This window comes from Macrosteles quadrilineatus, unplaced genomic scaffold (assembly GCF_028750875.1).
Source record: "Macrosteles quadrilineatus isolate MER2022 unplaced genomic scaffold, UCM_ALF_1.0 Scaffold_1__1_contigs__length_201487025, whole genome shotgun sequence".
Classification (NCBI taxonomy): domain Eukaryota; kingdom Metazoa; phylum Arthropoda; class Insecta; order Hemiptera; family Cicadellidae; genus Macrosteles; species Macrosteles quadrilineatus.
Genome location: NW_026542594.1, coordinates 156,278,476 through 156,339,423, shown reverse-complemented (window position 1 = coordinate 156,339,423; position 60,948 = coordinate 156,278,476). Strand labels below are relative to the sequence as shown.

The window sequence follows — 60,948 nt, the reverse complement described above, 5'->3', positions numbered from 1 at the left end:
TTTACTCATTACAATACGGAACCAAGTTATAGTCAGTTCATTGTGTATGGATCTGTGATTCAATACACTGTCGTTAAAGTTTGGAGCAGCATTTAGTAAACAAATTTAATATTTAAAATAACTACTATTGAAGATTAGACCTTGTAACCTCGCATTGACCTGAGTGTGGAACACATGAGCAAAGTAAGGGATAAACTGGTACACTCTAAGATCCGTAGTGGGTAAGTAATCTAAGATTCAAACCCAAAACCATAACATTGCATCCAAGGTTCTTGCTCCCGAGGATTCTCTAACTTATCTGGCTATTTAATTGCAGTACCTATCAAGTCCTTATTATATAAAAATATTTTTACAACATTTCAATTAACCCCTTAAAAACACCTCATGTAGAGTAAATGTTCAAAAACTCATATTTTTCAATAAATTATGACTAGCTAACCCCTTAACAAATCTAGTTTAATGAAGAAGCACTCACTAAACTAGACCCAAAAATATCAGAATTCAAAAACTCAGAGTCATGAGCTAAAAACTAAGTTTCTTTAAGTTTTCTCTGGATTAATTAACATATTGAGTGCAAAACAAACGCCCATGCTTGACTTAAAATATGCATATCGTAACCATCTAGGTACCAGGACTCCCAGTGTGTAGAAAGAACATGTTGAATGGTTTAAATTTTTAGCGTCTTTGCTTTAAAGTCCTATTTAGTATTACTTATGGTTTTATTCATTACAAAAGTTGTTGTTGTACTGCGGAAAGGTTGTCTCTTTGATTGTTGTATAAATGCATATACCACACTACACTGTTTTAACGAACTTCCCTCGCAAAGATTTAGTCCAGAAAACAGCTGTTTGCCACCAGCTTAATCAAATGAGGTTTCATTACGTACTACTGTACTGTAACGAGTTTTTACCAAACACCAATCAGCCAAGTTGGCAATGAGTGGTTATAAACAACAACATAACCTTTCTTAGAGGTTATGAGTAGTATTTGTTAGTCCTTTAGTCGGTGGGAATAATTAGCCGGATTTGTACAGATTTTGTATTGTTAAGTTAGCTTAGAGTAGTATGGCGTAAAATATCATACGTCACACGTCCAAAATGTGTTTTCCGCCATCGACCTCGTCTTGCACAGGTACGACCACACTCGTCCGGTACACTCCTATTTTCAGGACTAGTAACGTAATTTACTATTTAATACTACTACCAGTAGCTAACAAATGAATCATCTGTACAAAATAGTAATTGTGAATCAGGTCATCATGCTGAGTTATGAATTTTAGGTTCGGCTAGGGTACTGTACTTCAGAAAGAATGTAGGGATATGAGAGAAAATCAGTTTTGCAGCTTGAAAATACAAAAACGGGAATTTCATTAATAATACTGTTTAGACTCACTGATAAGGAAACATTTAGGCCTACCTGCACTCAAAGTGTTAAAGTATCCAAAAGCATAAATATTACCTAATTAATCATTTAGTAGTCAGTCTTACAATTTGTTGTACTACAATCTAAGTCTATATCACCCATTTAACAATAAAAACAACAAAACTGCTTGAAAATTTATCACAATTTAGATGCTATATACAAAAACAGTATTCCGTTAACAAAAAAGAACAAACCAAACAATAATCTAAGATGGCCAAACAATGTCTTCTATCCATTCCACATATGCAGAGACTCGAGTGTAGATGGCTGGCAGTCCGGTTCCACAAAGTTTTCCAAATGAAGTGATTCCGATGATCTCATACATACACTTGCTGTGGTGAGTTGGCCTTTGAAGAGGTCCCCCGGAATCACCCTGAATATCGAAACAATCATTATTATTACATCTAAAACTCAATATCTAACGGTTTTATATCAGTATCCGCAAGAGTATCCAAAGAATAAATATTTCCTAAACAAATGTAGGTAATAAAGTCAATCTTTTAAATCTCAGTTCTTTCAGTCCTACAGATTATGAGTTGGTTTACCAACGCTATTCTTGTCAACTTATTTTCATTCTAAAAAATCCAGAAAACTATTAGTGCATACTTTCAGTTTTAGATTGGGGAAAAGATAGGAAACTGCATGATCACGATATGCAACCCACATAGAATCCAACTACCACCATTCATTGACATTGTTGCTTGCAACAACTCATTTTAGCCAGGCTCCTCTCCCTCCCATCATCTGTCTCTCATAGCTAGCATATACAGAAGGTTCTTACCTAGAAGTAACAACAAATTTTAACACTCTTGAGGCACACACACACATTGATTTTGAACAGGCGATAAAAGCTCAAACGAGCTCTTATCAAATTATTTGCTGCACACTGCATACACACCGCTAGGTTTTCAATCAATGTTGTTCTTTCTGAGCGCTTGGAGAAGGGCGTGTATTGTGACAGCGCCATCATGTGTAAGTTAGTGTGCTGTTTGCTTGTCAGCAGGGCCACCTGAGATTGAATTTTTCGCCCCCTCCCAAAAAAAGTATTTAGGGGGTTTGCGTTGTTTTATGAATAAAACAAAAGCTATTGATTGCCTTTTTTAGAATTGTCATTGTAATTTATTACATTTTTACGAGTTTACCTTAAAATATTCGTTTGCGGTTCGCCGATAACCTCGTTAAATTGTTTACCTTCCAAAGCCAGGTTTACCTTCCAGGGCGGTCGCCCCGCTCTCAGGGCGGCCCTACTTCTCAGTGTGAGCTCAGCTATTAACACGGAACGTTATAATTGTTGCCAGCCTGTAGCTTAGAATGCGAGCTTTATTTTTGTATAGGTTAATTATTACTACAACTTCCTGTGAAATCCCGTCTGGCAATACTTTTGTCCCGGTTTCGGGGATTTTCTCTCTTCGAGCCACATTACAAGGACACTGGCTACATATCCAGTCAGTGCTGCTACCCTTTGGTGTTTCAGTGAACTAAGTCCACTCTCTGGGTTAACGCAGCACAATCACCGCTGTCCTTTTGTGATTTGTCAGACTGAAATATTATTTGAATGCCAATTGCGTTTGCTGATTCGGTGGCAAGCCGTGACTTCGCGCGGGCCTTGCTGCCATTGGCGAGCGCCTGTTTGACGTATGCCGCAGTGAACGTATTAAGAAATAGTTGTCTGAATGCCTTCATTTAGTTCTGTACAGTCGGAAAAGAGGGAAACGGCACAGCAGCTGACTGTTGTCGGGGCAATCATCAATCCCGTGCCATTTGACAATTAGCGAGTGTGTGGGTTATGTTTGTGGTTACAACCACTCATTAAAAATTATTATACTAAGCTGGTGTCTGGTTAAACTTATTACAATAGTATGCAATGAACACCCATTCGATTAAGCAAAAAATTCTCTAATAATTGTTAACCAAGAGGTAGGAAATTACCTGGCAAGTGTCATGTGAGGAGTCTAGGTAGCCTGAAGCACACAGCATGGAGGTTTGGATACCTCGAGGCAGTCTCTCCGATCTCCGACCTCCCAGGAACTTCTCATCACAGGTGCGGTTGTCCATCACTTCCAGGGACACCTTCTGTAGGTTGGGACTGGAAAACAAGCCTGCAAACAGTTATTGACACTGGATTTAATCTATGTTTAGTCCTAATTATTTTTAGGGATATTTATTTATTTTATTTATTTATTTATTTATTTACTACATGTCATTACATCATTTTTTGACAGGACATAAAGTCATATACATGATATACTAAAACTAAGAAATAACAAAAATGCCTTACTAAATTATTAATCTAACTTAACGTCCCTATTTAAATAACATTCTATAGAAAAAAAATTTTTTGTTTTTAACCAGGTCTTCAGGGTGGATCTGAACTGTGTTTTACTATCAATATTTTTTATGCGGAGTGGTAACTTATTGTAAACTTGTGGGCCTATATATTGGGGAGATAAATGAAATTTCTCTAATCTATGGGTTTCAGGCTTAATATAACTCTTAAATCTAGTGTGGTGGGAATGAATGGGTTGGTTCATGAATGAGGAGAGATTGTCTTTAACCCAATTTGAAATTTCTAAAATATAGTGATCATAAAATGTTAAAACCGAAAATGTTTGAAAAAGACTTTTACAAGGAGTTCTACGAGGAACTCGCCCAATAATTCTAATTGCTTTTTGTTGAAGTTTGAATATTTTGTTGGAGTGGCATGAGTTTCCCCAAACCATAATACCATATGTCATTATTGAAGAAAAATAAGCATGATAAACTATAAGCTGAGTCTTCAAGTCAACAGCTTGTCTGATTGCACGAAGAGAGAAAATACAGCGGTTTAATCGTTTAATCAAATTAACAACTTGTGATTTCCAGTTAAGATTTTCATTAACAGTTATACCTAAAAAATTCACATTTTGCTGCAGTGGCATTTTAGAATTTGATGTTGTAATTTTACCTGTTTTATATTGATTATTATTAGAACTAAACTCTATAAGCTGAGTTTTATCATCATTCATAACCAACCCATTCACCTGGAACCAGTCTCTGAGCGCTTGCACCTCCCTGTCGAGTGTGTGTCGCAGGGAGTCGATACTGGGTGCCGTACATAGCACCATTGTATCGTCTGCATACTGAAAGAGTTCCATATTGGAGACTTGAGGTAGGTCATTAACATATATTATGAACATACTAGGGCCCAGTATCGACCCCTGAGGCACACCACATGGTACTTTCCCCCAAGTTGAATAAACAGTTTCATTATTTTTTGTTAATTTAGTTCTCTGAAACCGATTAGAAAGATAAGAAGAAAATAAATTAATTTCTTTGCCTTTAATACCAATTTTTTTAAATTTACCAATGAGGATGTCGTGATCAACGCAATCAAACGCCCGGGACAGGTCACAGAGAACACCAGCTGCTCTCTGAGATCCATCCAGAGCCCGTGTGATGCAGTTAACCATTCTTGCCATTGATGTTTGACAACTGTGCCCTTTTCGGAAACCAAATTGAGTATTGTTTAAGATGTTGTTACCTTCTAAAAAAGATCTATTGAATATCAATAGCTTTTTCAAATATTTTGGAAAAACATGGAAGTAATGCGATAGGACGATAATTGTCTAGGTTGTTTTTGTCGTTTTTCTTAAATAATGGTCTAATTTCAGAATATTTTAATTTATCAGGAAAAATTCCCTGCTCCAGAGACTGGTTTATGAGCTTGCACAAAGGTTCTTGGATAAAGTCTATTACATGTTTAATAACAAATAACGGAATTTCATCCCACCCTGAAGCCTTGGATGGTTTCAAAGAAAACACTATCTTTCTTATATCAGATATGCTTAATTTATTAAATGTAAACATATTATTTTGCTCACTGACCATGAAACTCATTGCCTTTTTTCCATCTGGATTAGATTGAACCTTATTTTTTACATTCAGAAAATTCTCATTAAAACTATTAGCCAATTTTTTTTTATTTTGTAACTATTCTGTTGGGATGTATTCTCAATTTGATATGGAATTTCATTGTCCTTTTTATTTACGCCCATCTCCTTGTTTAGTACAGCCCAAGTGGCTTTAGTTATATTCGATGATTTTTTAATATAATTTTCATTTGACAGTTTTTTAGAAAGGGTAGTGACTTTTTTGAAAATTTTTTTATATGTCTTAAAATAGTTGATAAAGTCTTGGTTTTTGTTCCACTTTGATTCTTCGTGCAACAAACGTTTATTCCCTGCCGAAATTTTTATTCCATTTGTAACCCAATTTTTGTGTTCACTTTTTTTATTTGTGGATTTAAATAGTTTTAAAGGGAATGCATTATTGAAATTCAACAAAACATTTGAAAGAAAACTATTGTAGTTAATGTTAACGTCAAGAGAGGGGTCAAATTGCCATAATGATGATTGTAAATTGTTCCTGAAATTTTCCATGTTATCACATGAAAAAAATCTTCTAAAAATGGATTTAGACTTAGTTAAATTTTTTGTGTTGATTTCACCCAGGCATAATAATAGAGCTTCATGGTCCGAGTCACCTGCATTTATTACAACTTTATGAGCCTGGCTGGTTAAAGATCTATTATTTGAGAAAACATTGTCAATACATGATTTAGACAATGGAGTAATTCTTGTGGGATCCACAAAATGATGTTTTAAACCATGCTGTTCACAAATGTACTGTAATTGCTTTCCTCTGTTACCGCCATTCAAAAAGTCCATATTATGATCCATACAGATAACAATATTTTTTAACTGTAATTCGTGTGAAATCTTATCTAACAAAGAGTCAAATTTGCTCAAAAAACATTTATCAATATCATGATTTGGAATCCTGTATATTGAAATAAAAAGGGTTTTCCACTGAATTATCTCAATAAAACTAGCTTCAAAAGAGTTTTCCTCATTTTCAAACTTTAGATCATTTCTTAGTTTAAAATCAAGTTCATTAGATACTAAAATAGCAGATCCTCCTCTTTTTTTAATTTTCCTACAAAAATAGTCCCCAACCTTGAATTTTCCCAATCTATTGACAGAAGAGAGTATATTGTTATCAGACAGCCAATGCTCATTTAGAGATATTATTTTGACATTTTTTTCTAAGTTTTCAAGAAATAAATTTAAATCATTATAGTTATTCATGAAGCCTTGAATATTCCAATGCAAAATCCAAGGTTGTTTATTAATATTATTTGAACTACTGATTTGTAAAACATTTTTTTGTTGCAAGACTTTCATTGGTACAGAGGAATTTATATTAGAACATTTTATGGAATTATTAAAACAATTATCTTTTCTTAGATCCCTATATGTACATGCAGAAATATTTTCTTTGTCATAAAGATCTAGTTTAAGAGGCGGTCGGACAGAGATTCTCGGCTGCCGGCACTGGCCGTCACTTTAACATGGAGCGCATATAATAATTCCTCGTTTTCTGGTCTATCCGTGTTCAAAAAATTATTTCCCACACTCAAAACATTGTAAATGTATGTAGGAGTAAGACTGTACAATATAAAAATCATAATCTTTAATTATAAGCCGGATATAAAATAAATCATTTCTTACATTTCCCATAAGGAATTGCAATACTTTCTGCTAAAATATAAAATGACTGGCACTATAAACAATTCTGGTGCAAACGCCATATTGAAGAGCATATATTCATTAGTGTATTGAGTGTGACAGATATTTATTTTTCGATGGTTAACATTAAGTTTTGTATTTTTTTGTAAAAGCTTGCAAAAAAGCCTTGCTTGCCGACTGAGTACTAGTTCGACGATGTCCCGGCCGATGGCAGCACAGTCGATTGTGGACTGCAGAGCACGTTTTCAAACCGCGCCAAATACAATTCATTTAATACATTTCTGACATACGTGGTATATACGATTAAGGTCTTCCAGGAACCAAATCCACCCTCCGGACCAGCACTGCGTCGTAGCCAAGCCGGCTTCTGACTCATGGATTATCTTGGAATTGCGATGTCCCGTTTTATTTAGGTCTATAATACTCGAGCTAAGATAAAACCCCAAGTGCTAATCCGAAATCCTATTTATATATTAGAGGCACAGGATAGGGCAAAATCTAGAAAAAAAGCCAGAGCCAGATTGCAACTTCAAATGGCTTTGAAACGTAAAAATACGACACATAGGACCTACTGTTTTTATTTTTTATATTTTTTTATATTTATATCGTTCCATATATCTATATAAATAAAATACAGTTTTGTCTGTAGGCCTACATTGCTTAGAATCATGCAGTTTCTGGTTACATTATGTTTCATAGCCTAAGAAAGCCGAAACGAGTCTTATCTCAATTTCTGTCTGTCTGTCCATTCTTTCATTCTGTCAGTGACGCCAAAATGTCATTTTACGTGGCCTACTCCTAGAAAACTAGAATATTTAAGCTCTTTAAAAAGGCCTGGAGAGAAATTGGGAAATTTTGTGTTTAGAGGGTCAAAAATTAGAAAAACCAATTTTTACCCCATAAAACCCCGTTCCCATGGTCCGATAATGCTGATTCGCGAACTCATTCAAGTTTATCCCGCCTCCCGCCTTACACCTTCAAACAAAATTTCATCAAATTCGGGCAAAAATTACTCAAGTTATCGTGTTCACGGACACACATATATATACAAATTTGAACGAATGGTGTTTTTGGCCTCTGGGGACATCAAAATGAAAAAGTAAATCGGTTCCGGGCGTAGGTCTTACAATGCCACTTACGGTAATAGCTACCTCATTACAGGGAAATTCGCTAAAATGTATGGGATAGGCCAAGTAGTTACATTATTGAGCCCAGTAGCACTAGTATATTATTTATAATTGAATACATTATCATGTATTTTTATATTAAAATTAAGTGTATAAATCAAAATGTCTTACTGGAAGTGCTATTTGTATCTCCAAAACATTTTTTGTGTCGAAAATTAGCATATTGTGCGGTGACGAACTGAGACCTGCTGAGACGCAAAGGGTGGGTGAGCGAAGGTAGCAAACCAGTGAAAGTGAAACATGCGGTGGGACAATAGACAAGGGCTAGTTCACAGGCTGAGGGTAGTCGAGTTGATGCTTTCAAGTTTCTAGGTAACACAGGGTTGTCAACCATCTCAGATCCCGTTATGCGACAGCCACGAAACTGGTGGCCAGGGGTGGTACTATTACAAAAATCTGTTTTGGGAGGACTGTGTTGTTGCTCGTGACGCCTGCAAAATATGGGATACGGGGCTCTATCCGACCGCCTCTTAAAGCTGGAACTTTGGAGCACAGGTCACTGACACTATATTGCCCATATTTTCCACTTTCACTGGACACTTGGTTCGCTGGCTCCTTGAGGTCATCATTGGTGTTGTCTCCATGTGTTAAAGGTGGGCAGGTCCGAGGTTGGTAAGGGTAGAGGTCATTGGTACTGGTCATGGTACTGGTATTGTCTCCAGATGTAGATTGCACAGTTACAGGAGAACAGGTCTCAGGCTGGTTTGCACGAAAGGCGTCAGGGGAAGGTTCAGCTTGTAAATATTTACTTAGGATGTTATGTTTCAAACTGGCATTAAACTCCTCGTAAGAAAGTCCATTCCACAGCACTCTGGAGGCCCAGCATTGTTTGTAAGATATTATTTCTACCCGGGCTCCAGTGAGCCTGTGAAATTTCACAATATTGGCTGCAAAATGTTCCACTGGTATTTCATCCCGCACACACCCAATGGCTGAGCAGATTAATTTATAAAATCTCTTTTTTTTAAAGTCTTCAGTTAAATCTGCGAAAGCTGAATCATAATCTTGATGTTTAGGTTTGGCATTAAACTTGCCTTTGGTAACAAGACCATAGACTCCGGCTCCACCTGGGACTTGTTGAAAGGCAAGATAGTCAGTTAAGCAGTCAGAAGCAAGTGGTTTGCCAAAAAGTCTCTTAAAAGTTACTGCCACACCAGCCGACATCTGTCTGTGTGCTCCAAAATCGCCTGATATGGTGTGCGCGAAAGCATTATTTTTTATTAGTTTTTCTTCCGAAATTTTATCTTCCATATCCATCTCCAAAACCTTGATTGGAATCTGATGCTTATGGTATTGTTGATTTATTTTTTTATTGTTCCACCAAATAAGGGTTTTTAAAAATATCCGAACTAGTAGAGTCTTGCCTTTAATGTTCAGGTGTAAACCATGCAGGGTATAATGTTGTCGCTTCAGTTGATTTAGGTTAATAATTGTAATGTTTTTTAACCGAGCTGCAACCTCCACGATGTAGTTATTAACCATTTGAATTTGATTATTTTCCGTACTATCCTGAGACTTGTCGTGTCGAATGGGTATGGTACATAAGAAAACCGGTCTGTCATTTGAAATCGATTTCAGTTCACTTTCTAGGTTCTTATAGATGTTTGTAAAGTTCCCCTTCAAACTGTCATTAGACCCTCCGAGAATTAGCAAAGGACCGTTTGCTTTGTCTATTGTAACTGAATCAATTACTTGCATTAACGTGGTGTTAGGCCTTACATAGCCGAAAGCTGAAACCGCACCATCACTTAGTTCAGTAATTATCGGAGCTAAGTCCTTCCCTTGGCTGTCCGCACAGAAAGTAATTTTAGTTTCATGGATCTTATTTACTCTAGTATTCTTGTATCTTCTTTGTTTTTTATTATTTCTTTGCGCTCTGTTAATTGTCTCCGAAATATCTTGACCATTCTTTTGACAGCTACTATCATTAAGAATTTCAAACCTGTTACACAAAGCCAAGGTGTGTTGTTCGGCTGATGTGGATTGCTTTATTGTCTTATTAAATTTGTTGTTAGGTCTTCCTTTAACAGTATTCCAGCTACCGTTACGGTTTGATTGAAACTTGCCAGGTTTATCACTTTTCATGGAAATACTTTCAGGAGGTTTTAATATTACTTTCTCTTCCTGTGGGATGCTTTCCCCATTTCTTCTCAACATTAACGAGATAATGGTTTCATCAGAGATTTTTCCCATATTAAAAAGGAAGGGAACGTTTTCTAATCATGTCATATGGTGTCAGTTTAGCCTGTAGAATAAAGTCAATATTTAAAAATCCAGTTGTAATAATATCGTGTACCAAAGATTCTACTGTCCAGCACATAAAAACCCCACAGTCACTGGTGTTAGACTGTTGTGGTCCGCCAAGTGCAACAAAATTAGGTGGCATTGTTCCATTAAGGTAGGTGGATAGTTTGTTTGCAACCAGAAGGGCGCTAGCTTCATTATACGGTGACATAGAGTCAAAGTACAAAAATTTGTTTTCAGGTTTATTGAACACTAATGTACTCCAGTGAGAACCACTATCTGATTGTGTTAGGTTTACTGAATCATTAACGGGCAAAATAACAATCTCTTTTTCCTTAACATTGAGTGAGTCTAGCATGAAATAAAAATTATTTGTATTCTTCACAATATGCACAACCAAGGGATTTAATATTAAGCTTGATTTTTTATCTAGGAAATTATCATTCAACAACTGAAAATAAGGTTGTATTGATAGATCAGTAAGCCATTTTCCATTCAAAAGCTCATCAGAAACTAGCAACATTTTTGCAGCTTCAATGTCAGTTTGAGTTTCAGATGTTGAATAGGGTTGGATAGTTTGTATTTCAGTTTGAGTACCTATATAGATAATGATAGATAATGATTACTAATCAAAAATTAAAATATTAGCATTAGCAAGGTCAGAGAGCTATTTCTTTACATCTGAGCTCAGTACTTTGTTTATTGGACCTTTTTCCACATGAAATAGCTATGTGCATTTGTATGTTTTGTAAAGTCACTGATGTGGTATAAAATGAAAAACGTTTCTAATATATTCGGGACTGCGGTGAAAATCCCTTTTTTATACTTGGCATGGTCAGTTTACATATAACAAGAGTAACATGAGCAAAAACCGTCATTTTGTTATTTCTTTAGGTTTTGATGACAAAAGCTCCTGGTTTCTGAAATCAATGCAATCGTGTACATTGTTGGGTACACAATGTAGACAAGGCCTTCTGCTTATCATGATAACACATTTCAACAATAGTAAACTTAACCCTGTTGGTCGACAAGGGTATTATAAAACACAGACATCATGTAACAGGTCAGGCGACAACAGGCTTTACTAATGAACCCCATCTGGTACACGCACACCATTTAAAACAGCACTCGTGTACCCCATCAGGCACTCAACGTCGCAAAAAAGCTAAAATGGAATGTAAAAATGAACACAAGAATGAGTTTGAAGCTAAATCAAGTCATATAACCAAAACTGACCTCTTATTTGCTTGAAATATAAAAACTAAAACCACCCAGATCAGTAGGAAATACTATTTTTATGAGTAGTTTATCTTTCATAACAAAAAAATACCTGAAATACAGTAACTTTTAGGTTCATAAAAGTGCTTAAGCTTACTACTTACTCTATGAAAAAAATTAATACAGAGTGTTTATAAAATTAATGCCGGGATTTTAAACGGTCGTCGCTAGGGGACTAGTCAAGATAATTAAATGATTTAAAAGTCAAATTGAAGGAAAATGAACAAAGTTTTTTCTTGTACTTTGATACAATTCGGAATAATTTAATAAAATTCAGATTCTCATCAATATTATAAGAGCGTAAAGTTGGATAAATCTGTATGCTTAGGGCGATCATCGGGTTTATCTGATGCATGTCTTAACTGAATCTTTTTAGGCACAAAGACTCTATCTTTTACAGACAACATCATTAAGTATTGATTTAGGTATGTTCAACTGAAGACTTTGTCGAGCAATTGATTTTTTGGGGCTTCTGATCCAGAACTGTCGCATTTCTTTGACGATTTCATCGATTGTGTTTTTGGCCGGCCAGGTAAATGTCTTTTTAAAACACTTAGATGCCACCAAACTCATTAAACCAGCGTCAAATTTATTTATCATCAAGGTGATTTAAATTTAGTTTAATTTAGCAATCGAAATAAACTCTGTGAACCACAGCTATTACACTCAGTGTCTTCTGTTGCGCCGTAAACATCGTACTGGCGACATGCAACATGCGAGTGTTTGGCAATAGCGGCCTACTACCCCGCACCTGTTTTGCGGATGCCAAGGTCAAAGTTTCCTTCCTTGCCACAAGGGAAACAAAACTTAGTTATTTTAGCTTCAATGTAACATATAAAACGTTTAGTTACCTTGAATATTATCCAAGCAATTAAAATTTTAAATCCCGGCATTCTTTTAAAAACTCACTGTATTGAATATGCATTTTCATTGAGCTATTTAATCAAGACTGCATAGTGTCAATTATGCCAAAGCCTCAAATTGTAGCTTATGTACTGTATAACAAAAACAGTGACTGACCATATCCAGTTCTGCCCCATCCTGTGGCAGTGAGGTAGCTGCCTGGGTCACCAGCAGGAGTGTCGAGCACTGGCAGACAGGCAGGGCGTAGGTTGTGGCTCATCTGTAGACCTGGAGCTATGCGGATCAGCGCAATGTCATTGTAACAGCTGGGCTCGTGATAGTCTGGGTGAACTGTCACCCTCTCTACATCCATGTTCTGGCCCACATCAGTGATCAGGTTACGTGTTCCCAGACGGACAATGATCGGAGGACCCCTGTAGATAGAAAGTATTGATTAATGATTAGGACAAAATATAAGGTAAGAGTCCTACTAATGTATTAATGTGAATTTTCAGCTCTACTCTCTAAAATATTGTTTGCTGAATAAATAGAAATATTTTACACTTTTTTTTCAATCGACTTTTGGATTGGCTAAGCTGTATAAATTTGGACAAATATTTTGTTTGATAAACGTTATTGAAGAATTTGTTTGGGAACTGTGTTATATGTGATTACTGTGTGATATTCAGGTCATCAGTCTGATAAAAGTTCAATATTGTTAACAATTTTTAAGATGAAACGCATAATATGTAATGGCCTTAAGCTTGTCATGGTATTGGAACAATAATCTTAACAATAATATCTGTCTAACACATGATACTGATGTCGGTTTGCACTATATTTATGACTTTGTATTGTTGAGATATATGTAAAATGTCGCACATCAAATTTCTATATATACAGACATTGAGTATACACGTACTAGAGTAGCCACTCAATGGAGGTTGTCATTACCTGAACAGCGCAGTTGCAAAGTAGTGTCAGCGGCCCGATCTACTCCACCTGGAGCTTGTCGGAAAAGCAGTTTAGTTGTTTTTACTATTACTTTGATTGTGGGCCTATGTTGTAAAATGTCATTTTTGTTGATAAATTTGTTTGTTTGTTCCTATAGGTCGGCCTCTTAGAAAGCGTCCTCCTCGTAGCATTGGTGCGAGAGAGAGATACCGAGCTGTGGGAGTGAGACAGAATATGGCTCTTCCCCCACTCCGCTGCCACCCCACCCCCACCCTTTATTTTATTTTACCTTTTATTTTACCAAATCATATGTTTTCTTGTAATTTTCCAAAGACTTTTGAATGACAATCATTAGGAATCAGCATTGAATATATAACACTATTATTTAGTTTTATATATCCGTTGTATTCAACATTGAGTGAATATACTGTCCAGTTATATGGTACCATTTAACCGAAAAACAGTAAAGCAGTAAATACCGTACTTGATTGGCTGATTGGAGGGGTGGGGGATGTGCGTGCACACACCTTCTTTTATACTCCTTGCCATCCCGGGTCCAGAGGTATTACAGTACTACGGTACATGAGTACTACGGTAATAGCTTATACCCTATATAGGAAATTCAATAAAAGGCCGTCACTAAGATGTGTGATCGTTACTTGCGATGGTGGCAACGCCATTATAATTGCAGTCACGTTATTTGCGTCTTACACGGGGGAGCGAGCTGGCGTAGTGGTTAGAGCGCGAGACTTCAGTCCCTGAGGTCCCGGGTTCGATCCCCGCCAAGTCACCAATGGATTTGATCTAAGTGACAATGCCGCAACCCCTAGGTCTAGCCTAAAGTAATGTGTACAACAATCCCAGGCTCGTGCCTAGCGTACTAGGACAAAAAAAAACAAAAAAAATTGCGTCTTACACAATCCTGGCAACATCCGCGATAATCTCCTACGATTATCTCAGTTACCATGACTCTTTGTGATTGCGGCCATATCTTAATCGCGGCGAGATTCGTGATGATTGTCCGTATCGCGGCAACAGCCGTTGCGGTGGGTCCTGTATTCGGCGTAAGTTTGCTGTGGTCATGATTTTCCACTTCGCAAAACGAGAGAGGCCATTCGGTAAGCGTCTAGTAAATTTTTGAAGTTATTAAGAAAAACCATAGTCCGAGGGGTTCTCCTACGGGTTTAGTAGTTTAGTGCTTGGGTTTAGTGTATGTCATTAAAGTGTAATAAAATCTCTACAACTTAAGCTATATGTCGTTTTGTGCTGTTTTTTGTTAAATATGTGTAAAAACAATCTTGTCAATTTATTTGTAACTATTTATTTTCTACTAAGGCTACTTAAATGAGAGATTTTCAATTATATAAAACATAAGTAGGAGTTGCAAAAAAGGTATTATATTAAAAACTATTTGTATATGGTCACCTAAAAATATATTGACTGTTAGACAGCCACAGTTACAGTATTTACTGCTCACTGTTTTTCGATTAAAAGGTACTCACTATCAAAATGTTATATACTACCCCCATTGAATATACAGGGTGCGGCAAAAAACCGATCTATTTTCTTCAGTGCACTGTTCAGCGACAGGCCGTCTGAGGGTGGTGGGAGTAGGATAGCCTATACGATGCCAATAGGCATCCGATCTGACTTTGGTTGGCCTTTCAGCTTCCTTTTCAACGCAGAAGCCGTTGTTCTAAAGTTAGTAACCCACTGCATTATTGTTATACGCAACGGAAATTCTCCATGTCACCTCAATTGAAATAATGCACGAAACTGCTAATGCTGCTGAGTTGCAATGAATGAATTCAATACTTTTTAAAAACAACTCCATAACAACCGCACGTAGCTCAGGCGACCACTGCTCTGTGACTAGAAAAAATGGCATCGTGTAGGCTTTCCAACGAGCTTACTCCCACCACTTTCAGACAACCTGTCGCTGAACAGTGCTCTGCAGAAAATGGATCGGTTTTTTGCCGCACCCTGTACTGTATAACACAATAACTATATTCAATATTGAATACAACACTATGTTGGATATAAAACGCTAAATAGTGTTATATATTCAATGCTAATTCGTAATGATTGTCATTCGAAAGTCTTTGGGAAATTACAAGAAAACATGTGATTTGGTCAAATAAAACACGTTCAGTTCGCACGTGACGTCACTATGCACACACCTTGTGAAAACGGCCATTGGCGGAGAGGGGGAAAGTACCCTCCCTCTCTTTCACCTCCCCTACATGCGCTAAAAATTTCGCGCAGGTCGTTTTCTAAACGGCCGACCTATAGTTTTGTTGTTTTTTAAGAAATTTGTGGTCCTCAGAGGCGCAATGCACTACCAACAGACTGCCCCAACCCAAGCATCAGCGGTCCGAATTATGTTGCCAAAATCGGTGACAACTATTAGCATTATCTGACCCCTCTCATACAAGTATACTCAATGATACAGAGAACATTGGTAATCCAGCCAAAAATGCCTAAACACGGCAGATAGACCACATTTAGAAAAAGGTCAAACCATTGAGAGACCATTTAACACAGTCGCTGCGGCCCATCAATGGCAGGCTCGGCCCTGGTGCGGTGCAAAGTCGAACGAACCCGATTGCCGAACAATTGGCTTTTAAATATGTTTAACAAATAGCAAATAATGTGCGGTGATGTGCTGTTACGACCAGAGTCGATGTAGTTCCCTAAAATACCCACAGATAGCTTGAAACGTAGCCGGTCTCATTGTATTGCCAATTAGAGGGAGAAAGATGGGACAACAAGTTGATTACTAAGCATGCCAGACAGGAATTCTACGGGGAAATTAGCTACCAACCTATACCACAATTAGACTGGTATTAGAGACACAATACTAACGCGTACCAACCGACCTTGGCGAGAGCCTGAGCCGCACTGAAAGGGCAAACAATGCATTACGGGCTGTGTCCCCCGGTGACGCAGCCGCCTATCACCACGGCACACCATGCGTCACCGGGGACCCGCAGCAGTGAATGTGTTAAATTAGTGAATTAGTGTTACCATTCATGAATTTGAGATATCCAAACACTACAAATTCACATTATTCATAAATGCTATTTTGATTTGAATGGATTTGATTTGCTTTATATTAATCCTATATTATGTTGGTCAGCTCTCAGACGATGGTGTGCCTTCCCACATGCATGACTAAACCACTAAAACTGTCGATTCTCTACAATCCAATAGCAATCGCCTGGCTCACACATGCTATCCGTCCAATGGAAGAGCAAACGACCAACAATATTCTGACAGAAATAATAACAATAAATAACTTCAGTTTAGGGAGGAAGACCTTTTTTATGAGTTGTATATTTGATGTTTGTGTTTCATTCCCCGATTTGTCGCCATTTGCCAGTGGCTAATATGAACAGTAAGTCTTACTAATAGAGTTATTTGCCTGGTGATTGGAGAACAAACTATCAAGACCCTAGCAATACATGTATATTTTCAAATTATTATTTTTTTATGTGAAATGTAATGAATCTAATTGAAATAAGGACCCTAAAGGTCTTGTACCAGTATTGCATAGACTCACCACTTGGTATTTCCACAGTGAGCTGCAGTCAAGACATATCTCTCACTGATCAAAGATCCTCCACAGAGGAAGTCAATCCATTCACCTCGATCATATCCCAGAGCTGCCTGTGACAAATAAACGTAAATTAAAACTAACCCTTGCGGTAATGTTTTGTTGTTTCATTTTTAATTTGAACATTTCATTTTTAAATTTCCCAAAATTAGTAAACTCTGCTAGACTACAGAAAACATACTACTATAACCCAGAATTCCAACCGCATGGTAAAAAGCGTTAAGTACTTTGAGAGAGCTTTGCCTGTCAATTCGTAGGCAGCGCCGCCAGCGCTGTGCATAGCAACGCTGATGGCGCTGCCTAGGAATTGACAGGCAAAGCTCTCTCAAAGTACTTAACGCTTTTTACCATGCGGTTGGAATTCTGGGTTATAGTAGTATGTTTCTGTAGCTAGACCATGCTAGACTGATACTTTACAAAGATGACTATTAAACATTATTATCCATTATCTTAAATGGTAATAGCAGTTTTTTTTTATAATTTTTAAAAACTAGTTCCTGATTATAAGAGCTCTACAGTAAAGGAAAGAACCTAAATTCGGATATGAGTTTGTCATAAATCAAACATTAACAGATTCTCTGTCAAAGGGAAATGATGGGCACACCATAAGCTAAGCAATCTTTTCTTCGTCTTTTCAGCGCAGTGCTGATATTCAAACTGATAAAATAATGGTACGAAGGTAGAATACACCAGAGGAAACTCAGAAGGAAATTGTTTGTGTCAAAAGTTTTTGTAATAAATGCGTGACACATAAGCTGGCACTTGGGCCTGGCACGAGTAGTGTAGGCAGGGAATGGGTGGAGGTAAGGAAAAGACTGGACTCCAAAAATTTCGCTGAGTCAATGGGTTGATTCCCTGTGTTTCATGTACTTGAGCGCTTTCAATCTACTGTTCCGAGGACAGTTTTCGCAACCCTCATTGGCACATAATGTTTTTGAAGTAGAGGGTAGTAGCAATCGGTCAAGTGCCAGCTTACGTGTCACAGGGTGTATTGGATTAGTAAAAAATAAAAAAGAATAACTGTCCCTTCCCTATCAGTTTCATTTTCTGGTTAAGGAGTACCATTACAAATTGATAATCATTTGATCATGTGTTTAAAACATAACTGTAAAAGGAAGCAATTTTTTTCAAATACAAGTCATTTTGTCACTGCTTGTATGGAAAACGGTGTGATCGACAATATTTCAATATAGTTTGATCTACTAACTTACACAGTAACATAATTAACTTGTATCTATTTAAAACATAACCTGGACCTACCATATGGGGGAACTCCCCCTTGGAAGCATCGATTCCGCCAACAATTAGAGGCAGAGGCTTTGAGCAATGGTTTTTTTGCATCAAAACAGGAAACAGTGAGGGCAGTAGAGGAATGGCATACAGCGTCTCATCTTCGGTGTATTTTTCATACAGCTTGCAATCTGTCATCAAAGTTATTGTTTTAGACATTTCAAGTATGTTTCAAATAAGTTTTCATCATACATTATCAATAGAAAAAGCATCAAACTATAGCTTCTTGTTCAACAATGTAATAGTTAGCATCAAATTTATCAACTCCAAAGTTTTTACGGTAATTAAAGCAGGTTCCTTCATGGTTTTTTTTTTTTTTTTTTACTAGCTTTAAAGAAAACTTGTACAGTAGCGACAATATTAATTTAACAGCCAATAATAATGTTTGGAGTGATATTAAGTGCAAGAACGCAGGGCTGGCTGGCAAGAGCCGTCAAGGGCCCCTGGGCTGAGCGATCCCGGGCCCCATATTTTCCTGATTAATAACACAACTTCGCCAAGCATTATTATGGTCTAGTCTTCTTTGTGCTGTTTTGTTCCACAAATAACAATACATATCTAAAATGCTTAATAGTTTGATTAATTCCCGTGCTCATATATTTGCAACTTTATTCACAGTCAAAATTTGAATTTAGCAACTCAAGTCAAAAATCCAAAATCACTTAGTGAACTACTAAAATTTTTGACTAGCAGATTAAATGTACTGGACAGAAACAATTTTACATTTGACTGGGCCTGCAAGAACGTTATCTTTAAAACGTGTAGCTCTTTATTCTCTATTCGAGCAACATGTAAGCAGGAAAAATACTTTTTTTCAAAAACAGACATGTGTTTCTATGTTGACTCTTGAAACAAGTACTGTAACAGTTACCTGAGGAGCCCCCATTACTTACTTTTAGCACTTTTATATCCAACGGCGAATTTCAACCTCCTTTTAGGCAAACTGTCAAGATTATTTGCAGAGTTGTATTTCTTAAATTCCTTTGCATATTTTTGATAAAGCTTTTGAAGGTATTGAACTCGATCAATGTTATCTCCCTTATCTTCGTCAGGGAAAATAATATCTTGATCTTTCTCCTCACTTGAAGTTTGACTTTTTGTATCTGTCGGTTGTAGCGAGTTGTCCAAACTATTTTGTAACAGTTCGATGTTGACTATTTTCATCTCCTCTGGGACTTGTTGGTCAAGAGAGTACTCCCACTCCGTTGGTGAAGTAGTGGTGGTCTTCTCTGGTTGGAGGTAGAGTACCTTGGGTCTGTAGCTCAGACGGGAGCGGTTGTGACGCACCCTGTGTAACATTGACATTTAAATTTGAGTTAAAAATGGTATGGAAATATTATATTGTTAGATGAACATGTATACCTCTAATGATACATAAGAATAATCAAAATAACATAGTCACTGAACATGAATGGCTCTCTAAAGACATATTTTAAAGATTGAATTATTTTCAAAATATTGAATATAAAATTAATGCACCATAAACGGTTATTTAAAAAGCTCAACATTCAACTCATTACTATTAATGATTCAATAAATTGATATAAAAAAAACATTAACTTTTGGGCTCTTTGTATGTAAATTAGGGTCTTGATTGAGCTCTTGATTGGGGCCAAGTGACATAGTTTAAGTCTTTACTTTATCAACTACTATTCTATGAATTGTAGTCGGTTCTCACCCCTATTGGCAGATTGTCTAGTCATTCAAGCCAAAAAACAATGTGGGAGAAAATCTACACTTCCGCCAAGTATGAATTCTATTCTATCGCTGCTTCTATGCTTCTTTATGTTACCAGATTAATATATGTGTATGTAGAAAAGGCTAAGGCATAGAAAATGTGCATGCTTGGGGAGTTTGCAGAAGGTGTTTGCTTGGTGACGTCAGCAGCATTCATCAGTTCCCATCAAAATAGTGATTACATGTGTTGAAACTTAACTTACCATGAGTGAATCCATCATACAATTGGCAAAAAATTGCAGATATTTAATACCTCATCCAAATAGCCTCCCCCATTCTATGCACATTTGTATATCCAAATAATATCCTCCAAGCATATCCGTCAAGTGGCCATGGACTTCAATAGCGAATTACGCCTTTTTTTAGTTAGAGGTGGGAAAATGGTACTGATTATGCGCATGAAAACCAGCTTGTAGTGTGGGACTCCTATGGGGAAGACCTATAAACTACTTAACTACCCACTAAAAACCTCCTCTACTCTTCGGACACAAGCCTGGGAGCACTTCATCAGATCTAGTCCGAGTTTGCCTATGCCCAAGGGGCTTACTTTACATCTAGCTGTTTATTTTTTACCCAACATAGACTACAATCTGATGTAGGTAGTTCTTTTTAGCAAATCTATTCAACCCTCAGCACCTCAAGATGTTGAGTGATTCCAAGGGAAAGGGGAAGAAAGTTAAGTTCTCCTTGTTGGGAATGCACTGGGAGTAAATGCAGTTGGATGAACCGGGCTTTCCCATTAAGTGCAGGTATTACTGAAAATATCCTTGACCTGACAAGAACTTTCCAGTAGATAAGAAGCAAAGGTAGTAGTCTAGCACCGTGCCTCCGTTCCACTGTACCTGGTGAGTCTAACGATCCATCGTCCTTGAGTCTCCTTTTTCCTGCTCTCCGGCCATATCTGGAAAGTTCGGAAGTGCTTCTCCATTCTTGCAGCATCCTTACCAACCAATGTACCCCTTTCTTTGGTAGATTGCCATCCTCTCCACTGCCAAGAGGACACTGTGTGGTATGCGGATGCAACCCTGAGTGCTACCTGACTCTTCACTCATGTGAGCCTTGACCGATACACATCTCAGAATTGTAAGGAAGCATGGGCTAGACTGCAGTTATCAATTAAGAGTCTCCCCGGCTAGACCCACGACATGAAGCCTACTGAGAGTAGCAATACTCCTACTTACTCCTAGCGCTTTGTGCCCGTGCGCTGTGCAGAATATCTGGTCTCTCCAGCTGAACTTGTTGAAAGACAATGAGGTACTTAGCAGTGAGTATTGACTGAACAACTGTGTTCCCCAATCCTAACATAAAAGGATGACGGTCTCTGTGCTGCACAAAGGGTGTGACCTGGTTTAGCACCGGTGTCAGTTGGGCCAGCTCAATGTTACTCGCAGCTGTAAGATATACGACAACTATACCAAAACAGTCTCCTCTAGCAAATTAGATTTGAGAAGGTTGTTACGACAACAATTGACGCCTTACACTGACCACAGAAATCTTATCACAGAACACAGTTCATACTTGTTGAGAGTGTTTATTCTCCATCTCATTGTTTTTGGCTTTAAGACTAGACTAGTTATTGTTGTATAGGCATAGAAAGTAAGATAAATAAGTAAAGAACACAACACTGGTTTGAGATTGGCGCTAGCTCTCTCTGACTCGACAGGAGCTCAATGTGACTTTAATTTATGGACAATCTCCAAAACATTATGGTCTTAAATCGTTTACAGCTTTGATATTTGGTTTTAGTTTTTAATTCTACAATGATAATGAGAAATCTCAAAGAACACTTAATAGTTGTAATAAGAAGTAAGTGTGAGACCTGTGTATAGGTAGCATATATTGCGCCATGTAGTCCCGGTGGTTGTACTGCTGACGTTCTGCACCTCCCAGGCAGCAGATGGTGCTCTCTGTACACTGGACCAATGATGACGTTAACCGTAAAGAGAGAGGACATTGCTGAGGCAGCACACAGTTGCCTCCTCGCTCAGCACAATCTGAGACATGATTTATTATTGTTATTATTATCATCAATTGAGGTGAGGAAGCCATCTAGTTGCGTATTTTAACCCAAATATGAGTGAATTGACCTGTCACTTCAGCATACACTTATATAGACAAGACTCTGCTGAAACATCTACTTACCATTCCTACGCCCCAGTGGCGGTGCCAGGAGGGGGGGATGGGAGGGATATATCCCCCCCGAAATAGTTTATATTTTATTGGCTAACATAAATACTATTAGCTTGAGCATATTTTAGAGCTCATAAATACGTATAAAATATGTTTTTGGGCTTTAAATTCAACATTTTGTTAATAAATACCCCGTACCCCCCTTTTTCCCAGACCCCCCGGTGTTCATCCCCCCGAAATGAAATCCTGGGACCTCCACTGCTACACCACTTCTCAAGATTTAGAATAGGTACCACACTTTTGCAAAGAAGTCGTTAATGAGGTATTTCCTAGTTGATCGTCCATTTTGAACAGTCATCCCTTGTTCCTGTAATACTGACTTGGGTAGAAAAAGGGTGTCAAGGGTTTTAAAGGTAGGGATCCCTCCCTCCCCTTCGTATTCGTTTTCAAAATAGGTACTATCTCAGGTTTTACAATATTAGCTTTGTAAGAGTGAACGTTAAAAACATTTTTGCCGGTCCCTTCAAGTATATTTCAAATAGTGAATACATTTATTTTATGACTATACAAATGTACAAAAACCCATTTGGCCAGATTCGCTAAATCTGATACAAGAATCTCCATTTACCATCATATCATTGCAGGTAGATGAAAACAAAACATGATTCGGCTTACCTCTTGCAGGCAGATATGCAAAGAGTTGAACAATAAAAAGTCACAGTATCCCAACCTTTTTTCATCGTCTTAAGACTTTAATGTTAAAAAGACAAAAATGCTGGACAGATTATATTTAAAGTATCCAAGGTCTTAACGCAATTTCATCGGTTTCGTGAGTGTGTCCTTGGATTTTCCTGATCACATTGGATATATGTACTTATGATTGTCAACCTCTCAACACCTATTTGATTTAGAGTAAAACAAAATATCGTTTCCAAGATCATTGGCCGTTTGTGGTTTGTACATAGTTTATTATCAATACTGTTACAAGATCCGACCACATTGTAATGAAGTGTTAAAGAAGGCCAAGGTTTGGTATCGAAATATGGACAAAAACACCAAACACCAGAAAAGGTACTCGGTGACATGAAGGAAAAAGTACTGAGGGAAAGACCTGAGGGAAAGCACCAAGAAAAGGTACTCAGAGACCAGAGGGAAAAGTACTGAGGGAAAGTGCTCAGGGAAAAGTGCGCAGGACTTTCGTTGGGTACTGGGTACCTTCCCCCACTCTCAAAGCACTTTCTGGCCCTATATAAGGAGCATCCTTGGGGGACTTCGTGAGTTGGGCCTCCGGGCCTGCCCCCGCCGGTAGGCGCCACCGGTGGGTCCCTTCCCCGCACTAGAGGCGTGTTGAGCTCGGTGCATCCCATCCCCGCACTAGAGGCGTGTTGAGCTCGGTGCATCCTGTCCCCCAGCACTAGAGGCGTGTTGAGCTCGGTGCTTCCCGTTCCCCAGCACTAGAGGCGTGTTGAGCTCGGTGCATCCCATCCCCGCACTAGAGGCGTGTTGAGCTCGGTGCATCCTGTCCCCCAGCACTAGAGGCGTGCTGAGCTCGGTGCTTCCCGTTCCCCAGCACTAGAGGCGTGTTGAGCTCGGTGCATCCTGTCTCCCAGCACTAGAGGCGTGTTGAGCTCGGTGCATCCCGTTCCCCAGCACTAGAGGCGTGTTGAGCTCGGTGCTTCCCGTCCCCGTACTAGATGCGTGTTGAGCTCGGTGCTTCCCGTACCCGCACTAGAGGCGTGTTGAGCTCGGTGCATCCCGTTCCCCAGCACTAGAGGCGTGTTGAGCTCGGTGCTTCCCGTCCCCGCACTAGAGGCGTGTTGAGCTCGGTGCATCCCGTTCCCCAGCACTAGAGGCGTGTTGAGCCCGGTGCTTCCCGTCCCCGCACTAGAGGCGTGTTGAGCTCGGTGCATTCCGTTCCCGTACTAGAGGCGTGTTGAGCCCGGTACATTCTGTTCCCGTACTAGAGGCGTGTTGAGCCCGGTACATTTCGTTCCGGCACTAGAGGCGTGTTGAGCCCGGTGCAGCTGGTTGGCGTGTTGAGCCCCAGCATCCATTTTATTTCAGTTTAAGTCCCCGGTGGCCAAAGGAGCTGCCTCCCGGGACCATGTATCCGTCTGGAGGTGGATGAAGAGGCCCACCTCCACTATTTAGAAGAGAGCCGTCTAGGAGAGACGGTAGTTGGCATTTGACATTGAGACTGGCGACACCTAGAGAAGCTGCTGCGTTTGGGTTCAGGAAGGTGAGCCGCCCAGCACTTCCCGAGATAGGAGTTGGCATCCGTCGGTGACAGCGTGAGGAGCTGCTACGCAAGGGACTACCTTCAGCCTAGCACTTTTTGAGAAGAGTCTGCATCCGACAGTTACTGGTGGCATCGAGTGGAGCTGCTGCGTTTGGGCTCTGGTTGGTGAGCCGCCCAGCACTTTCCGAGACGGAGCCAGTTAGAGGACTGCAGGAGCCGAGAGAAGGAGAGTTCCGCAGGAGCCGAGAGTAGAGGACTGCGGGAGCTGAGAGAGAAGGAGTCTGCAAGAGCCGTCCGTGCTGACAGGACTTCCACAGACTGGGCTTTGTCAAGAGATATAAAGATAAACTGTAAATATTGTATATAGATTCTATAATTAGTCCTGAGATAATAAATGATGTATAATCTATGCAAGTGTTCAGTCAATCTGAGTCCTAAAATCCCCGAAAAGGTCTGAATGCGGTACAAAGGTAAAAACCTGAGAAAGTACGTTACAACATAATACATGTTAAATATTAAATGATGGAAGCTAGAAAAGCATCTTTCCGCGTATCCTTTAAAACGTGTCTTTAAATTCTCGTATTTATGACAGTATGCATTAAATAGCGTAAAAACATGCTTTAAATTAGCTAAATCGACCAAAAAATTAATGAAAGTAGTGTGATATTTAAATTTGAAGATTATAATTCCAGCAAATAAACTTTCACTCAGAATTTAACGGCAGAGCTTGCCTTACAGTTGATAAAAATATAAAACCGTACAAACATCAAATTTTTAGGCCACCCAGTAAAAAAACATCCGGTTTACACTAATTAGCAGTTAGCTCGTGGGCTAGGCGCCACTCACACCATCCTGGAGGCCCTTAGCAACACTGGGTATCCCCACAACCCTCCAGTAGTTACACCAAGGTAAATACTTGGTCATTCACGCACACGATGATTGGGGGTTTCCAAACAAGTTTTCTTCCACCTCTTCTACTATAATTTATTTTATCTAAACTTCATTATAATGTTGTTATTGTAACTTTTCGTGGTAAGGTACGTGACTGAAAACTATGATGAATGATTAGGTAGCTTTTGAGTGAGCTAAGAGGGTTCACCTAACCATTGGAATACGATAAAGATTGTAAAGATAAAGATTGGCTCGAGATCATTGTTTTAAAGTTCGAGACGAAGGCGAGAGCATTTTTTTTACGATCGAGAGCTGCAAAACCCTTTCAGCCCGTGGTACGAACGCTATTTTTCACCACACTATAAAGATTGTAACTGATAAAGGAATCATTTGGTAGGAATTCACTATTGCCTACCAAATTTTGACTTCAGACTCAGACCAAAGATAATTATATTTATTTTGAGATTACTCTATATTTCGGTTTCGGTAGACGAGACAAGAAGTAAAGGTATGTTAGGGTTCCAACTTTAAAGGTTCCGATTCTTATTTCAACGGCTAGAACGACATAATAGCACAATTTTGCACGTTTGATTTAATATTACCTCCAAACGGTCGTTTGAATTGCTTCACAACCCCCATAACATAAATAATATGTATTGTTAGATCTGCCTAGACTAGAGTTTATCTAATCTGCTTATGACCAAAATACGTTTTACGCAACTAATACTATTTACTATACACTTCTAGGTCAATGGTATACCAACCTCTACGTAGGTAGATGTGTATAGTCAATGCTAATACTCATTCAGTTGAAAATAAGCTCTTAAAGCACTCTGAAAGAGCTAAACTATAGCCATTTCACGTTAACCAGTAGACCTCAAACGCATTTTTACAAGTTTTTTTTATTTAGGAATTCGGGAAATTTTTATTTGAGGTACGTAAATGTATTTGATTTGTTAATGATTCTAGGGAATTCTGAATTTTGGGAGAAGTTTTAGATTTTCAACAACACCATTTTGAAAAATTGTGTGATATAAATAAAAATTTACAAAATACAGATAAAGAAATAGTATGTTTTGTACCTAGGGCCAAAAATGAGATTTTGCCGGCTCGAGATCATTTTTTTAAAGTTCGAGACGAAGTCGAGAGCGTTTTTTTTTAACGATCGAGAGCTGCAAAACCGTTTCGGCCCGTGGTACGAACGCTATTTTTCACCACACTATACAAAATTGAGAAAATATATAGAACATGCTCACTAACAGTCAACACATCTGCAACTTTTAGGAATAAATAGTTGCTAAAGAGTAATGACAATAAAACAAGTCTATTGCAATGCATATGGATACAGCTTGTGTATTAAATGTACATTAATGTTTTAAGTAAATAAGCCAACAGCCCGATTTTCGAATGGCCGCAAAAACCTGCTTGGTCCCCATACAACGAAGAAAGCTGGCATTGACAGCAATACGTAGCTTTCAGCCTCAATTTATGTTTGTAAAACTGCCAAAAACATCGTAGTGTGGTGAAAATAAATTAGTTGACGTTGACGAGATTGAGGAAGTAATGTTCTGTTAGGTGTCTCTTGTAGTAGTGTTTCACGTGTAATGCCGAGTATCTCACACGTTAACACCTGTCCTAGCCTACAGCCAGGTCAGTGATCGGGCGCGGGGAAATCCCGGGGCTCAGCACACTTCCAGAAACTGACAGCCCAGGTCCAGGAGCGCCAATCTCCACCACACAAAGACAAGGTGGGCTGTAAACATCTGAAACTGTTTTCAATAGTCTTTGTGACGAACGCATTCTAATATCACGAAAATGTTTGTTTGTGTTTTCCTTTGCCGTCCTCGTGAGGAAGATCCGGCCGCATTCTCACCAGTGTTTGTGAGAGTTCACCCCATCAATCCATCCTGTCCACTGTTACGTAACATTTTGTTTTGTTTCTACTGAATTATGTCCTATGAAGAGAGTAAATAAACGTCGAAATTTGACAAATGTCTTTGATTTTATCCGCCCTTGAATGTTATTTGTGTTGCAGTCGATCAATCAACGACAATTAACAGTAGAAATAATAAATACAATTGTAAATAACATGCACAACAACAATATTTGCAACACACAACAATCTTGAGATATTACCTACAATGCACTGCGTAAGTAATAAATATAAATCATCTGAACCTAACCATAACAATCCGATGGTCTCACGAGATCTACTACATACCGTCCTAACATCATCCCCTAACACAGCCGAATGTAATGTTATATTTTAAACATATTAAGGGCGCAGAGACACACAAAGTGTTTTCAACCAAACATACACCGCAATCTTTAAAACACTAACTAGATTACAACTTAACTATTGCGTAGTCTAGAAACTGACTAAAAACTATTTGAAAAATCATTGCTACGATAAATAACTCCGAATGTCAACGATCTTCATCCTACTTCATTGTTCACAAACGGGGTTAGTACTATCACCACGGAATAGTACTTACCATTTAAATAAAGAGTATAAATGAATTGAAAGTAAAATATTAGTGTGCAAGTAACGAACATTGGTATGACAGAGTGGCTGACGCCTCTATTCATATTTTTTTGGTATGAGAATGATAATCGTTCACTCAACGTATTGCAAAAATCTAATTACAAAACTACAGCTATAAAAAACAAATTACTTGGTGTAACAACATGGAGCCAAAGAGGTAAACTGTTAGCAATATTTTTTAAGGTTAAAAATATGTAGACATGGCTATTTTTTACAGAGCAAGGAATTTTTAAATCTGTTTTGTAGTGTTGCAAATTTTAAAAGTTATCCTTGATATTTATCCTAAACATTTCTTGGCATTTAGAAGCTCTGTCATTTGCAAAATTCCATTCACATAGCATGTTTTATATGTTTTCTGTAACTTATGCGTTTATTTCTTACTTTAAAAACCTTTGCACCTGCTTGGATATACAATTATTATCCTAATAATAATACTATTTAATTAGTCCAAGCAAACTAAACAAACTTACATAGGGATCGTTAAAAAAATTGCAAGAAAACGTTTTATGGTTTTATTTTGTAGAGTTGGGTTTGCAGAATGACATACTAAAAGTTGCCAAAAATCGGTGCACGAGAAAACCACTAAAATCGCAATTTAAAATGGCGGCTTTTTCCAACATTGGACAAACTAAAAAAACATTTTTCACATGCATTTGTTATGCACATTTTTCGAGATATTGACTTGGGACCACCGCCTGTATTTATTGGGTGGTTAGTACTTCATTTTGATAGGGAACATGTTTTTGGCCGCCATCTTGGATCTGCCATATTGGACATAGATAATTTTGTTCAATGTAATGATAGTGTTGTGACACATCATTACCAACTACATTTTTACACTGATTTCAATGCCGAAATCCGTTTTTAAATATCTTTATTCATTTAGAAGATATATTCAAACGAAAACTCTCCACCATACATTTCTTATGGACGTTTCGTAGTTTGATAATTTTTTTAAAACTATTTTTCTGATGTCTCCAGTTCTTATTGACGCTTGTAGTTCATTCTAGGCTTAAAATATTCAGTAATGTAAGGGCTTTCATTTGAGCTCTTGATCATTAAAATCAGACGAGTTAAAGACCAGCTACGAACCTCAGAACAATATTAAATTTCACTTTTTAGAAATATATTTTTATTAAAAGATTTATAACTCGGGTTGTTAATACGTCAACAAGTTATTTCTGGTCTCAAATTACTCAGTGAATGTTTAGCTTTGATTTTATTAATCACTAAACAAAATCTGACAATTTAAAATGAGTCATGGTTCTTAATTTAACATTAAAATGTATTTATTTTGAAATTTGTCTTTAGTTAAGGACATATATCCCAAACCCTAATAACTCCCGGAAAGTAATCCATAGCTAAAATAAAAGTCAATAATTTGGCGAATTATTTAAGACTATAAAGAGTTTTGGGAGTTATTTAGAATTGGGGATATACGTCTTTAACTAAAGACAAATTTCAATATAAATACATTTTAATATTAAATTATGGTCCATGACTCTTTTTAAAATTGTCAGATTTTGTTTAATGATCAATAAAATTAAAGCCAAACATTTACTGAGTAAGTTGAGACCAGAAATAACTTTGTGACGTATTAACAACCCGAGTTATAAATCTTTTAATAAAAATATATTTCTAAAAAGTGGAATTTAATATTGTTCTGAGGTTCGTAGCTGGTCTTTAACTCGTCTGATTTTAATGATCAAGAGCTCAAATGAAAGCCCTTACATTACTGAATATTTTAAGCCTAGGATGAACTACAAGCGTCAATAAGAACTGGAGAGATCAGAAAAATAGTTTTAAAAAAATTATCAAACTACGAAACGTCCATAAGAAATGTATGGTGGAGAGTTTTCGTTTGAATATATCTTCTAAATGAATAAAGATATTTAAAAACGGATTTCGGCATTGAAATCAGTGTAAAAATGTAGTTTGTAATGATGTGTCACAACACTATCATTACTTTGAAAAAAAATTATCTATGTCCAATATGGCGGATCCAAGATGGCGGCCAAAAACATGTTCCCTATCAAAATGAAGTACTAACCACCCAATAAATACAGGCGGTGGTCCCAAGTCAATATCTCGAAAAATGTGCATAACAAATGCACGTGAAAAATGTTTTTTTAGTTTGTCCAATGTTGGAAAAAGCCGCCATTTTAAATTGTGATTTTAGTGGTTTTCTCGTGCACCGATTTTTGGCAACTTTTAGTATGTCATTCTGCAAACCCAACTCTACAAAATAAAACCATAAAACGTTTTCTTGCAATTTGTTTAAGGTCATATCCTATATTTCTCCGACTAAATATCAATATTTGAATTGTGAGTGGATTTAACTGTCCCCTAATAGAATGGTATTTTAACATTTAAGCAATAGATAAGTGCAATAGAATGTTCCAAACTAAACAATTGACTTTTTGACAATGTCTTCTCAACTTATTTTCTGTGGAAGGAGGCTGTCATTTTAAAAATTAAAATACACGCGGTACAGTAATCGAATCACCTGTAAGATACTGGTTTCCACAATTATCCTGACTTATTGAGTGACGCATAGCGTTATTATAGAATAATCCTTTTCAAGATGACTCAACGCTACCAAATTATCACTATACAGATTTTTATTATACACTCAGAATATATTTCTTAACAGCAGAAATGTTGATACAATTTAGGCCTCGTTGTTTAATTAATTAAAAATAAAAGCTAAGTTATTGGTTGTGAAGCGATTATTCGACTTCAACTCTGTAAAACTGTTAAAAATATAAGAAAACGAGAGATTTTCAAGCAGTTTCATTGTTAGTTTGGACATACATGCATTAACTTGATAGAATTAATGCCCCCATATGTAAAATTAATCAATCCCACAAAAGTTTAACTTTAAATCATAATTATATTCATTAAAACTGCGTTAAGTCGAACGATTTTCTTCATCCGGTCACGCCCCCCCCTCACCGGTTTTTTTCTTCTGTTAGGAAAATTCAATTCGAAGTAAGCAATGGACGAGTTAACTTTTAAATTCAATGTCTGTTATGAGAAAATGATTTGCCAAACAAATTTCTAGAATATATAAAAAAATATCCATCCTTTTTACCTAAACTGTAATTGTTATATTTTATTTTTCCAAGATTTGACATGGATAAGAGAAGTATTTGATTAAATATTTGAATCTTTTACTACATATGAATTTTTTAGGAGTCTCTAAGTAATCAAAAAGTATAAATTCAATCCGAGTTAAAACTCAATAGCAGACTAAAAATTTAGTCTTATTTAACTTATTCTACATGAAAATTAAGTGACTTATGATATATCTGGGGAGGGAATCGGTACAATCCATTTCCAAAATATAATATTTTTAAGGGCGTTCAAGGACAGATTTGGTCCTGGGATTCCACTCATATTTTAAATAGATTTGTATTATTTTCTTCTGACATTATTCTATCCAGGATAAGTAGCCTACATATGAAATATAATAAAGATGTAATCATAAAACATGATGTACGATGTGCTTGCAATATTACCACGTTCCTATGACTGAGTACTTACCATTATAGAAGGGTAGGAGGGCGGCGGGCGCACAGAGGCACAATATGAGGAGATTGACAGGTGATAAGTCCATGTCTTGACACTGACTAGAGACTGACTACTGACTTTACACGACACACGACCACTACACGACTACACGCGCGCGCCTGTGTCTGTGTGTGTGTTGTGACTGGAGGGGGAAGGGGTAGGTCTACCTAGCTATATACCACCACAATGACCAGCCTCAACATTCTCCACAAGCAGCCTCCGTACATGCTCTTACACAACTCACGTTATATAACGCAACTGATTTATAAATAGGGGTACTTCCCTCTCACAGATACCGGTGACCATGAATGGCCATTTATGACCATGAAGGCCACGAATGGCGATGAGCTTAAAATATAAATACAATTGTAAACCCATGTATCGTTGTTTTTAATGTTTCTTTTCCCAGTCTATGATATTTTTTACTTTATTTGCAGTTTGTTATTAGCTTATTGGTCAGGAAAGCTTATTCTACGTGCCAAAATATCATGAATTATGACAGATCTTTCGACCACTTTCCTCTAAATCCAATATTTTTGGAGCACACAAGGACAGATTTGGTCTTCGGGATATCCACACATCTTTTTCAGGGGACACCGAAACTGCCACGACGATTTACGATCATGCTCCATACTGAAACTGCCACGGCAATTAGTGAGGATTATAAGGGTGTTTTTGAGATGGCTAGAAACACTGAAACTGCCACGGCGGATTCCCCAGATAGACGGGGAGAAACGGGAGACTTAAAATTCCCATTTCCGTCTTAACCTTTTAATTTCTTTCACAATAATACGTTGTTTGGAAAAATAAGTGATTGATTTGCCCTTTCGTATTTATATTTTAGGAGTTATTTTTATGTTAATTTAAGGTTTTAGTGTTGCGACTGTTAGAGTATTTACTTTATAAGTATTTATTCCGTCTCTTGAAATTATATTTACTTTAATGAACAATTATTTACCACTAAGAAACAAGTTTTATGTTCATTTACCACTTATATAACATTGATACTTGATTTAAATAAGTACAAAGTTAGTATGGCCTCTTTTAAGTAGCGACATGAAAAGCATTTAACTAAGTTATGAGCAAAGTAAAGTGTTGTGTTTCAAAATCGTCACTGTGATGAGTGAGGGATATTCTCATTCCCGTTTCTCCCTGCACGTTGCCAAACCAACCCCCCTTTCCTGAGGAATCTGCCGTGGCAGTTTCAGTGTTTCTAGCATTCTCAAAAACACCCTTATAATCCTCACTAATTGGCGTGGCAGTTTCGGTATGGATTATGATCATAAAACGTCGTGGCAGTTTCGGTACAGCCCTTTTTCAAGGTTGGACCACTTTCTTCTGACAACGTACGACTGTAAGAGTATATTATAACCCGTACGGGCGGGCATTAATTGCGCCCGCTGCCCTGAATCAGGTGGTCGAGTCGGGTATTCCTGAATTGCGCCAACTACTCCAGGGAGCCACCTAATAGGTCCATTAACTGCACCAAGTGGCGGCCCTCTTTGACTGCATAATTGAGTAGGTTAGGTTAGATTGAGTTTGGTTAGGTTAAGTTAGGTACGATTAGGTTAGGTTAGGATAGGTTATAACTTGTATTTTATAAGATGACTTGTAAACAAGGGCATTTCTTCTGCCGGCAACTCACCCCTACCTGCCTTGGACTTCGGCGCAACTAAGGAACATTTTTTTAGCGGAATTTAAGGGCCTGTTTGACGAAATTAATGCACGACCAGAATTACGACGCAAATTTGCGTTTCATGCATAAATAAGGAACAAACTGGAAACTGAACTCTATTATTAGTTCAACCATAGAACATATTTCAATGTTATTTTTTATTTCACAATCTTTAATCACAACCTGATTACTTTACAAAATAATCCACCACTTGCAGCATTAAACAATTAACACAATGTATTCAAGACGATTGGATATTTAGAGTAATTGAAGGAAATGGTAGACAAATATGGAAGAAATGTTATTTTAGTATCAGGTCCACGTGCCTATGCTAATAGTACAGTAGATATAACCTTATATGTACGTCAATGGATATTAACCAGCGACCACATAGTACTAATTTGTACTATGTGGTCGCTGGACATAACACAAACGAAATTCGCTAACTGCGGTTTAAGTTGCCATTTGGTGGTAAATTTTGTTAGTCAATCAAAAGCTCAAATTATTTATACTTGCTCAGATATTTTGCAGATAACTCTTGGACAATACCCGCTGATGAAGTCATTGGTTATAGGAGCATTACAGTATTGTCTTTAGTGCAGTTGTGTTACGCAAGAACTGCTTGGGTTGATCTTTCTGTCGTACGTTTCTCCAGTTTCACAGGTGTGGTGGGTTTATTCTCAGTGTTTTACCACCTCACTTTACCGTTATTCTGCGGATTGTCTTCACACCAAGAACAGTAGTAATTCACAGCAGATGTCCAGTCTAGCTGGCGCCAATGGAGGGTCCAAATACAGCCCTCTCCAACGGCTTTAGCCAACAATGTCGGGGCTTCCCAGGCCGGGCCCAGACAACTGTATCAGTGATAAGGCCTTATCTTGCCTTCCTTCTTCTACGTAGCACACGTATATAATGACGTAATGATACACATTTTTATACACATTAACGATGACGTAATTGATTTGTATTTACGTTGCATTAGTATTTAAAACGATAATTAGCTTATGAATTATTTTTTATTTTTTGTCAGTTAATTGTAAAACCAATGTAAATAGAAATGAACTATTTTTTATTTGAATAAAGAGTAACAAAAACACGAAATGATTCTGAAAAAAAACTTAAAAGTTAACGTTAATTTGGGAAGGGAAAATTAAAGTCTAACTAAAAAAATTTAAAAAAAAACATTTGATGAAAAAACACTTACCGGTATTTTTATCACTTCACAATTTTATTGAAAACAGAATCAGCCTATTATGAACTGTGTTAAGAATTATTGTAAATATTCAACCATAATCAAAAAGATCGAGATTACGCATAAATAATAGTTAATCATCTCTCTGACAGTTGGCTAATTGGTTAACAACAGTAACCGCCACAAGACATCTTATGTAATACGTAGCCAAGGACCACACAAGTGGCCAAACACTAACTACAAACAACTTTTGGTATAGTATGTCACGTACACGTGCACTTACATAACTAGGTACCAATACGTGAATTTTTAGCAATGAAATGATTTCACGCAGGTAAAGATTTTAAAATAAAGAAATATTTATTTGTTAAATGTTGTCGTAACCTGATTTTGAAGCCCTTCCGGTTTAAAAAAATATTGGTATAAATGCAACATTTTAACACCTATACACAATTATTGACACTGTAGGTCCATTATTATACGAATAAAAAACAGAGATATTGCCACGAATACTTAAACAAACCCGTTATGGATCATAAACATAAACAATGACGTTACTGGCCCGAATCCTATACTAGTAGCATTGACACAAAATGGTTAAGAGAGTTTCATTTAAGCAATGTTAAATAATTGTTACTTTTGGTCCAGTAACAGGATATGTTTATGTTTATGATCCATACATTGTATGTTCTAGTATTCGTGGATATTGCTATAAATAATTACATACTTCTTGCTATAAAAATTACCGTTTAAATACAAAAACCTAATTATTCGTAGCCGGATTTGCGCGCCAAACAAATAACGATGTAACCGGTTGGAATTAAGAATGCCACGACCGTAAACCCAGATCATCCCCCTATTGTACGGACGTGGATATATATGAATGAGTTTGTCACTGTCTAATTATGTTTTCACGGATCCAAGGCACTTATATTAGGAATTCCCTAAATCAAACCATTCTCGATACCAGGAAATGTTATGATCGTAACACATACGTTCGATCGTCAAATCTCCTTTGCTTCATAATGGATTGGGGCTCATAACCCTGACTGGAAGGGTAACGTTTGATCGAAGTGCATCGAGGAGCATTTCAGGGGAAAATTTGACCTAAAAGCAGCGAATGTAAAATGGTAAGTATTACATTTCTTCGGTCTTCCCTAAAAAACAGTTTTACTTTAGCTAGTCTACTGTCGTCGCTAGTTCCGGATCAGTTATGATAGCGCTATCGTGTTTCGTTTCGTGTTATGTCCGTGTTTTGTGTCGTGTTTCATGTATTTATTTATTTCCATGATTTCACGTGTTGCACAGTTTGACAATGTTGAACTTAAAACGAAATTAGTCAGCACCTTACTAAGATAGCCTTGTTTGTCATAACAGAAGTAAAATAGTTCCTATATGGATTGGTATTTAAATTTTCATTAAAATCATAAAATATGTATGTATTGCGCCTTGATTTAAATTATTCTGGAGTGTTCAAATATTCACAAGGTTAGTCAATGCTTTAAACCACAATAGACCCTTATGTAACCCTGATACGTCTTTCCTAACGTTTATTTTAAATTTAAATAAAACTAACAACATCATTGTGTATAAAGTAATACCATACAATACCCAGTTCGTATCAGGTCCAAAAATGCATAAAATATTGTTTTATTTATGGCAAGTGCTTGCAAATACAGCATTGGTTTACAAATTTAAAATGTACTACTACGGTACCTACTTCATCCCTTTTGTTTGATTAATTATAAAACTGTGTCCAAATTTAAATTTATTTGTTGCAAATTACCCTGTGTGAACAAACTGTTGCAGTAATTAAAGCTAGTTGCATTTGGAGCAGGTATGTTTTGGCAGTAAGCTCAAACGCGGTATAACAAACTAGAGGTATGTTTTTGATCCTTACACGTCCTCACACGAAAAGGGGTTTTCAGTTAACGCAGACAACTCAACATTCCTAGAAATGGATTAGTCAGCCGCCACAGCTGGTTTCAACATTTGACTATCCCTCCCTTTACCTCGGATGACTAAGCTATATGGTTGTTTTGTCTTCCTTGTCAGTTATTTAAATCATGTTCTACCAATACAATTAATTAACATTGGTTTACCAGTAATCCTATACTCTAATACGAGCAAAGTTTGCTTGTATGTATGTATGTATGTATGTATGTATGTATGTATGTATGCTTGCACCAGGATCTCGAAAACGGCTCCGACGATTTTCTTCAAATGTTGTATATAGTTTATTTCTGGCCTAAAAACGAGTTTACTGCAAATAGAACTGCCATCAAAAATCTAATAACGTAGAAAAATGAAACTGAAAATCACATTTTTTTAACATTAGTCTTATGGGTTGCTAGGTAACCATGTTGGCTGAATTAAATAACAAGGAAAAAGTAAACAAAAGACTTGTAATTATTTGTCCATCCACAGTATACTAGCAAAACAAAATACAGTACAAAAGGAAAAACATCAGTTGTTACTATTGAGCAAAGATTATACTGAAGATTACTCGATTCTATAGTCAAGGGTAGCAGTGTGGAGAGTGGGATTTGTTTATGACAATTAGATTACGGTATCTGCAATCCTTAAATGCTATGGAAAGGGAGGAAATAGGTCCACGACATAGGAAGTGGTGAAGGAAGTAGTAAAGGCGAGCAGTCTGGAGTGTGGGAACTGTTTTTAAGGTAATCTGCAAGTAAAATGTAATGGGAAGGGAGGAAAACAGGTCCATTACGTAAGAAATGAGGAAGGAAGTTGTAAGGCTAGCAGTGCAGAGTGTGGGAACGGTCTGCGGCATTTATGTATCTGCAATTCTAAAATAGTATAAGGAAGGAGGGCAAACAGGTCTACGACATTGGGAGTGGTGAAGGAAGTAGTAAGGGTGAGCAGTTCGGAGTGTGGGAATTGTTAATAACGATTAGATCAAGTTATCTACAATCCTAAAATGCTATGGGAAGGGAGGGAATCAGGTCCGCGACGTAGGAAGTGGTGAAGGAAGTAGTAAAGGCGAGCAGTCTGGAGTGTGGAAACTGTTTATGACGATTAGATTAAGGAATCTACAATCCTAAAATGCTATGGGAATGGAGGGAAACAGGTCCGCGACGTAGGAAGTGGTGAAGGAATTAGTAAAGGCGAGCAGTCTGGAGTGTGAAAACTGTTTATGACGATTAGATTAAGGAATCTGCAATCCTAAAATGCTATGGGAAGGGAGGGAAACAGGTTCACGACGTAGGAAGTGGTGAAGGAAGTAGTAAAGGTGAGCAGTCCGGAGTGTGGGAACTGTTAATAACGATTAGATCAAGTTATCTACAATCCTAAAATGCTATGGGAAGGGAGGGAATCAGGTCCGCGACGTAGGAAGTGGTGAAGGAAGTAGTAAAGGCGAGCAGTTTGGAGTGTGGAAACTGTTTATGACGATTAGATTAAGGAATCTACAATCCTAAAATGCTATGGGAATGGAGGGAAACAGGTCCGCGACGTAGGAAGTGGTGAAGGAAGTAGTAAAGGCGAGCAGTCTGGAGTGTGAAAACTGTTTATGACGATTAGATTAAGGAATCTACAATCCTAAAATCCTATGGGAAGGGATGTAAAGAGGTCTGCGACATAGGAAGTGGTGAAGGAAGTAGTAAAGGTGAGCAGTCCGGAGTGTGGGAAATGTTTATGACGATTAGATTAGGGTATCTGCAATCCTAAAATACCATTGGAAGGGAGAGAAACAGGTCCGTGACGTAGGAAGTGGTGAAGGAAGTAGTAAAGGTGAGCAGTCCGGAGTGTGGGAACTGTTAATAACGATTAGATCAAGTTATCTACAATCCTAAAATGCTATGGGAAGGGAGGGAATCAGGTCCGCGACGTAGGAAGTGGTGAAGGAAGTAGTAAAGGCGAGCAGTCTGGAGTGTGGAAACTGTTTATGACGATTAGATTAAGGAATCTACAATCCTAAAATGCTATGGGAATGGAGGGAAACAGGTCCGCGACGTAGGAAGTGGTGAAGGAAGTAGTAAAGGCGAGCAGTCTGGAGTGTGAAAACTGTTTATGACGATTAGATTAAGGAATCTACAATCCTAAAATCCTATGGGAAGGGATGTAAAGAGGTCTGCGACATAGGAAGTGGTGAAGGAAGTAGTAAAGGTGAGCAGTCCGGAGTGTGGGAAATGTTTATGACGATTAGATTAGGGTATCTGCAATCCTAAAATGCCATTGGAAGGGAGAGAAACAGGTCCGTGACGTAGGAAGTGGTGAAGGAAGTAGTAAGGGTGAGCAGTCTGGAGTGTGGGAACTGTTAATAACGATTAGATCAAGTTATCTACAATCCTAAAATTGTATGGGAAGGGAGGGAATCAGGTCCGCGACGTAGGAAGAGGTGAAGGAAGTAGTAAAGGCAAGCAGCCTGGAGTGTTGGAACTGTTAATGACGATTAGATTAGTGTATCTGCAATCCTAAAATGCCATTGGAAGGGAGAGAAACAGGTCCGCGACGTAGGAAGTGGTGAAGGAATTAGTAAAGGTGAGCAGTCTGGAGTCTGGGAACTGTTTATGGGAATTACATTAAGGTATCTACAATCCTAAAATGCTACGAGAAGGTAGGAAAACAGGTTCATGATGTAGGTAATGGTGTAGGAAGTAGTAATGCTAGCAGTGCAGAGTGTGGGAACTGTCTGTGGCATTTATGTATCTGCAATTCTAAAATGGTATAGGGAAGGAGGGAAAACAGGTCCACGACGTAGAGAGTGGTGAAGTAAGTAGTGAAGGTGAGCAGTGTGGAGATTAGGAGTGGATTAATGTATCTGCAATACTTTTCAGAGTATACTAATAATTTTCCCCGAGCAAAGCTCGGTCCCCAGGTACTAAAATTTAATTTGATTACTTGTCCAATGGATGAAGTTTCCTATCCACTGCAATACGTAGACCCTTTGTCGTAAGGTGTTTTTGAATTGTAGGTAAAATAAACATATTTATGTATTTCGTTTAAGATTATTGTTAACTATCATTCTTTCAGGTTCTATTAAATACCTTATATTTCCGAAGGTGTGTCTCTCAGTTATAAATACAGTAATCTCTTAACCTTGCTATTTACTAAATACGTTGACAAAAACCTTCTGAGAAACACTTAGGAATAATGTAAACAGGATTAAATGTTTACAAGCACTTGCTATTAGTGTCGGAATAATAATTTAGGAAGTGATGAATGAAACAACTTATTATTGACTTATATGTTAGTGTTTTTGTTTTTAGGTTTGTGTTGTGGTGGTTGTTTTCATTGTGGTCTTAATAGTTTTCCTAAAACCTTCATATGGACTTTGTGTGACAATTTATTTACTTCACTCCCGTCTAAAAGATGTATTGTACCTATACAACGTAAAATATGCAACACTGTATATAAAAAAGGGTAAATGTGTATGGAAGAATGTTTCTCATAATATCCAATAAGTAATTCAGGCAAGAAGTTTTTTTCCTTAAGATCTGTTAAGGTACAGTGGACTGTTAAATTCACAGAGGTGTCATCCATTAGTGTACACGTGAACTGAATGAAAGCTTTAGAAAAATTAATTGACCGATTCCAAATGAGATTTGTTATTCCTAACTTGCTTAAACACCGTTGGTTGAGTTAAATATTTTGATTGATAGCGAACTAGTACTGTAGTGTTTTCTTTAAAAACAAACTTCTCATACCCGCAGCGCTGGTAGGGACATTGCAGATTATATCAGAGAGTTTCAGAAGAAAATGACTAAACTGATCATCTTTCATCTATTTTTATAAATATTACTCATATAAGAAACATATAAATGTGGAATATTCTTCTAACTTTTTAGACTTCTCAGAAAAGTATAATTAGCCTAATGAGGTGACTTCAGTCACAGCATATCCCGGATTTAACCTGTTTATAATACACACAGTTCATTATGAAATCCATCCACAGCTCAAGGGATTATCCTAGTTGTGTTTTGGTGATCAGATTTGAAACGTTTAGCTTCTTGGGGTGCTAGGTGTTAGACTATCATTTTGTCATGTGTTCTTATTGATAAGAAATAGTCCTAAGGTAAAATGGCTACAAGATTCAACGCAATTTTTTTACGTGGTCAAACTCAAGCATTCTGAGTCCATGTTTTATAAGAAACCGATGTCCGATGTCTTTTAGCGGTATTTTCGGGTTTCAAGGAAATAATTTTTAATCTCACCATTGTAGTTTATAAATAATGTAATTAGAAGGTAAACTAAAATAGAACTGCTGTTCTACATTTAGCGTGTTTTGGTCTGGAGACCAGGTTACAAGGACATATAAACTAGAAATGGACAAACAAATCTCAATTTGCATTGTCATTGTGATTGTGGGGTTAAAGTTTTAAGATGAAAATTGTGTTTTTTTGTCACTAATTGCTCGTCGGAACTCAGAACAGACCCTTTTTTTATTTGCAGACTAAATCATCAAGGCAATTATGTTATTCGGGTGTATTGACTATCAAAAAATGAATGCAGGCTTATAATACCCGTATTGCTTCGATTATAAATTGGTTTCTGATAGTTATATTAACTCCGGCTGACTATGATTAATGATGCAAAGTGCTGTACTTCTATTATTAATACCTATATTATATTATTATTTTTTTTAGGTGTGGTTTGGATACTTTAGTTTCCCAGTCAATGTTTTTTCTTTCTTTATATGAAAAAAGTACATATTGGTATTATTTTCGTAAAAAAAATAGTTTGAGTTTTGTTTGGAAAATCCGTTTTGGTCCACTGAACCCAAAAAAGTAGTTTTTGATGAAATTTTGATTTTTGAGTGAAGCTCTTATACGTTGACTCTTGTGCATTTTGTAATACGCAATCTCCTCCTAGACGGCTGAAGCAATCATTTTCAAATTTTGCATGATAATAAAAAGTCCATATCAGTGAGTGCTAACATCTATATCGTTTTAACAAATTATCCTCCAAGGAATCAGCCCCACCCGGACCCGGGCCCTCAAAGTTTCAATGTAATCCTTATGGAAGCAGCATTTGACACAAAAACAAAGGCATAAGATCAGCTGTTGACTTTAAAGGGACCACCGATAACACTAACATATGGTTTGGACGTTTTTTGACAGTTTAATTTATTTAACAATACAAACATGTTTGCTTTCGGGGTAGAGGTCGTTTGTTTATTATCAATACCATCTGTAATAATTGTAGTGACAGCTGACAGCTGGATTATATTTTATTCATTTAATTTGCTAACAACACATGTTATGATTATTGTTTATTGTTTATATTTCAGTTGTTACCTAGTTACTGAAATAAAAGGTTGTGCATTTTTCTTGTGACATATTATTCGGCACCGCTACATGGTGGCAACGGTTTAGTAACAACCACAATGTCAGAATTGTCTGAAATTGATAAATTGACAAAGTGTTGACTGATTTTTTGAAGAAATCACAAAAGCCATCTCCACCTGTGAGTACTGTTCATCTAGAGCCACTGGAGCCGTTTGATACCCGGGAACCTGCAAAATGGTCTCAATGGATACGAAGGTTTGAAGTTTATCGCTCAGCATCGGGATTATTCAAAGAAAGATGGCTGAGGCTATTGAGGGGTTGGAAGGTGTCGTCAATTATATCGATGACTTTCTCGTGTATGGCAAAGACGATAAGGAACATGGGCTTGTGAACGTCTTTCTCAATTTGTGTCAGGGCTAAAGTCTTTTGATTTGATAACTGATCACTTACCGCTTGTCCAAATTCTTGGTAATAAGCCCATCAACAGCCTTTCTGCCCGTCTTCAAAGGTTTCGAATGAGGTTGCTACCTTTTAGCTTTGATATCCACCACGAAAAAGGCAAAGACTTCTTTATTCCTGATATTTTATCAAGGAATCCGATGGCTTTGAGGAATGAAGACAACACTGGAGATATCTTAAACGAAATGGAAATTCACGTTTGTCAAGTAATGTCATCCATTCCCGTCACTGACAGGCGATTGGCAACAATAAAGAGAGCCCAAGATGAGGATACCTTGTGTGGTGTATTGGAAGATGCAATTCAATCTGGCGATAGGACGAAATTGAAGAAAACTGCATTTTTTAAAGAAAGAGGTAATTTGGTGCTTCATAACAAATTGATTCTCCATGGCAGTAGGCCTAGATTATTTGTGCCTAGTAAAATCAGAGCAGATGTTCTGAACAGTTTTCATACTGGACATCAAGGTGTAAACAGGTGTATTTCAAGAGCTCGTGATGCCGTCTGGTGGCTAACAAATGATATCAAACAAAAGGTGGAGGGATGCCTTATTTGCATTGACAATTCACAAATTCCTTGTGAGCCTCTCATTCCTTCACCATTGCCTGATCGACCGTGGCAAGTATTGGGAGCTGATCTGCTTCAGCATGAAAGACTTATCTAGTAATTCAAGACTACTTTTCCAAGTACCGTATATAGAATTGGTTCAAGTGAACAAAACAAACGCCCCTTCATTAATCAAGACTTTGAAAAGCATTTTTGCTAGACATGGCTTACCTTCTGTTCTAAGGTCTGATAACAGCCCATTCAATTCATGAGAGATCAGGGAGTTTGCTAAGGAATACCACTTTGAACTGATTACTTCCAGCCCGATGTTTCCACAAAGCAATGGACAGGCAGAACGAGCAGTTCAAATTGCTAAAAACATTCTGAACAAAACTCTAGATCCTTATGAGGGATTATTAGCATATCGTTCTACTCCACTAAGCTGCGGTTACAGTCCTGCTGAGCTTCTTTTTGGTAGGAAAATCAGAAGCACTGTTCCTACTTCAGACAATACATTGGAGCCAAAGTGGCCAGACTTGAAAAATGTTAAGGCAAGGGACACCTCAGACAAAGAAAACCAGAAGCGAAACTACGACAAAAGACACCGCGTAAGAGAGCTACGAGTTTTGGTTGCGGGGGAAAATGTGTGGGTGTCCTAACCTGAAGCGATATGGAATAGTGGATGGAACAAATTTCAACACTAGAGATTACATGGTCAACATCGATGGGAAATTATATAAAAGAAATAGAGTCTTTTTAGTTCCCACAAACAATAGATTCCAAACACGTGAGGGGAAATAAAAAAAAAGAGAAGGGAGGGTGTAGGGACAGCTGAAAGCTGGATTAATATTTTATTCATTTAATTTGCTAACAACACATGTTGTGATTATTGTTTATTGTTTATATTTCAGTTGTTACCTAGTTACTGAAATAAAAAGGTTGTGCATTTTTCTTGTGACATATTATTCGGCACCGCTACAATAATATTTGTGCTTTTAATCATCTGTTCATGTACTATTTGAGTGTGTGATTAATTCTTGTGTTCAAACCGTACCGTAGTTTACAATTAAATAGTATCTGTGGGGTCAGAAGCTACAGTACTAGCAATGAATGATCGTAAAATGCTTACAAAATGATCGTAAAGCCAAACCTGACAACCAAAGATGATGTGTTTTGTGATCTTAATGAATATCTGTTGGGTGATATGGCTCAGTTACTACTGATGTAAGATCCGGCTTTATTCATGCCATCTGATCTTTCAAATCAGTGGTAGAGATATAGGCGTTTAGTATACGAACACATTCAACAAGATTTTCAAGGAAAAACTATCATGCGTGAATCCGGCAAAGATCAGTCATTTTCTCTTACTAGTATTGTTCATGGAACGACTGAGGAAGATTATACATTTATATCATTGCGATTCATATAAAAAATACCAAAAAATCACCGAATTTTGCAACGGTGTTCGTATCATGGCAAGAAAAGAAGATTTGGCTACTATATCGATGGTGGCTACTCACAACCTTATCAAATTGGCAAAGCTACAAAGTCCTGTGACATTCATTCTTGCCATAAACAAACCTTTATTAGCCGCAATATAGTGAGTTCCGATGAATTCCAATCTCGTGAAAACATCCTCAGACTACCAAAGGATGTATAGTTATGTTATGCTACAACTTATGGCCCGATGAATGTTTTGTCAAAGGCGCTGTTGGCACTGTCCATATATTCCCTGTTTGAGAAAAAGTAAATATACCATCCCAGAGGTTTTAAGCAAAATATAAATACAGGTCTCAAAAACCCATATAACATCTCTGTGTTATTGACAAACTGTTTCTCTCCACTGGGAAATAATTTTTAACTATTTTAATCACACTAAAAATGTATACCTACATAAAATTTTCACTATCTGAGATTTTAGGTAAAATAATGTTAGAGCATGATGGTGAGGGTAAATGTCAATATGATGCCCTGATGATTCTGCTCAATTTTGTGGTCGCATCTGCGAACGCCACCTTCAGAGCATATTTTAAGGGATTTCCACTGGGCGACAGTGGCGCCGGACCATCTGGGGGGCCTGGGGGGTATGGAATACCCCCAATCAAAAAGGGGGGTCCTAGGGTTCCCCCCGGAAATTTTTGCGTAAATTTAAGTGAAAATCACACATTTCGACGTATCTTTTAATGCATTTTTCGATTATATTTGCTTGTAAATAGTACAGATAATCTCACTGAATTACGTATTCTAGAACGTTGTAACAGGCCAAGGCTCCCTTCACAACCTCTTGGGCCAAAATCATAGTTCAATACTAAAATATTTACATAATGTTATTTTAAAAATTGCAATACATTTAAAATGTGAATCATAAAAAAAAATATGCCGGCACCACCCATAGCCACTGGGCGACAAAATCTCAGCACTGACAGTTAACATGTTAATTTATGCCATGCCCTGCCTAGTAATGGTGGTTTTCCCATAAAACCCATAAAATTACTAAAAGATTGAGTTTTGTAAAAATCGGCACAAACAATTTTGATTATGATTTAGTGGTATAACCGTGGTATAATAAACCATCGCTGTGAGAATTATGGTTCAAAAGATATAGCAGCTTGTGTGATTTTACCGATGAAAATTAAATAACGGAAAATCAAATTTGACAAAACAAGCAATATTGATAAAAATTGTGTGTATTTATAGTTCTTTTAACTCTAAACGAAATGGTACAACCCATATTGCTGTGAAAATTACAGTTTAAATTGCAACTTTTGTGATTTTTCCCATAAGTTATAACAAATTTTAGCGCTTTCCCGTGTGCCATGAAAAGGTGTTTGACAAGCTGAGACAATGAGAGAATGTATGTGTCAGTTTGCTGATATAGTTTATTTCGTTACATAATAGATGTTTTATTAGGAATGTGAGGAATGTATGATGATGATGTTGACGGTTTTATAGGTGCTTAACCTCGGAAAATCCACAGCCTCTACTCAGGTAGGTCTTTATAGCTCTGAACCAACCACTTCCGCAAGTGGACCTGTAGGCTTCTGGGAATATTCCACTCTATTCCCCAAGAAACATCTTTCATTCCTAAAACTCTAACTAATTCATTATTTTTAACCTTTACACAACGACAGTTTACACAAAAACCGAATTAATTATCTTTTTTGATCATTCAGGCATTTTGGAGGTACCTATTGCATAACAATACAAACTCAACCGGTTAAGGATTTATACTAATTGTACAGCACACAAACAGAAAGCTCTGAGACAAACAGATAAATCACTCTGAGGATCCTGATCACAGAAAAGATATATTTGTTGACTTTGATTCATTTATTGAAGGGAAGAGATAGCTTCTATGTCCAGGCGTCCTGATGTTCCAGTCCAGTGAGCTGAAACCCTACTGGACTGAGGCTGTATTAGGACTCTTTTGTCCTCTTAATTAAGTCATGTCCAGGCACATCAATCATAGACTACCTTATTGTTGATTTTGCCCTGTCAAATGTTTTGTTTACTGGAGCATTTTAATTGGGACATATTCTTGCTTACCTACTAACTTTAGGATACAAGCGTCTTTATATTTTGTATTTATTTTGTACTTTGAATTTTGTTATTCGTGCCACATTGATAGTGATGCCAAGCTATGGCATCAAGCAAAAATATTAAATGGAAGACTTTACATGTTATGTTATGGCAATTAAAAATCTGAATTTCATTGTTCTTAGGTATTGGTAATTTTACAGAATCACTAGCTCTATACCTGTGCTTTGCAACAGGAAGAGGACGCGGAAGATAATACTCTGTGGTTCTTTAGATCTGCTGTATGAAATAGTACACAACCATAATTTGTTTTAGAAAGAAAGCTTAGTTTTACGACTGAAGGGTAGAACAATTCTTTTTTTCAAATTCAAATAAGGGGTTTAAATTTCCTTGCCTTTTTTAGTATAAGTGGTGCGGTATGTAAAAGGATTCAATGGAAGATTAAATTACCAAGCGCTCGTGAAGGAAATGTTCCTTTGAACGTTTGACTAGCAACAATTGTTCTGAATCATATGACTAGTAAAATTGAAAACTGCAAATGGTGGTGGTTAAGTTATCCCATACAATAAGACCTTACTTGCTGAAAGGAAAAGATTTGAAGCATTGCCAAATATAAACTCATACATACAGTCACAAATCTTAAGTAGAATTTGGGAGAATTAATCAAAACTAATTGACTTGAAGAGAAACTGCCAAGACTACTGGCAAACTCAATTCAAAATAATTGTCTTAAAAATAAATTTTTGTTTATGATCAATCATTGTATTTGTATTGATATTTAGGGTAAATTACGTACTCATTTTATTTTATTTTTTTAACCAAACAATAGGTTTATTAGGTTTTACTTATCTATTACATAATTATTCTAATTTTAACACAGTCTGTTTGATTTGAAGATGGATCCCTATCAGACTTGGATCCTTCTTCATTGGAATGTCGAGTCTTTTGCGAGTCTTTTGCTTGTGTAGTCTTGCACATATAGGCACAGCTTTAAGTTATGGCTTCGACTGGAATTTAAAAAAATATTGTTATTTATAAACAAAGTGTTTCTATAACTATAAATAACACTATAGTAAAATACAAACAGATTAAGGTGTGTTTGGAACCTTAAACATGCAAGCTGTAGTCTATTGAAGTTACAGTATTGTCATTAGATTTGGTCAATTTTACTAATGATGGATATGTATATTTTACTGTATGAATATGTGGGAAGTTAGATCAATAATGCACTTTTGAAATAAAACCGGTTCTAAATTGAATCCCTATCCCATCATATTCTAAAACAATATTCCTACTTTAAAAAAAATTCTTATTTTAAATGTTTACTGAACTTTTAATTAGTTTGTAATCAAGAAACAAGCGTATGCAGTCCGATATCACTTAAGTTAGTAAACCTCATGAAAATAATCTAACGAGAATTGATGCAATATTGTGTACTATAGCGTTCAATTGGAGTTACTATAGTCTGTTTTTTTTTTCTTAATGTAAGATGCATCTGATTGACGTTGGTTTTGTAACACTTCAACTGTTGAGCTATTTTTAAAGGTATCGGATCAAGTGGAGGGGATAGATTTCTTCCCCGTAAATCACCTATATTTTGTGAACAGAGTATAACAGCTATTACAATTTATATCAAACAATTTTCATGCTGTGTACTCCAGCTTAGTCTATAGTGGTACTGACCTCTTGGGGTGTGCAGGTCTTGAGGTCGTCATGGAGCTTCATGTGGCCTGTGAGAGGGTCAGCTTCTGGGTGAACTGTGTCCAGACCAGAGGCAGCGTTCTGCAAACAGAAGAGAAAGAGTAAAGAACAAGTGTATTAGTATTGACAGAGTTAGATGATTTGGAGATATCCAGAGTACTTGATAATGTTTTGAAAAATTACTGGTACCACTTAATTATTTTATGTTAAAACTGATAAATTGTTATGTGATATATGTAAAATGAGACATTGGCTTGGACATATTTTGATATCTGCAGGTCTATATAAGCTACCGATCCTAAGAACCTTTTTCAGCTCCAGGTGGATCTTACATAAAGCCAAATGGAAATCTTCTCTGCCAAATTATATATGGGGCCGTCACGTTTATTCTTCCTTAGCAGATAAACTGAAATCATTTCACAGGACTGGTTCTATCTATTGTCAAAGCCTGTATTTCTAGGGGTTATAGTAACAACAAAACTACATCACCCTCATAAGATGATTTATATCCTATGCAAGATGACCAGTAGAAGCTCTGCCACTCACCACACACTTGTATATTTTGAAATCAAACTAAGGAATTCATCTAATGTAATTGTACACATATTCTGGTTTTTATAAGAAAAACTGTTCAAGACCTCCAAGTACAGTATGTGTCAAAGGAAACAGTAGTCGAGTCCTGCTATAAATTGTAAGGGTCTTATTCAAATTTGCCACTGTTTTTTTTTTGTTTTTTTTTTGGCACAGACTGTATTTAAACTATAACACAATGGCTTAACATCATGGACACTCACACATCACATTGACACAGAATCTAAGATAAGTAAAACACAAAACTATTTGACATTGTGGAGCTTAACCTCCACACAACAATTCAAGTGAGCCGCCAAGAAGGCACTCTTCGGGTCACGTGAGTGCTAGCGCATGCTCGGGAACAAGGAGAGTCTTTAGTGATGGGATAACTGAATGGTTTCCATGACCGAATAATCAATAAGTTATTTTTTGCGTCAATCGGTTATTTTTAATTGAATGAATCACCGAATCAACTTCAGTCATTATTCACTGTCCCAGACCACAACTAATTTTTATCTTATGGGAAACTGAATAGCATTTAGTCAGTTAGCGTCAATTGGTGATTTTTAATCAAATGAATCGCTGAATCAATTTTAGTTACCTGATGATATGACAAACTTTTTGCTAAATCACCGAATCGCTCGGTAAGACTAATTTAACCGAATCAGGATAAAATAACCGAATTAGTATGTTTAGCATCAATAACCGATTGATTTGGTTATTTTAATATGGTGATTTCCACCACTAGAAGTCTTGTCTTGCCGCTGCCATCGAACACTCAACATGCGAACGTGCTAGGACGCTAGGGACAGGGGTCATGAAGGGACCCCCACATGAGGTAAGATGTTAGTAATGTAATTATTCTAAATTCCCAAAATTGTTTCCAGGTCATGTAGTCGAAAATGTTCATCTAATTTCCCGTATCATTATTGTAATACTGTATTAACATTTTGCTCAATCGTCTATTCACATTGTGTCCGATTGTCTGACCAATAATTGTTGCATATATCGTAAGGATAATGGTATTTCTGTATTTAATGTGTTACCATTAAATTAATAATCATCAAAGCTGGCTAATTGGGCCTGTGATTAGCGGTAAATTGTCTCCTCAGGTTAAATAAATGAGTCCAGTTTTCGTTTCCAACACAAACTGTTTGGTTATGGTAATCATTCACATGACCAAATCACCCAAAATGTAGCCGAGTGTGCCACAACATGTAACTGCGTTGTAGAATACTTACCGAGAATATCACATTAGAGTGTCCCTTGTATGAGCCGAACATGTCGAAATACTCCGGGTGTTTGTGGTAGAGATCAGCAGCACTCAGCAGTGTGAACAGGACATCCTCCTTCTCTACGGGAGACATCTCTTTCCTTGCCAACACCTGGAAAGGCATAAAGATTATTTTAAATCTAACTTGCTTTAATACCAGTAAGTTAAAACTATTCAGGTTTGAACCATACAAGCTTTTAAATAAAACTACCTATTGATAACTGTATGTATAAACATAACTTACTGAAAATACAGTGTGATTTAAAAGTCCCGGTGTATTATATGTTTTACCATTATAGATAAAGTAATGAGATTTAGAGATTTAATGTATCAATAATAGCCATAAATGTCTATTATTTTAAGATATTATTATTTTTTTATTTTATCCCTTAAGAGGGAGGAGTCAAACAAAATTCTTAAATATAGTAGCATAGGTTTGGTTTAAAATTAAAGGTCTTAGGTAGTTAAACACATTGCCATAAACCCGAACTCAAACGGACAACCGAATCAGAAATCACAGCTGTTCAAAGGCTCATTGAATTTACAATACGCTGCCTCCTCAGGGGCCCGGTAGGATTCGGAAGAAAATCATAAACTCAAACGTAGGTCGATATATGCAAATCAAATTAAAGGTCTTTATTGGTAGAAGACAATGCCGCAAATTTGATCTCAAAAGAACAACTGAGTAAAAATGGCAGCCGTTCAAAGATTCAAAATAGCAGATTAATGAATTATTCAAACGGCTGCCGTTTCTGACTCGGTTGTCCGTTCAAGATCAGGTTTGCAGCAAAGTGTTTTACTATGTAAAACCTTTAAATTGATACCAAACTCGACCTATGCTGCTATTTAATATAAACAATTATTATTATCTTAATATTAAGAATTTTGGTTGACACCTAGTGGGTGCCCTTAAGGGATAAACAATTAATAATAGCTTAAGAGAATAGACATTTATGGCTATTATTGATATACCAAATCTCATTACTTTATCTAAAATGGTAAAAAAATATATTACACCTTTCTGGGACTTTTCAATCACACTGTATATTAAGTGAATACTAACCACTTTAGGAGGGACGGAGCCTTGGTTGCAGCTCATGTATTGGTCCAGAGGTTTGCGACCTCCTTCATTACACAGCAACTCATAGTCAGAAGCCTTCTGGTCCTTAGCCAGCTCTCCTCCATCTAAAACCACCAAATAATACAATACAAGCCATGTCAACTCGTCTCAAAATATTAAACTAGACTGACAACAAAATAATACTGTCAAGAAAACTGGACGAACAAACCAGTATGGTTTGTTCGTCCAGTTTTTGAACAATGGTGTTTGTGAGTGTTTTATAATTTTCCAGAGACTAGCTTGGAGGCTTCATACTGATAAATTGGATACTGAAGTAGACATCCCATTTATATGGACCAGCTGTCCCCAAATTTTATTTAAAAAAGAACGTAGTTGTGTGAGCCAGTCACAGAATGCGCTAGTGTCTAACATTTTATTGTAGATCTTATTTTTTGTTGCTGACTAAGTTGCTACACCTCACCATAAATCATTCCCTAAGCTTGACTTGGTAAAAATTTTTGTGTATTCGACAGAACTTAGTAATTTAGATCAGCATAATCTGTAGGTAACTACGTCGATTTTTATAAATGAAATCTGGCTACAAATTTAACATGAAGTAATTATGGTCATTTCAAAATGGGAGGAGTTCCCTTACTTAATGGGGGGTAAACCGTTTGGGGAAACAGTATAGTTGAAACACTAAGCAAATGGAAAAGTGTATTTTACCTTAAAATTTAAATCATCATCCCTTAAAAAACACAATTTTACAAATGTTAAGAGCGAGCCTCGAATGAGTGGACAGCTATACCTGAGCATACCAGAGAGATCCAAACTATGGCCTCATATCATAGTACGTACCAGTACCTGTAGTTTGGGAATAAAACAATTAATAAATAAGGTTTGTATTTCTAACTTTTGACTCACCAACATGCCTCAAGAGAGAATCATAGTCCATGAAAGCCACATCACCTTCTCCAGATGCAAGGCACTTGAATGGCTCTTCAGAATCTGCAATGATGAATAATGTTTATAGAAATTATTAAAAAGTCAAACACATCCAATTATATTTTGCTATTCCATCAGTGTATATGGAGCATAAAATTTTCAGAACTTTCAGAATATCATACTATAACATTTTCAATGATTGTAAAATTGTATACATTCCTGACAAGAAGTGAATCCACACTGAACTTATATACTAAAACTGCATTTATTTAGGTAACTTTTTTTTATCTGAAAAAAGAATGTCACACAATTTACAGTTTAATTTCCGCAGATTCTGTCGTACATGTTATTTTATTTACTAAATTAGTACTGTGCCTGAATTTGTAATCGTTTCTGGGAAACAGTTTGTTTTAGAGATTAGGTTTCATGTGTAAAGGAAACTCGGAAAAAATCATATATAGGTAACTCACAATTGACAGCAGTGAAGAATTCCGCGACGGCCTTGGTGTAAGGACAGTTGTTTTTGTCCACGAGACCTGACATGACAAGCTTGTGTACAGGGACCACCCAACCTGCACAACAATAAGTCTGGTTATTTTATTATGTAATTGGATAGTAACATGCAAGAACACTAATATGTTTTGGCAGGCCAAACTAAAAAGATTGCTCGTCTCACGTCTCACATACATTAAAACCGTTAATTATTAGCCTTAATCATTACAGATTTGAAAATCAGATCATTTAGTAGGCAAAGATATCTTGGGTTGTGACTGAAAATTATGTACAAAATACCTAATATAATTTAGGGAAACTATTTTTACACATTTTATTTTGTTTCAGCATTGGAGTTGTCTTGATAATTATCTAATGATAGAAAATGGTTGAGAAAAAAAAACTCCGCAACTCATTTGCTTGTAAATTTTTTTTCACCATATAATAAATTAGGGCAGGGCTGGAACTACACCTTTTACACCTGTGGACCCGCCAAAATTTTCACGCGCTTCAGTTGATTTCAACCAAATTTTGTTCTCTATTTGCAGTATTTTTTATCTAAGGGTTGCATCGCATCTAAGAGTTGGCAATCAGTTGGATAATCATGTAAATATCATAATCATCATCATCCCCTCATAATAATGGTAAAAATATAAAGATATCCGGAGATATCCTCATCATTACCCACCGTAGCAGTATGTTGTGAACACCTCCTACTTTCTCTCCCACAATCTTCTAAGACCCTCGCTGCTATTCTGATAACATGCAATACTAGAAGAGCAGTTCAGCTCATGCCCAGTTGATTTTCTGACTTGGTACTCGATCATTTTAGGCAAGGCTCGACTCAGCTCAAAGATTGATTTGCTTGGACACCTACAATTTCCAGTTATTTTCACAGCTTTGATGCCCTTAAAAATTTGTTGCTATGAACCCGGGCACTCATGACCCCATGCTAAATCTGCCACTGAGTAAGCGTATTAAAACTAACTGCACAACTATATTTAAATTATAACCAAGGGTGCTCAAATAAGCTGGCCTGTTGGCAAGAGGTTTTAGATTTATTGGAGGCACAATAAATAGAAAAATCCTCCACCTTGATGGGGGGAAGGAGCCGTGATTGTCTCTTAAGCCCATAGCACGTCACATGCACACCATGGGCTAACCTAGGAGGATTAAACATTAAGGAGAGGACACGCTGTAGTTTCGTTGAAGCCAGCGTACTGAGGAGGGGGGGAGGCAGCCAGGCAGCGCTACTCTCCCGCCCCCCTCTCACCTCTCATACTGCGTTGTATGCGTTACTGGAAGATTTGGTAACAGAAATATCAATTGACTATTTAAAAATTAGACTTCATCATGGTACAAAAATTAAAAAGTTAAATTCTAACCGTAATATTAGGAACCTATTAAGAGGAAAGTCATATTTATGAACCAATAGTACGTTCAAAGGTGAGTAATTTACACAAGGACGACTTGTATTTTAGAATTCGTTGTCCTTGTTTTTATTTTTTGCCATACTTGTATTGTGTATTATTTATACCTAATACTCTAACCAGAGCGCGGGACTCCGGTTCATGGGGTCCCGGGTTCAAATCCCGCCATATCACCAATGGATTTTACTGTTCATAAATTAAAACTCAAATCATAAGTAGTACTGTATGTGTATTTGAACATTTTCTTAAAGAGAAATAAAATAGGTTTTAATCCTTTAAAAGAATGATAAACGCACTTTGGCGTCAGAAGACGCGATGATTGTTGAACATTTACACTTTTTACTCGAAGTTTCTTTGGGCAAACAGATCAAATATAGTTCAATATGATATTAAAAAAATCAAGAATTTGATTACCAAGAAATTGTTTTACTTTTTATGATTGTAATTTAATTGTAACGGCTGTTGGTGTAAAAAAAGTTAGAGTGGCTTTGCATTTTTTCTTAACTTTGGCTACCTATTTAAAATCACCTGTCTAGCACATCAATGACTTAAAACTATTAAATAATTATATTAACAAATCGAGAAAACTATGAAAAATGCCAATTTAAAATGTATTTCACCACCCGAATTAAAATTTTCATTTTAACCTATTATTAGTAAGATTGTTTTATAAACTGGAAAAATAAAAAAAAACTTTATTGTAATTATTTTTATAAATACCACTTTTAAATATAGGTAAATATATATTTTTTATTTCGAGAAACTCTTAAGGAACATGAATAAATTGTTAATTTGTGTAGATACATCATATTTTTTTCAAAAACGTAATTATAGTAATCATATGTTCAAAGTCCAGGTCAATTCATTCAACTTTGATCTTCAATAATAAATAATAAATAATAGTTTGTATAGGAATGATTGACACCGTTCGATAGGAAATTTAATTTACTTTAAGAATGCCATCGGTGAATAACACGGGTGTTTTAGTTTAGCGGCAATTTTAATTCGAAACAGCGCGCGTCGCGTTTTTCCCTATCTCTCCCATGTTATAGCCGAGGCTTTTTGCCACTCTACGGCTCCGCGTGCCCCTCTAGTGTTCTGCTAAAGCTGGCTTCACCGCAACACGTGTATTCCTATTCGCGTGCCCTCTCCTTAATGTTTAATCCTCCTAGGGGCTAACACAACTATGGGCAAACTATGCTATGCTAACACATATGCAAACGGGGTGCAGGGTGCGGGACCAAACTACTGTATGCACTCTGTATGCTTTATGTAACTGAATATACTGCTTGCTGGAGGGAACAAATTTGTTTGAAAGCTTTTAGGTTTTGTTGATTTCTATGACATTACTTGTAGAACATGTTCATGCCACACATACCTGCTGCCTCGCCAACATTGGCAAAGCAGGCCTTGTGAGCCTTGAGGTCCGCCCAGCTCTGCAGTGCAGACGACTTCTTGACAACAGCAACAGCCGAGGTCCTGTGGTCATTCTCATACTCCTCCTTCAGAACTGGGGTAAGTTGGAACTTGCTGAAATAAAAAGTATTGTCAAACTCTAGAGAGATTTTTTCATGTCAATAGGATTCAAAATATATAGTTTTACTACAACCTTTGCTTTTAGCTTTGCTGGTGATTTATTCTTGTAGGATTCTTGTAGTCCTGATTATATGCGACCTTCCCTATCAATATTAGAGCATATACTGGAACTATACATCAAAGCACAGAAAATATAACCCCTACTAGGGGTTATATTATCTGTGATCAAAGCCATGCGTAGTCGTGACTTTGATACAACCCCAGACACTGCATCAGGCTTCAAACTACTGTACTTGCTTGGTTGTGTTGTTCAATTTTAAGTGCTTATTTTAAAACTGTTAAAGGGTATTTTGAAAGTTATCAATGTTTGGAAGAGATTTTTAACATGGTTTGAATTTTAACGGTACCTCTAGTTTTAATTATGTTTATTATTGCTATAAAATATGTTTTGCGTACATTTATTTTCAAAGTGTACACCATGTCATTCCTCTGCAGCACTCTGTATATGTATTTCTGAAGTAAGATGAATGTAGTCTTACCTCAAGACATTGACTGCAAGACCAGGATCAACTGAGACTATGTCAGCTTGGTTGTTTTTGATGGCTGCAAGACACTCGGACAGTGAAGGACGAGCAACACAGGCCAGACCTGGACGGATGTCTCGTGAGTACGCAGCCTGAGCGAGGTCCTCACACTTGGCAGCCTCGGACGGAGTGGAGGTGCAGAGTTTCACATAGCGGCGAGGTTCCAGCACATCTCGTTCAATAACATCCACGTACTTGGCTGTCACACACATAAAGATGCTTAACTCTTCAAATCATCTAGGTTATGGAATACAGTTTGCGTGCCAATAAATGCAACTGAACCTGTTGGTACTCGTGATAAATAATTAAGCCAGATAAAATAATATATTTTCACTATTACTAATTCTAAAAAGCTTATTTGCATATAGCTTACATTTTGATCATCTATTTCTAATCCACTAAAACATTTGATTTTGTCTCTCCCCAGAAAACAAAGTTCCTGTATCACTCAATAGGAATACAAATGTAGAAGGGAACATATGCGTAAACATATGCTTGTTTAAGTTACGCTCCTTTCACTCACACTGTACTGTTTTCCATACATACGGGTACTTACCCCAACAGCACAATGGGCTTGCTGGGAACTTGTTCCAAGTCCATTGGCCCAAGTCCCCAAGCCTGGTTTAGACTCAGGGACCAAAGTCTGTAGGCTTGGTTTTGACTTGTTTTAGAGACCGAAGTTGGCAGTTGTTCAACTTGTTATGGGTTTGGCTCCCCAAGTCCAACCCAAGTCCCAACCCCAAACCTACAGTGAACTCATGGGCACAAACCCACTCTAAGCTTGGAATGATGGATACAAAACGGGTCTGGTGGATTAAGCAGGCTCATTATGGACTTGTTCGGGACTTGGAGACGTAAGCCCAATATTAGTAGGCTCATATTGGACTTGGCTTAGACTCATATTGGAATTGGTTTTAGCACATTTTAGACTTGGGCAAACAAGCTCACACTGATAAATTAAACAGGCTCATTATGGACTTGGAGACCCAAGCCCGCTTTTAGTAGGCTCATATTGGACTTGGCCTAGACTCATATTGGAATTGGTTTTAGCACATTTTAGACTTGGGCTAACAAGCTCACACCTATAGGTACTCACTCAGAACTTGGTACGAAGTTTTATATACTTCAATTACTGTCATGATCAGAGATAATAATAATTATTATTATAATAGGCTATAGTAACAGTAATATAATTTATACCTATTTAACATATAAGCTGTTTCACACCATTCATTTGCTAGCCCACATTTTTTCTTATAATTATTTTTTTACCAAGAAAGATTTATGATAACATGAAGCCTATTTTATGAGTGATCTTGAAAAAATATTGGTTATATATGAGGTTTAGAAAGCAAGACATTCACATTTCAAGACAATTTATTAATATAATAAATACAATGCCCACTATCTTCCACTTCACCTTCAACTTCTTTTCTGAACCCATCAACTCCACCGCCTGCTTCAGAAGATCTATAAAAAATACAATTGAATTACAATTATTTGGATTATTAAAATTTATCATTTAAATCATTTTTCATTATTTTTATTTGTTATTATAATTATTTGATTATTTGGAATTTGTTGGTGTTGCAAACACAGGGTGTTAACTTAACGTTACCTTAGGTAGGCTACCATTGTTTTTAAAATTGTTATCAAACTTTTATTTCTTACTATTTTACTTTTATACGTAAACTAATGGTTTGGCCTGTTTTTATCTGTAGACTAGGTTAAGGCATTGACTATAATGGTTAAGGTTAAACACAAATTTTGGCACTGTTCTGTTGAGTTCAGCAGTAGACTATTAGAATATAGTATAGTTAGTGACGTTGTCGATTCAGTGAAGCGCTGAGTATGTCAAAGCCAAAGGTTAAAGCACAAAAGGTTTAGGCTATAAACAAAACTCTACGGGTTCTTGATGCAATTAAATTAATTGTTTGCTTAACTTAGCTTACTTATATCATCATAGACTAACCAACACAAGTATATTTTTTATCAATGGAGTTTAAATCTTACCTTTACAGGAATCCCTTAATTCTTCATTGCTTTGTCTTGGTATCAAAACCATAAAAAAAACTCACAACTAGTAACGAAACGAGTAACTCACAACACCAGAACTAGATAAGTGAGAACTGACAACTGAGACTACTGAGAGTGAGGAAGTCTAAATCCAACAAAAATGGTGGTTCAGCACAAAGAAACAGGTTTTAGGAGCGTTCTGGGTAGGGGTGGAGGGAAAATTCTTTTGTCATATGACACTGCTCACTTTAGACTCACATGAACAAGCTTGTCGTGGGTCTGGGGCCCTATTTTTGAAATGGTTGACTGTTGAGTTGAGTGTCGAGTCATTCTATTTCCAATCGTTTCGTATTTTTGAAACGGTTGACGGTGGACTTATACAACCAAAACTACTCAACACCTATCGAGCTGTTGAGTGGAGGTTGATTGCACTTTCTTCTTCCTCTCTTTCGGCAAAAAATTACTCTTTTTGAGACGACGCCATATTGTTTTGTTATTGCTTTAATTTAATAATTGCGATTTTAGAGGTTATGTATTTGTTGTCAATGTATTAGCACCCAATTATGCGATTGTTTTCTGTAGAATAATCGCATTTTAATTTTATTTACTGTGTCAATACTAGACTATTTAATCAAGGGTTTTATTCTTGTTGGAATGTTTGAAATAGACTAGGCATACTAATTGAACTTATTATAAGATAATTATTGTTATTAGACCTATGATTTAAGGTATTAAAGATTGTGGTAGAGAGAAACAATATCATAGTTTGTTTCAATACCATTCACCTAATAAAGGGATCAAATTAATTTAAGTTACGACATGCTCTTCCAGTGCAATGGCAAATAGCCGCTTTAACCTAAATAAAAAACAATTAAAAATAACATAAAACAAACCGATGAAGGAAACTAAAATAAGGTGATGTGTTCCGAAATAGAGACGAAGAAAGCAAATAATAATGTATTTAGGATGAGTGTAGGACCTAAAGTAAAGTGCAGCCTATGCCTAAACTTATAATTAGCTACACCCTAACTTAAAACAAACATCCATAGTAAATTTTATTTTTTATACTTAAGTTTATTACTTTATTTAGTTTACTTTAGTTTATTACTTAAGTTAAGGTACTTTGCAATCACTAAGATTAAGCAAGACATAACCTCAATCTCAATCTCTCAAGAACGGAGTTGACAGTTTACCTCAGTGTCTAGAAATTTGGCAGATTGAGATTAGCTGCCAGATTTTAGAGTAAGAATAAGAGGTTAAATCGAAGTCCGCAAGAACTCTGCATTGTGATTGGTTCAAAATGACGTCATCTGAATTTTTGACGGTCGTATGCCCTACATTTCCACCACGAGTCTCTCAACTAGTGATTCCCAACTCGCTTCCCAACTGTTGGGTTTCAAAAATACCAAATCATGTTGTTGGTTGAGTTGAGTGCTGACGATTGACTCAACTGTCAACCATTTCAAAAATAGGGCCCCTGGTTAGGTGTTTAAATTGTGGACTTGGCCAACCAGGTTATATATGTAAATAAAACAAGTTTAGTTTTGGCTCATTCACACAAGTTCACTTAACCAAAGCTGTTTTAAATTTGTAGTGGGTTCCAAACTCCAAGTTTGTCGTACCAATTCAGAAATATGTAAAAACCAAGTTTGGTCCAAGCTCACGTGCTGTCTGGGTATTGGTTAGTAGTGTAAAGAAGAGCAAGGATTGTCAAGTTAGAGGGTGTCAAGCTGGTGAGGTTTTACTGTACCTTCCTCAATCAGGTTACAATTTTATCAAATTCAACTGGCGGATCAGCTGTTACATTACAATCACAATCACATTCAAACTGTTGTAAAGAAAGTTACCTTTCTCTAGGTACTGGAGGGGAGCGTAGGGTCCGTTGTTGTCCCTCGCCAGAGTCTTGTTGTTGAGGGCCAGCACAGAGGTGATCCACTCAGCGTGGTTCTGCTCTCCAAGGTTGTTCAGTTTGGTGATGGCTTCCCGCAGAGCTGCCACGTCTTGCTGGTCCTGGTCGCTGGTCAGGTATCCCTGCCACGGCCGCGCAGCCCAGCTACAGGGAGCACCGGTCACGGGTCTCTTGGAGGCGTCGGGACACAAGTAGGCGTAGTCAGCAGGGTTGTACTCAGACTGAGAGGCAGGCTGGCTTCCATACGCCATCTGATAAATAGTAGTACACATTTAGTCACACCAGACCTGACCGAGACATGGTTCAAATCAACAACATACAAAAAACCCCTTGGACCGCATAAACATTGATCAATCCTGGTCAACCCATAGCCATAGCACAAGTGTAATGGTTCTAAACATGACTTGAAAGCTACAAATATCAGATTTAGCTTTAAGCTTCATTCAGATAATATACTTACATTTTACAAAGGCTAGTTAAATTTATTTTATTTGAGTTAGCTGTAAAATTGAAGTTTAGTTTTTGAGGTTTTTAGTTCGGGTTAGGGTCACTAACCTAAACTTACCTCCGATTCTTCGCTCGGACAGCTGGATCCGTTGTTCGCTCCTACCGTCACCCTTAAGATGTTACTTTGCATCAACCTACATGCACGAGTACACTATTGTTTTACGCCAGCACGACGCACTGAACAACTTTACCACTATATTGCCCATCAATACGGGGCCAGCACAGCAACGCATTGACAAAGAACAGTTCAGATATAAGTAGGCGTGACCTAGGCTCAATAAAATAGTAAGCTCCGTAAGCAAATAAAACAACTAACTGGATCGCACGGTCGAACCTTCCACTCGCCGTCCACTGACTAGAAGACCGGCCGGGGCCATGTCTGCCATCTCTATCTCTTGCTCCCGCTACGCTAGCGCTTCAAGGAAGCAGTGGTCGAGTTCCGAACTAGGACACTTGATATGTCTAGTGTTACGTCGGTCATTGTTGCCGAGCGCGTTCAAGCAGTTTGCGGCCTTAAAATAATGAAAACGTACCCCTAACAAAATTTGACCATTACAAGTTATCATACTCTTGATGGCCGATATATCAAGAAGCTAACTCATACCACTTGTTGGTTTCATTACAATGTCCAAAGCATGTCCATCAATACAAGTAAGTAATATTGCTCACACAGCATATTGTACTTACTCCAAAGAACTTCTTGACAAAGATAACCTTGGTGAATGCCACTTCTCCGTCTCCCACAGCCA

At 37.1% G+C, this 60,948-nt stretch overlaps 2 protein-coding genes and 1 long non-coding RNA gene across 3 annotated transcripts in view; all 3 read right to left on the bottom strand.

Moving 5' to 3' along the window:
• Positions 1-1,424: 1,424 nt before the first annotated feature.
• LOC128988144 (transmembrane protease serine 11A-like) lies at positions 1,425-31,584 on the bottom strand. Its single transcript, XM_054409374.1, has 8 exons — positions 31,490-31,584; positions 21,958-22,132; positions 19,295-19,689; positions 18,372-18,532; positions 17,058-17,164; positions 12,719-12,975; positions 3,352-3,521; positions 1,425-1,795 (listed from the first exon to the last, which is right to left on the bottom strand). Exons 1-8 carry the CDS (start codon positions 31,560-31,562, stop codon positions 1,628-1,630), a joined length of 1,506 nt encoding a protein of 501 aa, XP_054265349.1. The 5' UTR covers positions 31,563-31,584; the 3' UTR covers positions 1,425-1,627.
• Positions 31,585-47,011: 15,427 nt separating this feature from the next.
• Positions 47,012-60,948, bottom strand: part of LOC128988137 (transferrin) — a 20,604-nt gene continuing 6,667 nt past the window's right edge. Inside the window, exons 6-15 of the mRNA XM_054409363.1 lie at positions 60,887-60,948; positions 59,631-59,943; positions 55,723-55,966; positions 55,026-55,177; positions 52,196-52,297; positions 51,705-51,788; positions 50,784-50,905; positions 49,689-49,832; positions 47,857-47,955; positions 47,012-47,180 (exon numbers count right to left, since the gene is read on the bottom strand). The exon at positions 60,887-60,948 is cut by the window's right edge and continues 96 nt beyond it. Of these exons, the coding sequence (XP_054265338.1) occupies positions 47,169-47,180; positions 47,857-47,955; positions 49,689-49,832; positions 50,784-50,905; positions 51,705-51,788; positions 52,196-52,297; positions 55,026-55,177; positions 55,723-55,966; positions 59,631-59,943; positions 60,887-60,948 (1,334 nt within the window). The 3' untranslated portion in view covers positions 47,012-47,168. The remainder of the gene's footprint in view (positions 47,181-47,856; positions 47,956-49,688; positions 49,833-50,783; positions 50,906-51,704; positions 51,789-52,195; positions 52,298-55,025; positions 55,178-55,722; positions 55,967-59,630; positions 59,944-60,886) is intronic.
• LOC128988153 (uncharacterized) lies at positions 57,127-59,045 on the bottom strand. The gene is made up of 2 exons (XR_008490337.1): positions 57,781-59,045; positions 57,127-57,237 (listed from the first exon to the last, which is right to left on the bottom strand). It is a non-coding gene; the product is annotated as an uncharacterized LOC128988153 (long non-coding RNA).

Bases quoted from the DNA above. Each gene is read 5' to 3' on its own strand.
- LOC128988144 (XM_054409374.1), bottom strand. From the start codon at position 31,562: ATGGACTTATCACCTGTCAATCTCCTCATATTGTGCCTCTGTGCGCCC. The intron at 19,690-21,957 runs GTCTCACACTTA...AATGTTACACAG, and splicing joins TATATGCTACCTATACACAG to GGTGCGTCACAACCGCTCCC. The intron at 1,796-3,351 runs GTAATTTCCTAC...TTCGATATTCAG, and splicing joins CCTCACATGACACTTGCCAG to GGTGATTCCGGGGGACCTCT.